Source organism: Giraffa tippelskirchi, chromosome 3, assembly GCF_054371585.1.
Source record: "Giraffa tippelskirchi isolate mGirTip1 chromosome 3, T2T-mGirTip1v1.2.pri, whole genome shotgun sequence".
Taxonomy (NCBI): Eukaryota; Metazoa; Chordata; class Mammalia; order Artiodactyla; family Giraffidae; genus Giraffa; species Giraffa tippelskirchi.
In genome coordinates, this window is record NC_137277.1 from 138,571,487 (window position 1) to 138,643,575 (window position 72,089).

General features: G+C 39.7%; 1 long non-coding RNA gene across 2 annotated transcripts; it reads left to right on the forward strand.

Annotated features, from left to right (window-relative positions):
* Positions 1 to 29,812: 29,812 nt before the first annotated feature.
* LOC145542481 (uncharacterized) lies at positions 29,813 to 56,323 on the forward strand. Of its 2 annotated transcripts, XR_014079887.1 has the most exons (6): positions 29,813 to 30,034; positions 33,823 to 34,052; positions 34,443 to 34,569; positions 49,150 to 49,234; positions 53,383 to 53,527; positions 56,212 to 56,323. It is a non-coding gene; the product is annotated as an uncharacterized LOC145542481 (long non-coding RNA). The 2 variants fall into 2 exon arrangements; XR_014079888.1 differs by lacking the exons at positions 34,443 to 34,569; positions 49,150 to 49,234; positions 53,383 to 53,527; positions 56,212 to 56,323 and adding an exon at positions 32,538 to 32,961 and having other exon boundaries at positions 29,858 to 32,063; positions 33,823 to 34,292.
* Positions 56,324 to 72,089: the final 15,766 nt, after the last annotated feature.

The following is a 72,089-nucleotide window of genomic DNA, read 5'->3' on the forward strand; positions in this document are numbered from 1 at the left end:
ATATACAGTATGGAACATTTGCTATTTATACCTGCACAGACCTCCGGACACAAACAAAGTCAAAAAAATTTTGAATATAGACACAAAGCTGATATACAATACTGCAGTGTTTGTCTGCCACAATTCCTGCAGTTATGTTTAAACATTTTTATTGAATGAGCTCAAAGTCCTCCACAGATATTATCGTTAGAATTCTCATTAGATTTTCTTTAAACAGGTAGAAATCAGAAGGGATTATATTGCCTCTTTCTTGAAGAATAGTCTTTTAAGTGGAGGCAGCAAGGCCTTACCCCTGGATTCATTCCTCTTGACACACTGATGGCTTGCCTTAGGTCAAGGTCACACATTAAGGTACCAGAGTGCCAAGAAAAGAATGCTAGTGTAACGATCCACCCATGAGATCTGGCTGACTTCCATGTGTATAAAGTCATCCCTAAGACACTGCAGAGTGGTATGTTGGCTAAAGCTCTGTCTACAAAACTCACTAAGTTTTCTATTAAGACATTTCTGGAAGATAAATCAAAACGTACAAGTAATATATGAATATGCTAGTCACAGAGTTATGACCCCACAGGCTGCATCCTTCCTTGTCACCATAATAGAAGACTAGGTTGGCCAGTACACCATCATGAATTTGCTCCCTGTCCCAACCTGCCATTCAGTTTTTAACCCCAGACCCTAGCCTCGTTCTTGGGGTTTCTAACACCAAATAGTTAGCCTGCTGCTGCCCTTCTCCTGAAATTAAAATAAAAAGTCAGTAAATTTGCACATTGATAGTCCCCTTTAATCCCACAAAGCAGTGGGGTTTGGAAATAGTCATGCTAGTCAGTGACTTATCTGAGAAGCAGGATTGCCCACCTACCCTAATACCACTATGGGAAGGTAAAGATACCTCTAAGGTCTTCAGCCAGGGGTTTCTCCATATTTCTCAAGGTCACAGGTACCTGAAGAAGGGCCCTTTTCTCTTCTGAGTCACCTGACTGGCATGTCTTCCATTTCATATTTTTACCAGTGTTTTAGTGCCTTGAAGCTGTCTTCCTCTTCTCCCTGCCTGCTGTTTTCCTACAGATTTCCTAGAAATACCGTGTCTTCCTTGATCCTTCTTCCCTCTCTGCTGTAGACTTCTGAATGTGTTCCCTCATCTTACAATCCCATTATCCTTGGACTTAGCCTTTCTTTGGACTACCAATGTTTGCCCAGAATGGATTTGCTTTTCTCCTATTAGGACTTACTCTCTGAAAGCTAACCTTCTCCATAGATATCATGGCCACCATTCCCATTTCCCTCAAGTTCCTGTTCCTTTGTTACCAATCACCTCTTTCTCCTGATTTACTTCCTCTTTTGCCTTGCTCCCCAAATGCCCTACAGCAAATGCCATAAATGGGGATTCTACTCCCTGCTGGTGGCCAGAATTGACATTGCCTTCTTTTTTATCTATTTACTTTTTAGTTAATTTTCTGCTGTGCAGCAAATTGATTTAGCCATACATATATATACATTCTTTCTTATATTCTTTTCCATTGTGGTTCATCACGGGACACCAAATAGAGTTCCCTGTGCTATACTGTAGGATATTATTGCCTCTCCATTCCATACATAATCGTTTGCATCTGCTAACTGTAAACTCCCACTTCATCCCTTCCCTATCCCTCTTCCACTTGGAAACCACAAGTCTGTTCTCCAGGTCTGTGTGTTTCTGTTTGGTACATAGGTTCATTTGTGTCATATTTTAGATTTCACATATAAGTGATGTTGTTGTTCAGTCGCTGTCACATCCAACTCTTTGTGACCCCAAGAACCACAGCATGCCAGACTTCCCTGTCCTTCACTATCTCCCTAGTTTTCTCAAATTCACGTCCACTAAGTTGGTGATGCTATCTAACCATCTGATCCTCTGCCACCCTCTTCTCCTTTTGCCTTCAATCTTTCCCAGCATCAGGGTCTTTTCCAATGAGTGGGCTCTTTGTATTAGGTGGCCAAAGTATTGGAGTTTCAGCTTCAGCAGCAGTCCTTCCAATGCATATTCAGGGTTGATTTCCTTTCAGATTGACTGATTTGATCTTCTTGCAGTCCCAGGGACTCTCAAGAGTCTTCTCCAACACCACAATTCGAAAGCATCAATTTTTCAACACTCAGCCTTCTTTATGGTCCAACTCTCACATCCATACATGACTACTGGAAAAAACCATAGCTTTGACTATACAGATCTTTCTTGGCAAAGTGATGTCTTTGCTTTTCAATTTGCTGTCTAGATTTGTCATAGCTTTCCTTCCAAGGAGCAAGCATCATTTAATTTCATGGCTTCAGTCACCATCCACAGTGACTTTGCAGCCCAGGAAAATAAAATCTGCCACTGCTTCAACTTTTTCCCTTTCTACTTGCCATGAAGTGATGGGACCAGATGCCCATCTTTCTTAGTTTTTTGAATGCTGAGTTTTAAGCCAGCTTTTTCACTTTCCTCTTTCACCCTCATCAAGAGGCTCTTTAGTTCCTATTCACTTTCTGTCATTAGAGTGTCATCAGCATATCTAAAGTTATTGGTATTTCTCCCAGTAATCTTGCTTCCAGCTGGTGATTCATCCAGCCCAGAATTTCACATGATGTATTCTGCATATAAGTTAAATCAGTAGGGTGACAATATACAGCCTTGTCGTACTCCTTTCTCAATTTTGAATCAGTCAGTTGTGGTGGTTAAGTGCTAATATATATTTAAACACAGACCCGGAAATCTCTCCAAGAACTTACCTAGGACCTACCTTCCTCACTGGCAGTTTCCAAATAGGGAGAGTCTAAAGGATGATGTGAGGCCAGGCTGGGGAGAGGATGCTTAAAGAAAAATCAGAGCCAGATTAAGAGGGAAGACTCAAAATGGACAAGAAAACGCAGGCGAGACTGTCAATCTATATAGACTAAAAAGACAGAGAATGCAGAAGGGGTGGTACCCAGCACAGTGCTTGGCACTTAGGGACATTTCATTAAGGACCATGGAAGAAAGGAAGGGAATACAGGGTTTCCTAATACAAGCTTCCTGAGTTGCTGGAAGAGGTAGCAGGAATAGAGTAAGGTATTGTGACTAAAAGAAAAATGGGCCAAATCCAGAATCCTAACAGAAAAGGATATTAGTACTGCAACTCAACTGCCTGGATTTGGGATTCTTTGTCTCCTCTGAACTCAGATATTTCCTACTAGAGAATTGTTTCTTTACTGGGGAAAAATTTTGTAAAACATATATCTGGTAAAGGACTTTTACACAGGATATACAAAGAACATTTACAGCTTAATAAGGCAAACAGGCAAATTTAAAAATGGAAAAAGAAATGGGCAGATTTCATACCAAAAACATATTCAAATAGAAAATAAGAACAACTAAAAAATGCTCAACATCTAAAAAAAATAGTCATTAGAGAAATTAATGCAATTAAAACCAGAAGATACCATTTACATATGCATCAGAATGCCCAAGTTAAAAAGACAAATAACATCTCAGGTGTTGGGTGTATGGATGTTCCTTGTGCAATTCTTTCAAGTTTTTTTTTATATGTCTGACTATTTTTCATAATAAGAGCTGAGAAAAAATGCTTCTTTAGATATCTTATCTCTTGCCTTGTCATGGCCTCTAAAAGCTCTTTCTCTATGCGTGTCTTATCTGCTTGGATTTCTGACCTCCTGCCCACTCTGAACATGACTGTGGCCTGTCTTGGATCTGACATTCACCTGATCCTCTTGATTAGATGGCTTTCTTGATTTGATGAGTCACACCTGCACTAGCTAAGGCTTCTTAATGCACAAGGTCTCTGCATAGGCAGGGCAAACTGAAGGCATTAGGTAAGTTCTGTATTTAAGTATCTTCACATAATTTCTCCCTCAGACCCTGTCTAACACATACACATACTTCTGTTACAGATTGAATTGTGTCTCCCCCCAAATTCATGTACTATAGTCTAAACGTTCAGTACCTGTGGCATTATTTGGAGATAGGGGTTTACAGAAATAATCATGCTTAAGGGAGGCCCTAATTCAATATGATTGGTGTCCTTACAACGATTTGAAATTTGGACACAGGGATACACACAGAGGGAAGACAATATAAAGGGACATAGGGAGACAATAGATATCTATAAGCCAAGGAACACTTGAAGCTATCTAAAGATGGAAGAGAGGCTGGGAACCGATGCTTTCCTAGCACCTTTAAGGATGTATGGTCCTTGATTTTGGATTCTGGCCTTGAGATCTATGAGACAAATTTGTTATTCTAAGACATCTGGTTTGTAGACATTTTGTATGGCAGTCCTAGAAAACTAATACAACCTGTAGGCTCTCTTCCCTTTTTCCTAGTCACCAAGGGCCCTTGTATAGTGCCTCACCTAGAAACTTGCAGTCATGGGCAGTGTCTCAAGCACCTACCCAACAAAACTCTGATTTCCAAAGTGCCTGCACCTCAGTGAGTTAGCAGGAAGAACTAAGATCTGATCAGCTTAAGTCAAGCCAAAGAGTGCTGACTGACGCCATCATGATGTGTCATAAGGGGGTTGGCCCAGATGCTTATTAATTCACAGGAATGTGTCTTTAAGGATGTAATTTCAGGCAGTATAGGGGAAGGAGGGCAAGGAAAATAGTATTATCTGGAGGAAATATCTTATTGTTTCTCAAATCACAGCAATTGAAGGGCCATTCATTTTACCTGAAACATCCATGCTGGCAAACAAACTACTTCTCTTTCAGAAAAAGGTGCAAATCAATGTACAGGTCAACAGACAAATGTCTGATTCCCTCCATGGTAGACCTCAGTGTGTAAAGGTGAGTAACCTTTGTGGTAAACCATCCAAAAAATTCATATTGTCATTAGTCTACCTCTGACCTTGTTTGCTTCCGTGCTAACATTAGAAATGCTGAGACCAGAATGGCATGTGTAAAGATGCTTTTCTGGTTCTATTTACCAAGGGAGGGGTTAAGTCAAAGGACTGATCTTGTTCAGCTTGCAGAGAGCTGAAAAATATCTGCACAGAGGGCTGGGGACACATTTGTCACTCTGGCCAAGGGAAAGCATTTCATAGAAATAAGCAACAACAGTAAATTTATATATGTTATATAGATATTATACCATGACTGCTATATATATGTGTGTGTATATATGTGTGTGTATAAATGTGTGCGGGGGTGTATATACATATATCAGTGACTGATTTCTATAGTTGAAAAAATCATTAGTGAGAACTGACATCCAATTTCCGAGAAAGTACTCACCATTTGCAATAAAAATTTTTGAAAATCAATGTTCCTCGTTGAAGAGGAAAGATGAGTTTTGAGTACATCTCAGTCCTTTCAATGAAGAGTGATTGCACTTTTGGCTGTAGGAGTGAAGAATAAGAGGCAACTCTTGTTCTTCTGGATGGCCATACTGAATTCAGATATTGGATTTTATGGCTTCCCAGGACAAATCTGTAGACACAACATGTTATAGTCTTCTAAGAAGAGCAGAGATAGAGATATTTTGAGAAACCATTGCTATATTTACTTGATAATCTAAATATACTTCTGTTTCAATCATTCAAACACTTCATCATTTGAACATTGTTTAACAATTTGATGTTTTCAGATAATACCTTTGTCATTTCAACAATCTTATAGTTTAATTTAACATCTATGTACATTTGACACTCTGCCCTTTGTTGAGAATGTTGTCAGTTCACAAGGGAAAGGTGATTGCTGATCACTTGCATTCTTTTGGCATTCATCAGATGTGGCCATATTTCATCCTAAATGAAGTACAAAGCTTGAGAGCTTGAAGGAGCAGAGTGGTCCATCGAGTCAGTTGGCTCCTGTGTTCTCCTTTCCTAGAGATCAGACTGACTAGCTGCTTCCTTCTTTCCATCCTTCCTTTCTCATTTTAGTCTGTGCCTGGCATAGGGATCCACGGTCATGTAACAGACAAAGTCCCTGCTTTATAATCACTTATTGCTAGAGCTTCCAATACATTCTGAGGATTCAGTTAAAAGAGTTCAATCTTTCTCCCCAGTCCCATGTGTCTAGATCCTAGCCTGCCTTCACTGTCCTCCTAAATGAAACTGTCAGCCAGAAGCTTCCCTTTACCACTCGAGTCCTCTTCCTCTGAATGACCTGAGTCACTAGTTACATTATTCGCATACCATCAGCTACTCTGTGTCTTGTTTTACAGTTTTTAACCTCATCTCCCATAAAAGACAGCGATGGGGGACAAGATTCATCCTCATAATACCTACCATAATGCTTTTTGCATAGTAGTTGCTTTAAATACACCTACTAAATGGTTGCATACATCCAAAAGCTAAATACAGAAAAAAAGGTAAGAAAGTGAAGTCGCTCAATCATGTCCAATTCTTTGTGACCCCATGGACTGTAGCCCACAAGGCTCCTCCATCCATGGAATTTTCAAGGCAAGAGTATGGAGTAGATTGCCATTTCCTTCTCCAGGGCATCTTCCTGACCCAGGGATCAAACCCGAGTCTCCTGCATTGTAAGCAGACGCTTTACCATCTGAAGCACCAGGGAAGCACAACGCAAATACAGAAAAGCAACATGTAATTTTTTCTGATAGACTACATCTTTAGTCCAAAAACTTGCTCATTCCTAAGAGTCCTTGAATGAAAAGCACCAGGTGAGAAAGATCTCTTACAATGGATGTGTAGTGATTTCAACGTCAACAAATTTCTAGCACTTTGAATTCACTTTCTGGAATTAGGTCAATCAGGTCTGAATCTCTGAGCCCCTGAACAGGGAAGGAAGGGTATATAATTAAAACTGGGAGTGTTCAGGTTAGTGTTAAATGCATTCTGCTAAAAATCCATATTTACTAAGGGTTGTTTCTTGAGACAAGATGAGAATAATGTTCAATTGGAAGTTCTGTAAAGGCACTCATTCCTAAAAAAATATGAGATATCTCTTCATTTCACAGAGAATAATGTTTCATTTAATGAATCAAACTTAGTATTATGCTTCACCAGCTGAACCTTAAGCCCCTTCCATTAAAGACAAATCTACATAATATTATCCTGCTGTGGTTAAAGATTTAGCTAATCCAGGAATGAGAAGCACATTGTATTCTGTTGCATAGTTAGCTCCGGTGAATAAGGCTGAAATTTAGTGTTTACGCTTCATGAACTCTGGTGCCTTGTTGCCTGGATTCACATCCTGCTCTCTGGTCTCCTCCTTTTGTAGTCTTTGTAATCTAGTTAGCCTCTCTGTCTCAATTTCCTCATGTTTAAAATGGAGATAATAATTGCCAGTTGACCTGTGGTGAAGATTAAGTGAGTTTATGTAGCTAAAGCTCTTGGAACAATACCTGGAACACAGTAAATACTAGGTGAGTTGTTGTTAAGGGTATAAGGATAGACAGTAAGGACTTGAATCCCTTCTCTTCGAATCTAAAGAATGATTCAAATGAAAATGAATATCAGTTTAAGGTAAGTGGCTCCTTTTTTCCTGACACCTGAACAAGTTCAGTTCAGCTCAGTTCAGTCGCTCAGTTGTGTCCAACTATTTGCGACCCCATGGACCACAGCATGTCAGGCTTCCCTGTCCATCATCAACTCTCAGAGCTTGCTCAAACTCATGTCCATTGAATCAGTGATGATATCCAGCCATCTCATTCTCTGACGTCCCCTTCTCCTCCTGCCTTCAATCTTTCCCAGCATCAGAGTCTTTTCCAATGAGTCAGCTCTTTGCATCAGGTGGCCAAAGTACTGGAGCTTCACCTTCAGCATCAGTCCTTCCAGTGAATATTCAGGACTGATTTCCTTTAGGATTGACTTGGATCTCCTTGCAGTCCAAGGGACTCTCAAGAGTGTTCAACACCACAGTTTAAACGCATCAATTCTTTGGCACTCAGCTTCCTTTATGGTCCAACTCTCACATCCATACATGACATCTGAACAAAGCTACCACTAAAGCCTGAAAGCTATTTCAGCCAACGGAATAACCAGTATTTCTCCCTACTTCCTTCCTTCTGTACCATCTATGTTCAGCTATGTTCCACTCAGAGTCAAATTTCAGAGGGAGCCAAACACAGCATCACATAACTGACTATAATTTCATATAACATATTGCCTCCCTGATGTCCTGTGATTCCCATTCACAGGTGAAAAGTAAAATTGTAGCTATTTCTCAATCAGTAATACCCACATGGCCTAAGCGGAGTGAGCAGGATCTTTTAACCATGCACTCCATGTGTCGGCATATAAAGAAAAGCAAATTAATGGTGATATTAACTAACTTCAAAAAGATTAAATAAAAGAAAGAAGTTTAGTCCAAGAGTTGGAGATAGAGGTAACACATGGCAATAGTGGTGTCTCTCTTATCTCAGTAAGCACAGGAGATTTGAGGAGTGGGGCAACTAGTTTTCAGAGATTCCTGCCAGTGTTTCTGAATTGCTTGGCATGCATCTATAAAATGCCGATTCCTAAGGTTTACCCAAGCAAATGGGATTCTGGGGGTGGGACCTAGAATCTATGTTTCTAACATGTTCCCCCCAGGTGATTCTAAGGCCCCAAGCTCTTCTTCTGCCAGCTCATTTCTCAGAGTGATGTACGGGACACAAGATATTAGCTGCAGATATTTGGGATGAGAGGTGGTCCTAGAGATTATCTGGGGTGTTTCCCCTTCAAACACAGGACAAGGAGGTTCCTAGAAGGACTGGCCCAGGGTTGCTCAGTTATGTTAGCACTTCTGAGGTGTTCTAAGAGCTACGGAATTGCTCACCCACAAAATGTACTTAGACTGCAAAGTATTTGTTTTGCTAACACACACAGCATTTCTAAAAATATAAAGGCAAGACAATAATAACATTCTGTCTTAAAAGACTACCATTGCCACATATACATCTATACAATTCAGACCTCCTATAACTAGTATATCATGGGAGTTTTCCAATTAGCTTTCTTTTCTTTTTTAAAATTAACATTATTTTATTCTTTCTCTTGGTTGCTTACATTTCAGAAGGAGTTCAGGTGGGTAGTTTAGGATCAAGGCCTGCTTTTTAAAAAATGTCTTTATTCACACATCATAAAATTCATTCATTTAAAATGTACAATTCAATAGTTTTTAGTGTATCCACAAAGTTGTGCAAGAATCACTACACTCTAAGTTTACAATATTTTCATTGTCTCAAAAGGGAACTCTGTATCTATTGAGTCACAGCCCATTCTTTCCAACCTTTCCCACACCCTCAACCTTACCTACCATGCACTACTGTGTCCTAGGAAGGCACAAATCTACTTCTTGTTTCTATAGGTTTGCCTATTGGGGGCATGTTAAATAAACCAATGGAGAAGGAAATGGCAGCTCACTCCAGCATTCTTGCCTGGAGAATCCCATGGACAGAGGAGCCTGGCGGGCTAGAGTCCATGGAGTCACAAAGAGTCAGACATGAGTGAGCGACTAACACTACACTACACATATAAATAAAATCATACAATAAGTGGTCTTTTGTTACTGGCTTCTTTCATTGAGTGAAATGTTTTTAAGGATTATCCGTGTTGTAGCATGTATCAGTTCAGTTCAGTTCAGTCGCTCAGTCGTGTTCGACTCTTTGCGACCCCATGAATCACAGCACGCCAGGCCTCCCTGTCCATCACCAACTCTCGGAGTTTACCCAAACCCATGTCCATTGAGTCAGTGATGCCATCCAACCATCTCATCCTCTGTCATCCCCTTCTCCTCCTGCCCCCAATCCTTCCCAGCATTAGGGCCTTTTCTACTGAGTCAACACTTCGCATGAGGTGGCCAAAGTATTGGAGTTTCAGCTTCAACATCAGTCCTTCCAATGAACACCCAGGGCTGATCTCTTTTAGGATGGACTGGTTGGATCTCCTTGCAGTCCAAGGGACTCTCAAGAGTCTTCTCCAACACCACAGTTCAAAAGCATCAATTCTTCGGGGCTCAGCTTTCTTCATCATCCAACTCTCACATCCATACATGACCACTGGAAAAACTATAGCCTTGACTAGACGGACCTTTGTTGGCAAAGAAATGTCTCTACTTTTAAATAAGCTATCTAGGTTAGTCATAACCTTCCTTCCAAGGAGTAAGCGTCTTTTAATTTCATGGCTGCAATCACCACCTTCAGTGATTTTGGAGCCCCCAAAAATAAAGTCTGACACTGTTTCCACTGTTTCCCCATCTATTTCCCATGAAGTGATGGGACCAGATGCCATGATCTTAGTTTTCTGAATGTTGAGCTTTAAGCCAACTTTTTCACTCTCCTCTTTCACTTTCATCAAGAGGCTCTTTAGTTCTTCTTCACTTTCTGCCATAAGGGTGGTGTCATCTGCATATCTGAGGTTATTGATATTTCTCCCAGCAATCTTAATTCCAGCTTGTGCTTCTTCCAGCCCAGTGTTTCTCATGCTATACTCTGCATATAACTTAAATAAGCAGGGTGACAATATACAGCCTTGACATACTCCTTTTCCTATTTGGAACCAGTCTGTTGTTCCATGTCCAGTTCTAACTGTTGCTTCCTGACCTGCATACAGGTTTCTCAAGAGACAGATCAGATGGTCTGGTATTCCCATCTCTTTCAGAATTTTCCACAGTTTATTGTGATCCACACAGTCAATGGCTTTGGCATAGTCAATAAAGCAGAAATAGATGTTTTTCTGGAACTCTCTTGCTTTTTCGATAATCCATCGGATGTTGGCAATTTGATCTCTGGTTCCTCTGCCTTTTCTAAAACCAGCTTGAACATCTGGTAGTTCACGGTTCACGTATTGCTGAAGCCTGGCTTGGAGAATTTTGAGCATTACTTTACTAGCGTGTGAGATGAGTGCAATTGTGCGGTAGTTTGAGCATTCTTTGGCATTGCCTTTCTCTGGGATAGGAATGAAAACTGACCTTTTCCAGTCCTGTGGCCACTGCTGAGTTTTCCAGATTTGTTGGTGTATCGAGTGCAGCACTTTCATAGCATCATCTTTGAGGATTTGCAATAGCTCAACTGGAACTCCATCACCTGCACTCGCTTTGTTTGTAGTGATGCTTTCTAAGGCCCACTTGACTTCACATTCCAGGATGTCTGGCTCTAGGTGAGTGATCACACCATCATGATTACCTGGGTCATGAAGATCTTTTTTGTACAGTTCCCATACTTCATTTCTATTGCTGAATAATATTCCATTGTAGGGATATACCACCTTTTGTTTATTTGCCCAACATTTGATAAACATTTGGGTTATTTCCACCTTTGGGCTATTTCAAATAATGCTTCTATAAACATTCAAGTACAAGCATTTATTTAAATACCTGTTTTCAATTCTCTGGGCTATATAACTAAGTGTGTAATTGCCAAGTCATATGGCAACTGTATGTTTAACATATAGAGGAACTACCAATCTATTTTCTAAAGGATTGCACTTCACATTCCTATCAGCAACGTATGAGGGTTTCAATCTCTCTGCATTTTCACCAACAGCTATTATTGTCCATCTTCCTTATTATACCCATCTGTACTGCTTTGCTAGGGCTGCTATAACTAAGTGCCATAAACTGAGTGGTTTAAACAATAGGAATTTATTGTTTCACTGTTTTGGAAGTTAGAAGGCCAAGATCAAGGTGTGTGCAGGGCTATGTTCCCTTTCAAGACCCTAGGGTATTTCTTTTAGTTTCTGAAAATTCCTTGGCTTATGACAGTCTTCACATGGTGTTCTCCCTGTGTGCAGTCTGTGTCCAAACTTCCCCTTTTTGTAAGGAAATTAGCTATATTGGATTAGGGGGCCCACCTTATTCTAGCATGACCTTATCTTAGCTAATTACATCTACCATGACTATTTCCAAATACGGTCACATTCTGGAGTTAGGACTTTAACATATGAATTTGGGGAGATACAATTCAACCTATGACACCATACTAGTGTTTCTAAAAGGTATTTCATTGTGGTTTTGATTTATATTTCCTATGACTAATAATATTGAGCACTTTTTCATGTGCTTATTGAGCATTTGTATATCTTCACAGGAAAAATGTCTATTCAAGTCCTTTGTTCTTTTTTTAAATTATATTATTTGTCTTATTATTGAGTTTCAAGAACTTTTTATATATTCTGGATACAATATTTGTCAAGTATATGATTTGTAAATATATTCTCCCATTCTGTGGGCTATCTTTTCACTTAGTTGATAGTATCTTTTCATATACAAAGGATTTTAGTTTTGATGAGATACACCTTATCTATTTTATGTTTTGTTGCTTGTGCTTTTGGAGTAATATTTAAGAAATCACTGCCAAATTCAAAGTCACTAACGTTTACCCCTGTGTTTTTTCTAAGAGTTTTATAGTTTAGTACTTAATTTTAGTTTATTGGTCCATTTTGAGTTAATTTTTATATATAATTTGAGGTAGGAGTCCAACTTCTTTCTTTTATTTGTGGATATCCAATTGTCCCAATACCATTTGTTGAAATGATTATTCTTTCCATGTTGAATTGTCTTGACATGCTTGTCAAAAATAAAGTGACCATAATTAAAGATTTAATTTCTGGACTCTCACTTGTATTCCAATGATCTGTATTTCTAACTTAATGCCACACTGTCTTGATTACTGCAGCTTTGTATAATATCCTCTTAACTCTGTCCTTCCTTCTCAAAATTTCTTTGGTTATTCTGGGCCTCTTGAATTTCCATAAGAATTTTAAAGTCAAACCTGTCAATTTCTGCACAAAACCTAGCTGGAATTTTGATAGGGATTGCATTGAATCTGTAGATAGTTTGGAGAGTAGTGCAATTTTAATAATAATAAATTTTATAACCCATGAAAATGGGATGTGTATGTTTATTTAGATATTCTTTAATTTCTTTCAACAATGTTTTGTAGTTTTCAATGTACAAGCACTTAATTTTGTTAAATTTTTACCTATTTTATTGTTATGGATGTTGTTGTACATGGAATTGTTTTCTTAATTTCATTTCTGATTGTTTATTGCTATCATATAAAACACAATTGATTTTTTAATATTAATCTTGTGTCCTTCAACTCTACTAAACTTGTCTATTAAGTCTAGCATTTTTTTAGTGGATTCCTTGCCTGTAGTATAATTAGGGGGGAAAAAAAGGACTATATATAGTCCTTGCCCCTAGTTGCTGGTATAGAGCTCAAAAATGCTTGGAATTTCCTAAGTGATAGAGTTCTTTTGTTTTTTATAACCATAACTGAGTTTATCACAATAAGGTAACTCATGGCAGATCCTTGAATGGTTTCAAGGAAGGAGCTGGCCACACAATGATCAGAGGGCTAAAACTTTTCAGCCATACCTCCGAACCTCTGGGGAGGGGAGGGAGGCTAGAGATTGAGTTCAATCATGTGACCAATGATTTAATCAGCTATACCTACATAATGAGGCTTTGATAAAAACTCTTGAACAAGATTAGGAGAACTTTTGGATTCATAAACACATGATGTGCTGGGCATGGTGTGCTCCTGGGGAGAGCATGAAAGCTCTGCATCCCCACTTCCATACTTTGTCCTATGCATCTTTTCCATGTATCTGTTCCTGAGTTTATTTAAAACTTTATTTTAAAAAATATGATTGTAAGTATAGTGCTTTCTGAGTTATGTGAGTTGTTCGAGCAAATTACCAAATCTGAAGAGGGCCATGGTAGCCTCCACAATTTTAGACATCTGGGCAGAGGTATGAATAGCCAGGGGACCCCAGTTAAAGCTAGTATCTAAAGTGGGAGAAATCTTGTGGGAGTGAACTGTTAACTTCTGGGGTCTGGGTGGTTAGTGTCAGAACTGAATTTAATTGCTGGACACTCAGTTTATATAAGGAAATTGTTGGAAGAATATACCTATTAAGCTTGTTAATTCTAAGAGTCTCTTAATAGATTCCATAGGATTTTTTAAATCTAAAATCATGTGATATGCAAGTATAAATAGTTTTACTTCTTCTTTTCCAGTGTGGATGTCTTTCCTTTTTCTTGCCTAATTGCTTTGTCTAGAACCTCCAGTACAATGGTAAATACAAGTGGGAGGAGAAGACAACCTTGTCTTTTTCCTAAGTTTAGCATAGTTGTAGATGCCTTTTATTAGGTTGAGGAAGTTCCCTTCTAAGACAAGTTTATTGAATGTTTTATCATTAAAAGATGTTGATTTTGTCAAATGCTTTTTCAGCATGAGGTGACTGATTTTTGCCCTTTGCGCTATTGCTATTACATTATACTAACTAATATGCAAATGTTAAGCCAACCATTCCTGTAATAAATCTCACTTGGTCATGGAGTGAAATCCTTTTTGTAAATTTGCTGGCATTTTGTTGAGGATTTTTGTATTTATATTCATAAGGTATATTGATATGTAGCTTTCTTTTGTGAAACATCTTCATCTGGGTTTGGTATCAGGTTAATACTGGCCTCATAGAAGACAAGCTCCTTTGTCTTCTTCTTTTTGGAAGAGTCATGAGGCATTATCATTAATTTTTCTTTAAATGTTTGGGAGAGTTCACCAGAGAATCTATCTGGTTCTAGACTTTGTGAGAATTTTTTTGATAACTAATGCAATTTATTGTTATAGATCTATTCAGATCTTGACTTTTTATTTGAGTCAGTTTGAGTAATCTGTATCTTTCTAGGAAATTGCCCATTACATCTAAGTTATCTATTTTGTTGGCATACACTTCTTAATAGTTTTTATTTTCATTCTTCTCAAAGTATTTTCTAACCACTCTTTCTTCTTTGACCCACTGGTTATTTAGAATAGTATTGTTTACTTTCCACATATTTGTGAACTTTCCAAATTTCCTTCTTATTGATCTCTAATTTCATTCCATTTGGTTGGAGAGCATATTTTCTATGATTTCAATCCTTTGAAATTTAATGAGCCTTGTTTAATGACCTAGCATATAGTCTATCCTGAAAAATGTTCCATGTGCACTTGAGGAAAACAATATTCTGCTGTTGTTGGATGGATGTTCTATAGATTCATTCACATTCATATATGTATGCTTATATTTTATGTCAGATATGTTTAAACTTCATTTGCCTTTTTATTTTTATTTAGCTTTTTATTATCTATATTTTTCATGCCTTTCTGTTTCTTCATCCTTACTGTCTTCTTTTGTATAAGTGGATATTTTTACAATGTAATGTTTTAACTCCTTTAATGGATGTTCAAGCTAGTTTTAGAAAAGGCAGAGGAACCAGAGTGCAAATTGCCAACATCCACTGGATCATCGAAAAAGCACAAGAGTTCCAGAAAAACGTCTATTTCTGCTTTATTGACTATGCCAAAGCCTTTGACTGTGTGGATCACAATAAACTGTGGAAAATTCTGAAAGAGATGGGAATACCAGACCACCTGACCTGCCTCTTGAGAAATCTGTATGCAGCTCAGGAAGCAACAGTTAGAACTGGACATGGAACAACAGACTGGTTCCAAATAGGAAAAGGAGTGTATTAAGAGTGTATATTGTCACTGTGTTTATTTAACTTATATGCAGAGTACATCATGAGAAATACTGGGCTGGACGAAGCACAGCTGGAATTAAGATTGCCAGGAGAAATATCAATAACCTCAGATATGCAGATGACACCACCCTTATGGCAGAAAGTGAAGAAGAACTAAAGAGCCTCGGGATGAAAGTGAAAGAGGAGAGAGAAATAGTTGGCTTAAAGCTCAACATTCAGAAAACTAAGATCATGGCATCTGGTCCCACCACTTCATGGCAAATAGATAGGGAAAAAGTGGAAACAGTGAGAGATTTTATTTTGGGGGGCTCCTAAATCACTGCAGATGGTGATTGCAGCCATGAAATTAAAAAATGCTTGCTCCTTGGAAGAAAGTTATGACCAACCTAGACAGCATATTAAAAAGCAGAGATTACTTTGCCAACAAAGGTCCATCTAATCAAAGCTATGGTTTTTCCAGTAGTCATGTATGGATGTGAGAGTTGGACTATAAAGAAAGCTAAGTGCCAAAGAATTGATACTTTGAAACTGTGGTGTTGGAGAAGACTCTTGAGAGTCCCTTGGACTGCAAGGAGATCCATCCAGTCCATCCTAAAGGAAATCAGTCCTGAATATTCACTGGAAGGACTGATACTGAAGCTGAAACTCCAATACTTTGGCCACTCGATGCGAAGAACTGACTCCTTGGAAAGGACCCTGGTGCTGGGAAAGATTGATGGTGGGAGGAGAAGGGGCAACAGAGGATGAGATGGTTGGATGGCATCACCGACTCAATGGACATGAATTTGAGTAAGCTCCGTGAGTTGATGATGGACAGGGAGGCTTGATGTGCTGCAGTCCATGGGGTCACAAAGAGTTGGACATGACTGAGTGACTGATCTGAACTGAACTGAACTTGCTCTGGAAGTCTCACTCCCTAATTTTGCTTTTAAACTTTTATAACCTCCATTAGCAGTTTCTCATATACCCCTCTGACAACATTAACTATAGATCATATAAAATAACATCATCAGGCAAAGAAAAACATACTTCACATTTGGGAAAGAGGGATGCTGTCTGAGGTCTGGAGTCAGTCATGTCTCCAGTGATGAATCAGGTACCATGAGGAAGAATCCAGCTGCAAATAAGTAAATAACTATCTGTCAAGTAAAGCAGGATATGCAGAGTACAGTGCAAAGCATCAAGAGGTAACCCAAGGTATGGTTCAGCATCAGAGTAGTCCCAAGAAGTACATGTGTGGATCTAAGAATAAGTAATTTGTAAAAGTCTAGAAAGGAAAACACTATTATGTAGCAGCAGTACCCATGGGAACAAGGAGGCAAAATTCCACTTAAAAAAAAAAGTGTAAGGTAAGGCACTCTGTGCTGGGATAAAGGCAGAAGCCCAGTTTTTGGAAGTTAAGAACCAGCAAAGTTAGCATGCTCTGAATTAGAAGTCATTACAGTTCTCCCATCTAAGCTTATATTACTCCTAAAGTCATGCTAGGGGCTGAGTCCCTGGCTGCACATTAAAATCATCTGGGGAGCTTTTAAAAGATCCCAATCGCAATGCAATTGCTTCAGAACCTCTAGAGTAGGGCTCAGGAATGAGTAGTTTTTAGAGTCCTCCATGTGACTCCAACTCACAGCCAACTTAAGAACCACTATGATATGTGGGTAGGGAGAGGGCTCAGCTACAAAGGAAGGTTACAGAAGCAGGAAAACAGAAAGATTGTATGTAGCTTCTTTCTTTTTGAAAATCTTGCCAAAGGATTCTCCTCCAAAATTCTAGTCTTAGATTAATAAATTTCTGTACATGTGTGCCAATCTTTTAAATTGATTATGCTACTTATTACTTACACTGCATACTCCTTATCTTGAATGTTTTTCCATTAATAAATAAGCTGTAATATCTAACACTGTATTTTCATTTTGAATAAATGCGTCTTTAGTAAGTACACATTTTACTGGCATATCTATTATATAAATATCCAGCGGGTATCCCAGCGGAAATTCAGGCATGCCTTTTAAATTAGTGAGGACAGTTGTGAGAAAAGTCTGTTCAGTAGGAGTAAGAGTTTCATGGAGAAAGTCTAACCTCAAGGAAATTATGGGGGAAAATTTAGATATTAAATATTTACATATATATGTTATTATTTGATATATAAATATCTCTTAAAAATGAACTAAAAATGAAGACCGCAATGTAAATTCCAGATTACACAAACAGGCAAATTACAGAATAATTAACAATATGGAATGTTCATTAAAACTTTAAAAATTTTCAGATTAAAACAAGAAGGCACAATAATTTGTTTAAGTCTCTCAGACTGACTGGCAAAGATGAAAAAGATTGGTAATATGGATATTATCTAGTGAAAATGAGAGAAAATAGCTAGCTTATTTACAGCTGACAGAAGTTCACAGACCTTTCAACCTCTCCTCCAACTGGTACAAAATCTGTACAGATCATTCTCTCCTGTATCCATCAAAACTGTTCACTTACAATAGCACTGCTTATAGTCAGGCAACTACAAACAACATGGAAGTCCATTAAAAGGGATCTGGCTAAATAAGTTATAGTACATTCAACAATAGAATCCTACATGACCACATAAAAAATAATAAGCAGGGGCTTCCCTGGTGTCTCAGTGGTAAAGAATCTGCCTGCCAGTGCAGGTGCACAAGTTTGATCCCTGATTTGGGAAGATCTCACATGATGTGGAGCAACTAAGCCCATGAGCCACAACTACTGAGCCTGTGCTCTAGAGCCTGGGAGCTGCAACTGCTGAAACCCACACACACTAGAGCATACGCTCTGCAACAAGAGAAGCCTCTGCGTTAAGAAGCCTGTGCACTGTAACTATAGAATAGCCCCCACTTGCTGCAACTAGAGAAAGCCTGTGTGCAACAACAAAGACCAAGAAGAGCCAAAAATAAAATAAATTCTTTTTTTAAAACATGTGTACAGTTTAGTGGGTTTTAATGTATTCACAGTGTTGCGCAACCATCACCACTAATTACAGAATACTTCCACCATCCCCCAAACAAACCACATCTCTCTCAGTATCTTCCTAATCCTTTGGTAAAACTAATCTAACTTCTCTTTCTATTAATTTGCTTGTTCTGGACATTTCACATAAATGGAATTATATAATATGAGGTCTTTCTTGTTTTCTGTATCTGTTTTCTTTCACATAGCCTAATGTATTCAAGGTTCATTTTTGTTGTGACATGTGTCAGTAAATTGCTTCCCAGGTGGCTCAGTGTTAAAAAACCTGCCTGCAGGAAACACAAGAGACTCGGGTTCAATCCCTAGGTCAGAAAGATCCCCTGTAGGAAGAAATAGCAACCCACTCCAGTATTCTTGCCTGAAAATGCCATGAACCGAGCAGCCTGGTGGACTACAGTCTATAGGGTCACAAAGAGTTGGACACAACAGCGACTAAGCAAGCACAATAAGTACATTACTACTTTTTATGGTTGAGTAATATTCCATGGTACCAAACTGTGCTCATCCATTCTTCAGCTGACGGACATTTGAGTTACTTTCTGGCTATTATGAATAAGGCTGATATGACAATTCCTATACATATTTTTATGTGAACATGGATTTTCAAGTCTTTTGGTTATATACCTAGGAATGGAATTGCTGCATCATATGGTAGCTCTATCATTAATTTTTGAGGAACTGCCAAAAAGTTTTCCACAGTAGCTGCACTATTTTACATTCCCCTCCACAATATATGGCTTCTCCGGTGGCTTAATGGTAAAGAAACTGCCAGCAATGCAGAAGATGTGGCAGGAGCTGCTGGTTCGACCCTGGGTCAGGAAGATCCCACAGAGAAGGAAATGGCAACCCACTCCAGTATTCTTTCCTGGGAAATCCCATGGACAGGGGAGTCTGGTGGGCTATAGTTCACGGGGTTGCAAAAGAGCTGGACAGGACTGAGTGACTAAATAACAACAACAGCAATGTACAGGGTTCCAATTTCTCTACATTATCACCAACACCTATTTTCCATTTTTATAAAAACCATATTCACCCTAGGGGGTGTGAAGTGAAAGTGAAGACGCTCAGTCAAGTCCAACTCTTTGCGACCCCACGGACTGTAGCCTACTATGCTCCTCCATCCATGGGATTTCCCAGGCAAGAGTACTGGAGTGGGTTGCCATTTCCTTCTACAGAGGATATTCCTGACCCAGGGATCGAACCCGGGTCTCCCGCATTGTAGGCAGTGGCTTTACTGTCTGAGCCACCAGGGAAGATGTGAAGGTGTGAAGTACCTCACTGTGATTTTGATTTGCATTTTCCTAATAACTAATGATGTTGAGTACATTTTCAGGTGTTTATTGGCCATTTGTGTATCTTCTTTAGAGAAATGTCTATTAGAATCCTTTGCTCATTTTAAAATCAGGTTGTTTCTTTATATGTTCTGGATACCATACCCTTATCAGATACATGATTTGCAAAATTTTCCCTCACTCCGTAGGTTATGTTTTTACTTTTTTGATAATGATTTTTAATACAAAAAGATTTTATTCTGATGATTTTTTTTTCTTTTTTGCTTGAGCTTCTTGTGCTTTTGCTGCAATAGTTAAGAAACCATTGCCTAATCTAACATCACAAAGATTTACATCTCTGATTCATTCTAAAAGTTTTATAGTTTTAAGTGCTTATATTTAGGTCTTTGGTCCACTTTGAGTTAATTTTTGTATGTGGTATGAGGAAAGGGATCCAAACTCATTCTTTCACATGTGGATATCTGGTTGTCTCCACAACATTTGTTGGACTTCACGTATTCCAATTAGATATTTTTGCCTAGATTACATCATAGATGATGTTAGGTACTCCATATTAAATCCCATCAGAAGATAATTTCTGGGTGAACTGTTATTAGAGAGGTGAAACTTAACTATTCATTTTAGTGTGATAACTACCATATCCCTCCCTTGTATACTGACATTTTCCTCTGTGACTAGAAAATAATCTGTGTGGCATGATAGGAATGTCTAGTTATCCATCAACTATTCTCAAAATGGTTTTGGCAAATAGTTTTACTATTTGTCATCGTCATGTAGTCATCTGTTGCCTAGTCTATAAAATGAAGAGACTAGACAAGATCATCTTAACTTTCAGTTCTAACATTAATTTATTCTCTTAGTCTAATGTTGCCTTTATTTGAACCTAGCCATATCTTGTTTTCTCCTGCAGTAATAAAAGACTGTTGCTTCAAATGACTAAGGCAGTAGAAAGGGCATAACCCCTTGATGAATGATATTTTAAGTATGCATGCTATTATTTCTCCAACATTTGTTTCATCCTCTTATTTTTTTCACTGTGGCTGCTGAAGAGGCTGATATGCTAAGAGCTTCAGTCAGAAAGCTTCACGTTTTAAGATGATGGCACTAAATGTTTCTGACACCAAATGCAACCTCTGGAGAAATGTGAAAAGCTGCCTTTTATATATTTCAGCATTGTGACTAATAGAGATTTGTCAGAATTTTCCTGAATCCTTGGGAATGTTTTGAGGGAAGAAAACTAGACAAGACTAAAAAGAGACTAAATAGTTACTTATAAGAATATAGAGGACTCAGACTTAGAACTAAGAAAATAGCCCTATTCTTTGCTGAATAAAAAATTAAGACCAATGGGTAGAATTTAAGGGCAGCCAGATTTCAGGTCAATGCAAAGAAGCTCTCTCTAAAATCCAAGCTGTTCAGAATGGAGCAGACTGTTGCCTTGTGAGGCAGAGGGCATCCCCCCTTGCAAGGGTCCCAACAGAGGCTACTGGGCTAACATTTGGGAATTCTGTGGCTTGAGACTCCTGTGCTGGGTCAGGAATGGAATAAATAAGACCTAAGATTCTTTCCACACTGAGAGACTTGGAAGTCATCTTCACCTTCTTCTGTATCATTAAACTCTACCTGTCATTCCATTTCCTCAACACCTCTCATACTCATCCATTGTTATTTTTAGTTCTACTGCCACTAGGGCTAAAATCTCCTAACAGCCCTCTACAAGAAGTTCACGTTCACAGCATACTTTACTAAAGTGATTGCTCCTGCTTCTCCCTTTGTTGTGAATTCTATCACTTTTCATCACACAGCTCAAACTCACCTCCTCAAGGAAGTCTTTTCTTGCTCAGCCTAACAGAGTCCTTCACTATTTCCACTGAATGAAACAATACTTTGTATACATATTTCCATCTTGCATTTATCATTCTATAGTGCAATTTTGCCTCAGCTCTTTGGAAAGAGAGGGAGACATAATCTTCCTATGAATGTGGGAGGGTGCACTGTCATGTCTTTTCTGGTTCTTGCTTCAGTTAGAAATCACAAAAGGATTGAACTTCATTTTGGCTACTGGTGCTTCAATGATGGCCATCAAAAGGAAGAGCTAAATCAAATTGTTAATAACTGACAAGGGCTTTTTTTTTTTTAAGTGTGTCACTCTTTCCATCTATGCATTCTGCTAGAGCATTTCAGTGGCTTAATCAAAAGTTGGAATGAATATTAAACAAAGGAAACCATTTGCAAAGCTATCCCATATTTTGGGTTAAGGAGACTGAGCTCCTTAAGAAACAGTTTAGCATTTCATATCTCATTAAACAGAACACACAGTACTTTAGATTTTTTTCTTTCACACTAATGATTTTGATAGCAGCTGTTGTTAATTGGGGAGGACTATATTTGTCAAAGCAGCTAATCATCTTATATTTTTTAAAAAACAGAATGTAACAGGAATTTGGAAATCTGCCCAGTATGCTTTTTGAGAAATGGATGGCGATGGTTGACAATTTTTTTTATTGTGCCTCTTCCTGAAACTTGGAGAAGGCGATGGCACCCCACTCCAGTACTCGTGCCTGGAAAATCCCATGGATGGAGGAGCCTGGTAGGCTACAGTCCATGGGGTCCCAAAGACTCGGACCCGGCTGAGCGACTTCACTTTCACTTTTCAGTTTTGTACATTGGAGAAGGAAATGGCAACCCACTCCACTATTCTTGCCTGGAGAATCCCAGGGACGGGGGAGCCTGGTGGGCTGCCATCTATGGGGTTGCACAGAGTCGGATACGACTGAAGCGACTTAGCAGCAGCAGCAGCTTCCTGAAACTCCTTCACAGGGGCATACTCTGCCCATTTGCAGGGTAAATCTAAAGAGAGATAGTTGTCTAATACTACAATGACACAGAATGTACTCTCCCATAAGGCAGCCATAAATTATTACTAGCTGCTCTTATGAACCTGCTCTTCAAGAATGTAATACTGGTTGCTTTTAAGGGAGCCTGGAAATTCTTTCCTCTGTATTAAGAGCAAAAGAAAAAAAAATAATTAAAAAAAAAGGAAGCAAACAAGAAGAGAGGCAAGGGAAGAAAAATGAGGGAAGGAATATTTCAGCTTCCTACCATTAAGCAGTTCTGTATCTTTGAGATGTCAACATTTTGAAAGGAAAGCTTCTTGGAATATTTATTTTTTCCCCAGGATTTAGCCAAGGGCTTTTATTGGCAGTACTTGCTCACTATTTTCCCCCATATATTTAAAAAATAATTATTTACATATTTCCACACTTTATTTTACCCCTCTGGGTGGCTCTGTATTGGGACATCTAGAATAACTATTTTAGCATTTGTTCTTCTCTCCATGAAGGCAATCTCCAATTCTCTTTTTGCCTTTGACTATATTCTTTTGAGGGCCCCTGATGGTTCAGACGTTAAACACCTGAGTTCAATCCCTGGGTCAGGAAGATCCCCTAGAGAAGGGAATGGCTACCCACTCCAGTATTCTTGCCTGGAAAACTCCAGGCAAGACAAAGGAGCCTGGTGGGCTTCAGTCCATGGGATCGTAAAGAGTCGGACATGACTGAGCAACTAACATACACACACATACATATTCTTTTGACAATAAAAAAACAGACCCAATAATGAACTTTGATGAGAATGAGCCTCAGAAATAGCTTAGGATTCAGGTGTCAGCATACTATGGCCCACAAAGCAAATCTAGCCTCCTGCTTGTTTTTAAAATAGTTTTATTGGAATACATCCATGCCCACTCATTACATATTGTCTATGGCTTCTTCTTTGCTATAATGATGAAGTTTACAAAGATTGTATGACCCTAAAATTTTTACTATCTGGTTCTTCACACACACAAAAAAATTTTTTGTTTACTCCTAAGCCTTAGGTCATTGCTATCAAGAGTGTGGTTTACAGACTATGATTGGTCTATGTACTTTTTGTTACCAATTTGCCGTAATATGAGGAGCCTGTATGAACTATAAATAGAAACCAACTATGTCATAGGCACACTATTGAATTAAGCTGATGTTCTTTTTGCATCAAGACTTTCTTGATGAAGGGAGCAGTGTATAGATAAACATTCTGAGCAAGCTCTTTATTTCTCTGTGGATCAGCATTTTTAGTGACTCTCACTTAAGCGACAATAAAAAATCAACCAACTTTGAGGAGAGGGCATGTGTGCATGCTAAGTCGCTTCAGTAATGTCCGACTCTTTGTGACCCTATGGACTGTAGCCCATCAGGCTCCTCTGTCCATGGGGATTCTCCAGGCAAGAATACTGGAGTGGGTTGCCATGCCCTCTTTCACGGGATCTTCTTGACCCAGAGATTGAAGCTGTGTCTCCTGTGGCTCCTGCATTGCTTTACCATTGAGCCTTGAGGAGAGTGTTTACTATAAAATATTTCTAAGCTGTGTGACTCATAGAGATATGTAAAGCTATCAGTTAGCTTTTTCTATTTGAAAAACTTCCTCAAGGACATCCCTTGGAATATCCCCCAAGGACATCACCTCAGGGGTTAAGAGTCCACCAGCCAATGCAGGGGACATGGGTTTGAGTTCTGGTCCAGGAAGATCCCATGTGCTGTGGAGCAACTAAACATGTGCGCCACAACTTCTGAGCCTGTACTCTAGAGTCCGCAAGTCGCAACTCCTGAGCCCATACTCCAAAACTACTGAAGCCCATGTGCTCTAGATCCTGTGCTCCACAACAAGAGAAGCCATCACAATAAGAAGCCCACACACACTAGCGAGTAGCATTCACTGGCCCCAACTAGAGAAAGCCCACGTGCAGCAAGAAAAACTCAGCATAGCCAAAAATAAATAAATAAAATTAAAAACAAAAACTCCCCAAAAATGTTGTCACTTAAAACAGATTGCAATTTGGCAATGTGGACAGAGCTTGACTTGAGGGTCACAGCCTTGACCAGGTTCAGCCAATTTTTCAGTTGGGCTTGCTCATGTGTCTATGGTCATTGTCAGGTCACCTAGGACTGGTTGGTCTAAGACGGTTCAACTAGAATAGTCTTTTGCTCCACATGGTCTCTTAGGATGATCAGGCTATCGCAGACAGAGTCTCAAGAGCAGGAAAGAGGAAGCTGAGGTTTCTCAAGGCCTAGGTTCAGAACTCACAAAATATCACTTCCATTACATTGTTGGCCAGTTACAAGAGCTGCCCACCTCATCTTAAGGATGGGGAAATAGATTCTACCTATTGATGTAGGAGCTGCAAAGTATTGTTGCTCACTGTATTTCCCACATATTTGCTCCTCTGTAGTCCACTCTTCTTTTCCAAACTTTGGTCAAATCTCACTATTTTAGTGACTATTATAATGTTGTTCAGTTGGCCTGATCCAGTTTAGAGTTGTATGTGATCTTCATGAAAGATTCTTACATCCAAAACCAGACATCTGAATTATAACAAGAGCAACGAAAACAGGCCTGAGGTTTAGGGTCCATGCCCCTGTGCTGCAGAATTTTAGGCTCTAGAGCGTATGAGATTCTAACATTATAAGCTTCATATGAAACATTTTTGTACGTGAATCACCTTTAGCAGATTGTCAGAGCTGATTGATTTCTACAGCCCCAGTTTAGTCCCTTACATTTTACATGCTACATGGTGGAAGTACCAAACTTGAATGATGTGAACAGAAAATGCTAAATAGTAACATACCTTAGGTAATCTGTGAGTTTCCCACTGCTATCACTGGGGTAATATACTTTGTAAAGCAATTGTGATTGTGTTTGGTGCATTTGTTTCTATGATAATACATGTATAGCTATATCAGTATTTTCACAAATATCTGAGAGGAAGGAAAGAATGAATGAGGATTGGACACTACATAACTTAGCATTTCCTACTGTCTCCATCTTGGGAATCTCAAAGTAGATGCATTTCTTCAGGGAAATTAGTTACATAGACTGTTTCTAGGGGATGTATTCTACCCCATATTTCTCTTAAGATTATCTGAAATGTTGGCTACAATAGGAAGACAACTAATAGAAATATCAAGTAACACATAAGAGCTATATTGCTAGGCTGAGTCACTTCAGTTGTGTCTGACTCTTTGCAATCCCATGGACTATAGCCTTCCAGGCTCCTCTGTCCAAGGGACTCTTCAGGCAAGTATACTGGAGTGAGTTGCTGGGCCCTCCTCCAAGGGATCTTCTCAACTCAGTTATCAAACCTGCATCTCTTATGTCTCCTGCATTGGCAGGCAGGTTCTTTACCACTAGCATTACCTGGGAAGCCCTGAATAACACATATCAGTTATTAATTAAAATATGTGCAGATACAATTAGACACAGAACTCTGAAGTGCCCTGAATTCACTATGCTCTACTCTATGATCTGACCTCTAACCTTCCTTAGAGCTCTCACACAAATACCATCTTTAGTGTTCCCTGAAGCCCTCAGGGGTACTGAAGCCCTGAAGCCCATAGGAACACAGAAGTCCCAATGCTTTCCAACCTAGAAGTCACTCTTCTTTTAGGATATCAACAGTAGTTCAAGCCTCTAATCCTGCTTGACTGCAAGAAGTCCAATTTTTACCAGCTTCTGCTTCCCAAATATCTCTAAAAATTCCCAGGAAGGGCTTTCTCATTCCAAAAATCCACCATGACTTGGCACCCCAGCCCATCAACTGATTCTGGCCTGCTCCTCTATTCCTCTGCAGGTCAAGGTTCATTACTGTCAGCCACTGAAACTTCCTCTTGTACAACTTTACCACCATGGAGACCCCAATCCTTTCATTCAAAACCACACAGTGGTATCTAAGACCAGGATGTAATCCTTAACAAAACCTGCATAGGGGCTTAGAGAGTAATAGAGAGGAACTTCCCTAATAGTTTAAAACCTTATGTCAGTTGTAGTAGTTCTCGGTATCTACAAGCCAAGGACCTTCCATAGGAGTTTCCTATTGGACATCTCTCACTTTGGCTTCTGGCCTGCCCACATAGTACATGGCTCACTTATTCCCACACTGAGAGTTTTCTTGAGGACTCTGATCTCTCCCAGATCTGAGGCTCTCATGCCCAAAGTCAAGAGATAAAAAACTCTTTCTTCTTGTCCTATTTCCTACTCCAAGACTTCCTTCTCCAGTAAGAGGCTATCCAAGAGAAAAGACCTAAGCTTCAGAGGTCCCACTGAAAAAAAGTTTGTTTTTTTACTGATGTATCCCAAGTTACTGACACAGTACCTTGACATAATAGACCTTCAATAATATTGGATAATTGAATTAAATGGCTTGTTTTTCTAAAAAAAATTAGTCAAGATTCAGTAGTGGGTACATTTCCAAAGGTTCATATAGTCAAAGCTATGGTTTTTCCAATAGTCATGTATGGACATGCTATTTGGATCATAAAGAAGGCTGAGTGCCAAAGAATTGATACTTCTGAACTGTGGTACTGGAGAAGACTCTTGAGAGTCCCTTGGATAGCAAGGAGATCAAACCAGTCAGTCCTAAAGGAAATTGACCTTGAATATTCATTGGAAGGACTGATGTTGAAGAGAATGAGATGGTGGATGGCATCATCGACTTAATGGACATAAGTCTGAGCAGACTCCGGAGATAGTGAAGGAAAGGGAAGCCTGGCATGCTGCAGTCCATGGGGTCACAAAGAGTTGGATACAACTGAGCAACTGAACAACAACAACCAGAGTTTAGTTATTTCAGAACAACCCTAGTCTAATATGTGAATTTTCAAGGCCAGTTCACTCCTCTTTAGGGTCTCTTCTTTAGCAGAAGGTAAATGTGTATCTCCAAATCCTTTCTGCCAAAGTTGCTCTCCACTCCTAACTACCTTTTAAAGGGAAGTTTTCCCTCTTCATGGACATCAAAGTTTCCAGAAATACTTCAGAGCTCAATTTCAGCAGAGCACCCACTTACTGGAATACATTGCTCACTCACTGGAGAAGGCAATGACACCCCACTCCAGTACTCTTGCCTGGAAAATCCCATGGACGGAGGAGCCTAGTAGGCTGCAGTCTATGGGGTCGCTAGGGGTCGGACACGACTGAGCGGCTTCACTTTCACTTTTCACTTTCATGCATTGGAGAAGGAAATGGCAGCCCACTCCAGTATTCTTGCCTGGAGAATCCCAGGGACGGGGGAGCCCGGTGGGCTGCCGTCTATGGGGTCGCACAGAGTCGGACACGACTGAAGCGACTTAGCAGCAGCAGCAGCAGCAGCTCACTCACTGTTCAGATTCTAGACCATAAACCAAACCCTGTTGATAGGTCGACAGTCTCCTCTAATCTGAATCAATAGAGCAGCTCTCTGCTTCCACCTTCTTTCCTGTTGGGGACTGGTACAAATATCTGTATTTGTTACTTTCTGGGTATCCCTATATGTGGTGAACATTTGCTGATTTACCAGCTTTTAATCAATAGTTTCATATTAGTTAACTTCTGACAGATCAACTGCAGAAGAGGAGAACATAATTTGTTTTACTAGAGATCATCATATTTTATTATTCTCCATCCATTATCTCTTATCTTTTTCCTGTGTAGAGAATGATCATTCTTCCCCACTGTTCTCCAAATGTTCTGCTTTGAGGTGGCCATGAAAATGTGTCTTCCAGATCCTGACTGTGGGCACCCTCATTAACATGCTCTGAAATCCATCATTGCATGTGAGCCATGTTCTTTGCTTTCTGTGGCCCATAATGTAATGTAATATAATGTGCTTAGATGCTCCGTTGTGTCTAACTCTGAGACCCATGGACTGTAGCCCACCAGGTTCCTCTGTCCATGGGATTCTCCCAGCAAGAATACTGGAGTAGGTGGCCATTTCCTCCTCCAGGTGATATTCCCAACCTAGGGATCAAACCTCTGTCTCTCACGTCTCCTGCGCTGGCAGGAGAATTCTTCACCGCTAGCACGATGTGGGAAGGCCTTTCTATGGGTTGGATTGCTCACTCAGTTGCTTCAGTCATGTCCAGCTCTTTGTGATTCCATGGACTGTAGCCCACCAGGCTTCTCTGTCGATGGGATTCCCTAGGCAAGAATACTGGAGTGAGTTTCCATTTCCTTCTCCAAGGGATCTTCCTGACCCAGGGATCAAACCCACATCTCCTATACCTCCACATTGCAGGCACATTCTTTATCACTGAGTAATCTTCCAGTTAATGACAGAGCAAGGTGGGGAAACTAAGGCAGGCCTGTTCCGAAGAAGCACAGGATTCTTCCAATGGCCAACTTTGATTTTGGATTTCCCAATGACTTTAACAAACTTTCTTAGAACTAAAATGAAGTCTAAGATGCTTTCTCCAACTTTCCTTTTTTTTTTCTCTTATTGACCCACAGTCAGACCTGTGTTGAAATCTAATGACTTTCCTCATCTTCATTCCCTACCCCTTCCCTGTTTTATTTTTCCCTCACAAGCATTGCTTCTAATAAATCTCTTGCTATTCTAATCTCATCTTGGAATCTGACTCTTGGATAACCCAGATTAACACAAGAGGTACTGAGAATGGATTGAGAAAGCAGATGAGGAAATGGGAGTCTGGGACTAGTTTATTAGTCTCTTGGGGAATGAAGGGGATATCACCCTCTTCAGCAGGTTCCCGCCACAAGGTAATAGTGGCTCAAGATTTCTAAAGACTTCATTCTTGGTGAGCTGGGAGATTATCCTGGTGAAGAGGAATTCTTTGGCAAGTACAATGGTGCAGACATGTGAAATTTATTTCAGCAGGAAGTGGGAAGGAAGGAAAATGCCTACAAATAACCAAACATTTTTAGAACTATTGACACAGAGACATAGTTGACACTGATAACCAGATATCCAAAGTATTATCATGGCTCCCTGCTAGTGTGGGGTTTTAGGAGCCAGGTAATAAATAAGTACACTAAGGTTTGGCTCATAGTTGGCTCACTGGATCCAGGGACCCACCTACTCGTCATTTAGCCAGTTCCTGAACAAGGCTATGGTTTTTCCAGCAGTCATGTATGGATGTGAGAGTTGGACTATAAAGAAAGCTGAGTGCTTTTTTTCAGCTTTGTCTCAGGGTTATGTTAGTACTCTTACCGTCTGTCATAATTTTGCTTGAAAAGATCTGAATCACCTTCATGTCCCACAGAACATCACATTCATTCATTACATCAGTGACATCACAATGATTGGACAAGAGAAGAAGAGGTGACTAGTACATTGAAGGCCTTGGTAAGACGTGCTCCACAGGGTGAAAGATAAACCATCTGAAGACTCAGGACCTGCCACTTCAGTGAAATTGTTAGGGGTCCAGTGGTCAGGGACATGCTGGGAAATTCTTTTCAAAGCAAAAGACAGATTGCTGAATCTGGCATACTCTACCACAAAGAGGAAAGCACAATACCTGGTAGGCCTGTTTATGTTCTGTAGGCAACACATTAACCACCCAGGGACCTGGTGACCTGGTGATATGAAAAGTTATCAGCTTTAAGTGGATCCCAGAGAAGAAAAGAGCTCTGATTCAAGTCTAGGCTGTGATGCAAGTGGCTCTGCTGCTTAAGCCATATGATCTGGCAAAACCCACAATGCTGGAGGTCACAGTGGTGAGAAAATATGCAGGATGGTGTTTATGACAGACCTCTATGGGAGTTTCACAATGTGGGACCCTGAGATTAGAACAAGGACATGATTTTGTAGCCCAGATTTTTTTGTATCCATCACAGTTGTACCATACCCCTACCTCAGCTCCTAGCATTATGAAAGTCTATTCGATGAACTGAAAGTGAAGGAAAAAGCTGAGCTTGGTTAAAACTGGCTTGATACATGAGAGTAAGCCAGAAACAGACTGCATTTCAGTCATATTGGGGGTGGCCCTGAAAGACAATAGAAAGGGAAAATCTTTTCAGTGGGCACGCTGTGGGCAGTATCAGGTCAGTTCAGTCACTCAGTCTTGTCCAACTCTTTGTGATCCCATGCACAGCAGCACACCAGGCTTCCCTCTCCATCACCAACTCCTGGAGCTTACTCAAACTTATGTCCATCAAGTCGGTGATGCCATTCAACCATCTCATCCTCTGTCATCCCCTTCTCCTCCTGCCTTCAGTCTTTCCCAGCGTCAGGGTCTTTTCCAAGGAGTCAGTTCTTCACATCAGGTGGCCAAAATATTGGAGCTTCAGCTTCAGCATCAGTCCTTCTGTGAATATTCAGGACTGATTTCATTTAGGATTGACTGGTTGGGTCTCCTTGCAGTCCAAGGGACTCTCAAGAGTCTTCTCCAACACCACAGCTCAAAAGCATCAATTCTTTAACGCTCAGCTTTTTCTTTATAGTCCAACTCTCACATCCATACATGACTATAGGAAAAACCAAAGATTTGACTAAATGGACCTGTGTTGGCAAAATAATGTCTCTGCTTTTTAATATGCTGTATAGGTTGTTCATAACTTTTCTTCCAAGGAACAAGCATCTTTTAACTTCATCTGCAGTGATTTTTGAGCCAAAAAAATAAAGTCTATCACTGTTTCCATTGTTTCCCCATCTATTTGTCATGAAGTGATGGGACCAGATGCCATGATCTTAGTTTTCTGAATGTTGAGCTTTAAGCCAACTTTTTTCACTCTCCTCTTTCACTTTCATCAAGAGGCTCTTTAGTTCTTCTTCACTTTCTGCCATAAGGGCAGTGTCATCTGCATATCTGAGGTTGTTGATATTTCTCCCAGCGATCTTGATTCCAGCTTGTGCTTCATCCAGCCTGGCATTTCGCATGATGTACTCTGCATATAAGTTAAATAAGCAGGGTGACAATACACAGCCTTGACATACTCCTTTCCCTATTTGGGACCAATCTGTTGTTCCATGTACAGTTCTAACTGTTTTCTTGACCTGCATACAGGTTTCTCAGGAGGCAGGTCAGGTGGTCTGGTATTTCCATCTCTTTCAGAATTTTCCAGTTTGTTGTGATCCACACAGTCGAAGGCTTTGGCATAATCAATAAAGCAGAAGTTGATGTTTTTCTGGAACTCTCGTGCTTTTTCAATGACCCAACGGATGTTGGCAATTTGATCTCTGGTCCCTCTGCTTTTTCTAAAACCAGCTTGAACATCTGGAAGTTCATGCTTCATGTACTGTTGAAGCCTGGCTTAGAGAATTTTGAACATTACTTTGCTATCATGTGAGATGACTGCAATTGTGTGGTAGTTTGAACATTTTTTGGCATTGCCTTTGTTTGGGATTGGAATGAAAACTGACCTTTTCCAGTCCTGTGGCCACTGCTGAGTTTTCCAGATTTGCTGGCATATTGAGTGCAGCACTTTCACAGCATCATCTTTCAGGATATGAAACAGCTCAGCTGGAATTCTATCACCTCCACTAGCTTTGTTTGTAGCAATGCTTCCTAAGGCCCACTTCTCTTCGCATTCCAGGATGTCTGGCTCTAGGTAAGTGATCACACCATCATGGTTATCTGTGTCATGAACATCTTTTTTGTATAGTTCTTCTGTGTATTCTTGCCACCTCTTCTTAACATCTTCTGCTTCTGTTAGGTCCATACCATTTCTGTCCTTTATTGTGCCCATCTTTGCAAGAAATGTTCCCTTGGTATTTTCTTGAAAAGATCTCTAGTCTTTCCCATTCTATTATTTTCCTCTATTTCTTTGCATTGATCACTGAGGAAGGCTTTCTTACCTCTCCTTGCTATTCTTTGGAACTCTGCATTCAAATGGGTATATCTTTCCTTTTCTCCTTTGCCTTTAGCTTCTCTTTTTTTCTCAGCTATTTGTAAGGCCTCCTCAGACAACCATTTTGCCTTGTTGTATTTCTTTTTCTTGGGGATGGTCTTGATCACTGCCTCTTGTACAATGTCAGGAACCTTTTAGAACTAACACCCTAAAAAGATGTCCTTTTCATTATAGGAGACTGGAATGCAAAGGTAGGAAGTCAAGAGATACCTGGGATAACAGGCAAATTTGGCCTTGGAGTACAAATCAAAGCAGGTCAAAGGTAACAGGGTTTTGCCAGAACGCACTGGTCATAGCAAACACCCTCTTCCAACAACACAAGAGAAGACTCTACACACGGACATCACCAGATGGTCAACACCAAAATCAGATTTATTATATTCTTTGCAGCCAAAGATGGAGAAGCTTTATACAGTCAGCAAAAACAAGACTGGGAGCTGACTGTGGCTCAGATCATGAACTCCTTATTGCCAAATTCAGACTTCAGTTGAATAAAGTAGGGAAAACCACTAGACCATTCAGGTATGACCTAAATCAAATCCCTTACGATTATACAGTGGAAGTGGGCAGTATACCTGGCATCTACTTTATGTCAAAGGTGAGAATATGTACAAGTTACTGAGTAATAGCCAATGGCCTGGCCATCTGATCAGAGATCTGGAAAGAAAAGCATTGGAAGATTAGAGATAAGGGGATATGGGCTAGAGGTAAGGTGAGCAAACATGTGGGAGGGGACATGAAGTGTATTGTACATTAACATTAACCAAAAAGCATCTATTAATATCATGAAGAAATACTTAACTACTAAGTAGACAAAAAAAACTAGCTAATTAAATGACCAGTCAGACTTTGTCACTGGTCACCCCACAATTGTCACAAGAGGTACATAAATGAAGTAGCCATGTGGCAGACATGGAGGTTCTACATTGGCCCAACAGCATGGCCTACCACATTTGGAGGCTGATTTAGTAACTGCTATCTGTGAATGTCCAGCCTATTAGCAACAGAAACCAATGCTGAGCCATCAGTAGGGTACTATTTGTTTCTCAAGGAAACCAGCTGGCCACTAGTGTGTGTGTGAAAGTCGTGCAGTCATGTCTGACTCTTTGTGACCCCATGGACTATACAGTCTATGGAATTCTCCAGGCCAGAATACTGAAGTGGATAGCCTTTCCCTTCTCCAGGGGATCTTCACAACCCAGGAATCGAACCCAGGTCTCCCGCATTGCAGGCGGATTCTTTACTAGCTGAGCCACAAGGGAAGCCCTGTTAACTATGCTGGGGCTTTGGCTCAAGCACAAGGGACTAGATACCAATGTAAGTTAGGGTCTACCTTTCCTGCTCACAGCACCTCAGTTGGCTCTACTATCTGGAGGAGTGAGAACCTTTCCAAGATCTGCTGCAGTAAAAGAGCCTGTAGTTCATCTCACTAACCTTCCTCTTCTTTGTTTCCTCTTAGGAATATAGGTCTATGATAACCATTAAGTTACTGCTCCCTGAACTTATGTGGAAAATTGGATCTGTTTGGTGGATGAAGTGGATAGTAAAAGCCATGAAAATTTGACTTTCAGACATCTCACCTTGGGAAGCAGAATTGACTGACAGCCATAGCTGCTGTGCTCTGAATATCACTGCATTTGCTTGAGTCCACACTTCTCACAGGCTGCTCCTAGGCAATGATTGAGTGAAGTAGGTCATTCCCAGAAGGGCACAGGACTCCCCATAAAGTGACTTTGGCTAAGAACTCCTGACAGCTTCACATAACTTTCTTAGAACTGCACTGCAGTTAAAGATGCTCTACCTCATTCCTTTCCATCTCTTTCTCGTTTATCTAGAGGCAGACCTGCATCATAGTCTGATGTTTCTCTTGGCCACTCCCATCTCACTGTTCCCCTTTACAGGATTTTAAATAAAAATTTTCATACAGTCTCTTCTTGTCAGCTTCCCAAGAGACCTGAATTAACATACCTTCTGTAATCCTCTGAAACACTGTAACTGTAACAACATACACATACTCTCAACTGGACCAGAAGTTCAGATATCAGTAACTCTTTTCCATTCCACCTCTCTCCTCCACAGGTCCTTAGCACAAAAAAAAAAAAAAAAAAAAATGGACTCACCTTTAAAAAACAAGTTAATAAAAGTTTACAAGTTAATGAAAGTAAGGATGATGAGCAGAGCTGTCAGAGTAACCCAAGATGTAGAGGTAAGGACTTTACATTAAGGGATCAGCCTAAAGTTCTCTTTACTTTTATACTTTTAGCCTGTTTTCTCCTTGCCTTCTATGAAGTATCTGTTACACCTTTTGTGAGATGGGATAAGATCAGAAGTGAGCTCTTAGAAAAGTGCCCAACACTATGACTCCCCTACTGGATGTCACAAGCTATCAGACAAATTTTAAATGATTCAACAGCCTGGTAGAAAAAGGAAAATTCCAGTTGTTCCATACAGAGAAATTCACTTCAAGTAAAAAAAATAATACAGTACATGAGCATCATTTATGATAAAAAAAAATGGACCTTTGAAAGAATTCTAAAGCACAAGAAAAATTAAACCAAGGATATAAGGATCAGGTTCTTCAGAGATTAAAAAAAAAAAAACCTAAATGATCAACTGACAATATAGAAGAGACTATTATAGGAGGAAAGCAACTTTCAAAAAGTGGAACATATGCCTTCACAAAATATCACAGGTGTTACATGTATCAGCTAAAATCTGGACATCAAAAGAGAACTTAAGAAAAACTCAAGTGTCTTGAGGGACTAAAATACCAATACTAGGAAACTCTTTAAATTCCTAAATGACAGAGTCTAGTTAGAATATAACGAATACATATTTAACTAATGTCTTACTTTAGGAGGCATCAGAGGATTTCCCAGTCCAAATTTTCTTCTGAACAACCAAATTAGAGTGATTAGATCAAATTGTGATAATGCTTACTTACATCTTGTACAACTAATTGGCCAACTATTTATAAGATGACTCCTTAAAAGCATATCTTCCCAACATTTCACCACTCTTACTAAGACTCTTACAAAAGGCTGTGGTTAGTCCTTATGGTACCTTTGTAAGAATCAGAAGAAGGCATCCCCTCAGGAATTTCAGCTTCTACTCTACCCGGTAAAGAGCACAACCTTAATCCACACATTCACCCATTCAGTGGATGAAATTACCACCAAATTTTGTCAAAGAAAATTAAGATTAAGAGTCATGAACTCCTTTATCTTCCATCTTCTCCACCTCAGATTTCACTGTCTTTGTACATTCCCTGTATCTAGAAGACATGCTCTTTCAAGACTTGCTCCAGCCTCCTGGGCACTTCCTCCTCTCCCCTTAAAGGACCCAATTATACCCATTTACATGCTCACACCATTACTCCTGTGCTTTCTGCAGCTTGTTTCCCTCAGCTGTCATGTAGTTTCAAGTCTCTTGACTTAAGAAAAAAAAAACAAAAAACACTAAACGTTTTCTTCACTCTGTCCTCCAATGCCAAACTTTTGGAAAAAGCACTATACACGCATCTTTACCCTTACTTCTTCACCCCTCATTTGTCCCTCAGCCTTCTCACTGTTGTATCTCATCTTAACCACTCTGTTCAAAAAAGGTCAGTCCTGACTACCTAAGTCATGATAGTTTATGTTTTTATCCTTCTTGATGTCTCTGCATCATTTGACTCTATTGACTTTCTTTAAAATTTTCTGCCACTGGCTTCTCAGAGAACTCTACCTCTCTGACTTCTCTTTCTAAGCTTATTATTGTCTTTTATTGATTTTTAAAAGGCAAGAACAGCACATTCTCATCCTTATCTAAGCTTTAATGATGTCATTTACTACTGAGTGTAAGGTCATTGAAAACTTGCACAAATTTCACAGATTGATAGAAAATATATTTTATTTCATTAAGGAGAAATCATTCTAAATAATGTGTTATACTCCTTTGAAAGCAAAATCAAATATCTTAAAATGAGACCACAACAATAAATGTTTAGTAGACTATGATACTGTACTAAAAATACTTTAAAAAAATCATCATGGAAAATATTTCATGGGTAAAGAACTGCTCTAAAAGGACTAAACAAAGGATAAGGATAAATGGGAACTTGCATGTATAATTAATACATTGAACAAGCACCAACTTGTGGAATGTACTAAGTAAAACAATTTAATCTTTTCTCTTCAATCACCCACTTAACATTTATTAAGTGGGTCTGGTCCTTCCCTTGCTTCTCGTTAAAACTTAGCTTTTCTTCTTGTTCTCACATAAAAAGTTCACTGTGATGGCTCACTTTAAGATTCATTCTTGACTTGAGATTTAGAGGGAGGTAAGGTGGTGCTAGTGGTAAAGAATCAGACTGCCAGTGCAGGAGGCACAAGAGACACAGGTTTGATCCCTAGGTTGGAAAAATCCCCTATAGAAGGAAATGGCAATCTGCTCCAGTATCTTGCCTGGAAAATTCCATGGACAGAGGAGCCTGGCAGGCTACAGTCCATGGGGCCACAGAGAATCGGATGTAACTGAGAAACTAACAACAGCACACAATATTTCACAACTCTTTCTCAAATAAATTACTTCAACAAATGCCCAGCAAAACCACCATTTTATGTATGTTCTTGACATACAAGAGTGTTGTAAACCTAAAATTCACAAATTAACAATTCCCTTAGGTACCTGATACCTTACAATCTCAGTTGAAACTTCCAGTTTAACATTCCATTTCACCTGGATGAAGAGATTTAAGCAGGAGGGTACACCAGGGATTGGCTCTGACACATTCTTATGAAAACAACTTGGTAAAGGATTCAGAGGTGAGCATATATGTGAAATCTCCAAAGTGGCATATGACGTGAAATTTTCAATTAGTAAAATGCCAAGTCAAGAGGATAAACTGTAGAAGGATGTAGGCTGGGTGAGTGGGTAGAGAAGTGGCAGATGAATGGTCAAGGATAAGATAGAAGATGCTTTTAGGACAAAAATCCAACCATCATTGTCAGAGTACTGGTCTTTAGGGTATCAGCTATGACCCTGTGGAAGAATGGGCTTCAGAAAGGTACAAATCTACATGTGAAATACAGTTCCTCTTTATAGTTCTTATGTTATCAGAGTCTTTTGCATGTTTGAACTAAAGTTCTTTAACTTCATTAAAATCATTCTTCTTTTCAGTGAAGGACAAGGTGTTTGAATTTCAAAACCAAATTTCAGACTTCAGGATTTTACCTTCAGTCAATATGTCCATATATATTTGTAATTGAGATAGGGTCTTAAAACCTAAATTTATGATTCTTCACATAGAACCACTTAAAAGGTCTTTATTATAAAAACACTAATAAATTTTCCTTTTTGTTTTTATAAAAATATACATACCTCTTTCTCCATGCATTTTCTCCCTACGGTGCATGTGTGCATTGGTAACACAAATACGTAATTACTTGAGGTATATAAAAGTCTTCTGGAGAGTCTCATGATCTTTTCCTCCTCAATGAGAAAGTGAGGCATTGGATAGCTGGTACAACACCCACTAATAAAAATAAATGCCCTTCAGACAGGAATTAGATAAGCAGCTTGTTCCTGCAAAAGTTGAACTGCAGCCAGTCTTATACAAACTCATTTCATAAATATTTCTCACTGGAAAAAAAAAGAGAAGATGGATAGACTCAAAAATTTCCAGGAAGGTGCCAAGGATTCTGCTCAGGATTATCTCAGGGTGAAGCTTCCATCTGTTCCAACAACTGAACTTGCTCTGCTTTGTTTCATATTTTTTGTATCAGGACTTTGAAGTTTCTGCATGAGATGAAGTATTTTTCTCATTTCCCCCTTTTATTAAAACACCACATTTATTTTTTAAAAAATCCATTACTCTGCTCTATAGGTTACAGTATCATTTTAGGGTATAAAAAACATTTTGTGACCAAGAAATATTTCATTACATCTCTATGGCTATGTAAATATTTATGTAACTTTTAAAATGCTTTGACTGATTGGTTTTAGATTGTCTCAAATTCCATCTGCTTTCCTTGCCTCTCTGATAAACCTTCTTCAAACCTTGCATAACTTCCTATTTATTCCTGCTTCCTGGCCCATGAAGGTCACCTTCAGAATATTATCACCTTTATGTAATGAAGACATATTTGTTTTTAGCATGGTTCTATTTAATCACCTAAAATGATTTCAATGTGAAGCATTACTATAAACCAATGTGAGTAATTTTCAAAGTAAACAAAAACTGAAGAAAAGGAATGCCACAAATCTTCGCATGGGAACAAGCACATAATTTCTTTTCTGCTGAATCCTTCAAATATATAAGTACTGTACTTTTTTTTTTTCAAATTATTATTATTTTTTTTCAAATTATTCACACTGTTTATACTCTCACTTTGTATTTGGTATTAATATGCTGTACTGTTTTCTGTTTGGAGTACGACACCTTCTTATTTTAATATTCATATTACTAGCTCTCAAAACAGAAGTGGGTAGATTTTAGTTTTTAGCAGTTTTTGTTTTTCTTCAATACATTCTCATATTTAAATATGAAAGACAAGAAAAGTGAAGGTCTATAAGTTTTTCTTTAATAGAGGAATTTTTTACATTATATTAAAAAAAAAAAAAAGGAAAAAAATCTCCTGGGCCTAGTAATTCATGGCTTTATTCATTTGGAATCTTAGGGACTTTTCTGGTGCTCCAGTCTCCCAGTTTAAGAATAAAAAGGTAAGCAAAGTACATATGAAGGCACTCTTAACTTCCCTGTGAAAGGTGGTATTTTACAACAATTCTTTTCTGATGGGCTCCTGTAATTTTCCATCACAAATTAGTATTCAAGGTCCTTTCAAGCTGACACATCTTTCATATGCTCTAACTACATGGTTGACCTTGAGATGGGAGTGGAAATCAGCCCAAATCACAATTTCTGCTCTAAACATTTTTATATGGGAACATCAGGTTAAAAGAAATCAACCTTAAAGGTAAAAATGAGGAAGTCCCAGAGGAGCCGCACCCAGTCTGGGCAGAAAGTGGGCATAGAAGATAGGCCAGTCTTAACCTGCCTGCCTTGCTGACCAAGGGTATGGCAGCAGGTTGGGCTCACTGCACTCATATATAAGAAAACCACCACCTCCCCCTGAAAAAAGTGTTGAGGACAATGAGTTTTTATAGCTCTGTGAGGCAGATGGTATTATTATTCCTTTATTTTACAGATGAGAAAACTGTATTTCAGGTCATTTTTAGCACCAGTTGGGGAATTGGCTAACTGCCTGAGTGAGTCATGGTCCAGATGCTCAACCTTGCAGCTACAAGGAACCAAGACAATTACCCCATGTTTCTGACTCTCCCTGCTTTAGCTATGCCCAACATATACCCTGAATATGTGATAATGTAGGCTTAGAAATTACTCTATATTGTACCAATTATCATACAAATATTTTTGTTAATAAACGCTTATTTTCAGTATTTGAATCACCAACTATTTCAGTGCTAATTTTCACTTTGGCCATTTGTGCCAATGTAAGGAAGCACTGGCATGGATATTGGAAGCATGCAATTCACCCACCCAGCAGGACCATGTTCCTCACACAAGCAAGCCAAACACTGAAATTTGCAGTCACATTATCCTTTAAAATTAAAAACTAGAATTGAAGAAAACTACCACCAGGGGGCAATACATATCTTACCACATGGTAACACTTAGCAAATTAGTTGCCAGCAGCCATATTTTGTTTGGTTCAAGTGGTTCACTGGCTTGTTTAAATTTAAATTTCATCTGTTTAAGTAAAACTTAAATTTCACTTGTTTTAATTTATTTTAAATTTAAGTCAACATTTAAAGATAAGGAGTGTTCACATAAAACTTATGGATTTTCAGTTTTTCTGGAAAAATCAGAATATCTAGCAATTACTGGCTCTGTGTTTTGTCAAGATAAGAATTGGCTATAGCTGACGCCAGCCACCCCACTGGATAGCCAGACTGTCTCCAGCACTCCAACATTCATATAATATACGTACATGTGCTTACACTCAGCCTGCTTCAGCTTACCTGCCTGGCCTCTGTAGCATTTTAGTGTATGAACTTATCCAAATAATCAGACTAAGGCAGGAAGTATGGTTACAAGACAGATTATATGCATTAACACTTTTAGCGTTCTATGAATAAAAATTTTAACTTCTCTTGCTAAAAACAACATTGTGCCACCAAAGAATACAATAATTAAACATTAATATAGAGATCAACATATTTTTAAATGACCAAATTTTAGGTATAATTTTATATGTTTTTCACAATATTAAGTACTTTAAGCATTTCACAATGCTTAAGTACTTTATATTACCTTATTCTAACACTACTCTTATCCTCTCACTAAAACAGAAATTTGGACATTCATTCTAAATCCACATCCTGAAGGAATCAAGGCCCTCCTAGAGAGGCTATATCTTTGGATACTTCAAACTAATTTGGCATCTGCTCATTCTCTGAGTTTCAAGTAAATACAAGCATTATACAGTTGCTATGAGGAACTTACTTAGATGCAGTTTCCTAACTTCTTCCCTATCTCATTCTCTCTCTAGCAAGTGGAAAAAAAGGAGGAGATAAGAAAGATAGCACCCTCCTCCTTTTGCCTTCTCCTCACTCTTCTGTGAGCTCACTCACAATCCAAACAGGCAGAGAGAGCTAGTAATGGTTTCTAAGGTCAGTGATACAATGAAGATATTTCTTTATGTGCTCACTCTTCAGAATCAAACTTTCTGATTTCATAGTGAAGTTACTGTTGCTCTATAGAGGTAGTTTGGGTGGCAGACGGAGCTCTAGCTTTGAGTGAAAAACACTTGGTTTGAATTATCACTCTATCGTTCACTGAGTATTCATTTCTATTTACTTGTACCCTTAATTTTCTTGACTATAAGATGGTGATAACACTGAAAATGAAAGTGAAGTTTGTTCAGTCATGTCCTACTCTTTGCAATCCCATGGACTATACAGTCCACGGAATTCTCCAGGCCAGAATACTGGAGTGAGCAGCCTTTCCCTTCCCCAGGGGATCTTCCCAATCCAGGGATTGAACCCAGGCCTGTTGCATTGAAGGCAGATTCTTTACCAGCTGAGCCACAAGGGGAGCCCAAGAATACTGGAATGGTTAGCTAATCCCTTCTCCAGTGGATCTTCCCAACCCAGGAATCGAAGAAGGGTCTCCTGCTTTGCAGGTGGATTCTTTACCAACTGAGCTATCAGGGAAGTCCCAGTGATAACACTATTTGCCCTTAATACTTACCTCACATTATTATAAAGAATCAAAATAATACATATGATAAGAACAAAGTATAGGACACTATACCAGATATTACAGTTTGGAAAATGCTTTGGAGACAAACTGACCAAAGATGGCTATTTTTCCGATCCTGAGGATCTAATATTTAGGATGCAGATGAACAAGATCTTCATAGTGAAAGAGACTTTTAGCCAATAGTTAATCAGTCCATGGGGAAGATGGCAGAGTAGGAAGCACCAGGAATATCTCTTCATCTAGACAACAATTGTACTCACAGAATCTGATGTAACAATTTTGAAACTCTAGAGTCTTTTGAAGACTTGCAACTTCCAGGGAAAGGCTTAGATGGTAAATTTTGGTTAATTTTGAACAATTTCAGCTCTTAGTACAGTAGCAGCTATCATTCCCCACTTCCCAGATCCCAAACTGCCAAGTCAATCTTGACAAAATGAACAAAACTAGAGGTATTATGCTCCCTGACTTCAGACTATACTACAAAGCTGCAGACATCAGAAACAGTATGGTACTGGCACAAAACAGACACATAGGTCAATAGAACAGAAAAGACAGCCAGAAATAAATCCATGTTCTTATGGTCAATTAATCTACAACAAAGGAGCCAAGAATATACAATGAGGAAAAGATAGTCTCTTCAATGAGTGGTACTGGGAAAACGGGAGAGCTACATGTAAAAGAATAAAATTAATTACAGTATTTTTCACGGTATATACAAAAATAAAGTAAAAATGGATGAAGGATCTAAATGTAAGACCAAACGTCATAAAACTCCTAGAAGAAAACATAGGCAATACACTCTTTGACATAAATTATAGCAATTTTTTTTGGATCTATCTCCTTAGACAAACAAAAGCAAAAATTAAAAAGTGGGGTCTAACTTGAAAGCTTTTGCAAAGCAAAGGAAATAAAAGAATAATCTACTAAGTGGTAGAAAATATTTGCAAGTTAGATAACAGATAAAGGGTTAATATACAAAATATATAAATAGCTCATACAATTCAATACAAAAAAACCCCCAAACAATCCAATTAAAAAATGGGCATAAGACCTGAATAGATATTTTTCCAAAGAAGACACATGGCCAAAAGGCACATGAAAAGATGTTCAACATCACTAATCATCAAAGAAATGCAAATCAAGATAACAATAAGATATCACCTCACACATCAGAAAGGCTATCATTATAAAGATAACAAATAACAAATGTTGGCAAGGATATGGAGAAAGGGGAACCCTTGTACACCATTGATGGGAACGTAAATTGGTGTAGCCACTATGGAAAATGGTATGGAGGTTCTTCAGAAAACCAAAAATAGAACTATCATGTGCTGTGCTAAGTCACTTCAGTTGTGTCCAACTCTTTGCAACCCTATGGACTATAGCCCGCCAGGTGCTTCTGTCCATGGGATTCTCTAGGCAAGAATACTGGAATGGGTTGCCATGCCCCCCTCCAGGGGATCTTCCCGACTCAGGGATTGAGCCCTTGTTTCTTACATCTTCTGCACTGGTAGGCAGGTTCTTTACCACTAGCACCACCTGGGAAGCCTATCCAGTAATTAATTCCACTCTTGGGTACATATTCAAAGAAAACAAAAATACAAAATATATGGAATGTTACTCAGACATAAAAAAACAAAATAATGCCATTTGTAGTGACATGGATGGACCTAGAGATTGTTATACTGAGTGAAGTAAGTCAGAGAAAGACAAATATCACTTGATATTGTTTATATGTGGACTCTAAAAAATAAAGCTGTTGCTGCTGCTGAGTCGCTTCAGTCATGTCCGACTCTGTGCGACCCCATAGACGGCAGCCCACCAGGCTCCCCCATCCCTGGGATTCTCCTGGCAAGAACACTGAAGTGGGTTGCCATTTCCTTCTCCAGTGCGTGAAAGGGGAAAGTGAGAGTGAAGTCACTCAGTCGTGTGACTCTTAGCGACCCCATGGACTGCAGCCTACCAGGCTCCTCCGTCCATGGGATTTTCCAGGCAAGAGTACTGGAGTGGGGTGCCATTGCCTTCTCCGAAAAAATAAAGCAAGTGAATATAATAAAACAGAAACTCACTCATAGATATAGAGATTACCAGCAGGGAGAGGTCAGAGCAGAGGGTTAATATAAAATAAATAAGATACCAGGATATATTGTACAGGACAGGGAATATAGCCAATATTTTATAATAACTTTAAATAGAGTACAAACTATAAAAATAATCAATCACTATGCTGTACACATGTTCAGTTCAGTTCAGTCGCTCAGTCGTGTCTGATTCTTTGCAACTCCCTGGACTGCAGCACTCCAGGCTTCCCTGTCACCAACTCCCGGAGCTTGCTCAAACTCATGTCCATCGAGTTAGTGATGCCATCCAACCATCTTTTCCTCTGTTGTCCCCTTCTCCTCCTGCCTTTAACCTTTCCCAGATCAGGGTCTTTCCCAATAAGTCAGTCCTTCACATCAAGTGGTCAAAGTATTGGAGCTTCAGCTTCAGCATCAATCCTTCCAATGAATATTCAGGACTGATTTCCTTTAGGATTGACTGGTTTGATTTCCTTGTGGTCCAAGGGACTCTCAAGAGTCTTCTCCAACACCACAGTTCAAAAGCGTCAATTCTTCAGTGCTTAGCTCAGCTGTACACACGAAACTAATGTAATATTATAAATCAACTATATTTCAATAGGAAGAAAGAAGAAAAAGAAAGAAAAAACAACTCTCTTAAAGATGCTGATAGAACTAAAGACATGAAGGAATTCAAGGAAACACCACATGAAAAAATGGAAATATCAATAAAGAGATATAAAACCTAAAAAAGAAATCAAAAAGAAATTCTGGAGCTGAAAAGTATAATAACTGAAATGAGAGACTCACTATAGAGACTCAAAAGCAGATTTGAGCAGGTGGGAAAAAGAATCAGCAGACTCGAAATAGGACAATAGAAATAAGGCAATAAAAAAATTATCCTCATAAATTTTTCTTTATGAGGAACATAAAGAAAAGGACTGAAGAAAAGTGAACAGAGCATAAGGGACCTGTAGGACACCATCAAGCAGACCAGCATATCAACAGTGGGAGTCCCAGAAGGAGAAGAGACAGTGAAACAGGTAGAATATTTAAAGAAATAATGGACAAAACTTCCATATTTGATAAAAGTCTTGAATATAAATATCAAAGAAAACAAAACACTAATAGAGCTTCAGTTTCACAGATGCAAAGAGCTGTGGGTAGTGATGGATGCACAACAAGACCACCAAACACATCTTGTTACTTAATACCACTGAAGTGAAGTGCTAGTCACTCAGCCATGTCTGACTCTTTGTGACAGCATAGACTGTAGCCCACCAGGCTCCTCTGTCCACGGAATTCTCCAGGCAAGAATACTGGAGTGGGTTGCTAGTCCTTTCTCCAGGGGATCTTCCCAACCCAGGGATCGAACCCAGGTCTCCTGCATTGCAGGCAGCTTCTTTACTGTCTGAGCCACTACGGAGGCCCAGTACCACTGAATTATACACTTAAAAATAGTTAAGATGGCAAATTTTAAGTTATGTGTATTTTGCCTCAATAAATACTTGGAAAAAAATCCATAATGAGGGCCTAGTGAATGTTTGGAGTAATGGAGTTTCCTTTTGGGGTGTTAAAATATTCTAAAGTTGACTGGGGTGATGGTCGCACAGTTCTGTGAAATATACTAAAAATGATTGAATTACATACTTTAATAGGGTTGATCACATGGTATATAAATTATACCTCAAAAAAGCTATTATAAAATAATAATAATGATACCACTTTTAATGAAGAGTTAATGAGTCCTTAAAATTCTGCCAATTATGTGGTCTTAATTTTATAGCAGGACACAGGCTCTGAAACATACCAGACCATAGGATTCCTTTGTCATATGGAATCTTTCATTGATCAATAATTGAATAAACAAACTGAACCTTAAAATATGGATATCCAAATACAGTCTCTTTCAGCCCCACCATAACCAAACTCAAAACTTGAGTGCTACAAAGTAAGAGAGAATAGTTCAGGATTTTAAAAACAGGATAATCAATCCTCTATATTCAGAATGCTTCTTAGTTAAATTTTTGATCAAACAAATATTGCTCCTTTTGCATTATATTAATATATAATCAAGAATTTAGGGATTTCAAAATAAAGCCATAGCAAAACACATTTTGTGAGAGTTGCTCAGAATTACTAATTACCTGTTCCACTCTCTCTCCTTTTAAATGCATAAGGAAACTGAGGCATGCCATTTCATCATAGGGGAAAATATGATGATGTATCATAAACAAGTTCTGTGGACAAAGCTAGTATCCAAAAGTTACTGATGAGATACTTAAAAATTTTGACTTTTAGCATCCAGGAAGCCTGCCAGTTTCTGGGGAAATCTATACCTTTAAACTTGGAGACAATTAGGAAAATAATATAATTTTCTTTGGAAATTAAAAATATCAAACAGGTCTTCATGTCAGTGAGGTATCAGAATGAGACAAGTGGAGGATTTGGCCCTATCTCTCTGGGCCCTCCGTCGCTTTCTGAGCATCATCAAGCAATGGCAAATGCAGAAGGATCAGCATAGCTCACGGATTCCCGGCAGAATATCTACTGTAGTTCAGCCTTTTCTGCTCTGCTTGGACCTATCACCAAGTGGATCACTTCAGTAAAGATAATATATCAGCACTTCACATCCAGTTAATTTTTCCAGTAGAACTAAAATTATCATGACTGTACCTTTCATTTATTAAGTCTTGAAATTGGTTTGGATATTTCACTTATATTGTTTATCTTTATTCTTCTTTCCCTCTAATGTCCAATCCATACTGACTCACATTTCAAAATATTTCCAAGTCTGTCCCACTTTCTCCATTTCCACTCCTGGGACCTGAGTCCAATCCACTATCATCTCTCACCTGGGAACCTCAGCAACAGCTTTTTAACTAGTGTTCTTGATTCCACTTTTTGCCCTCTTCATCACATTTTTCACCTTGCAGGCCCATCAGATCATAATTTCCCCACCGAAAATCCTCCAGAGGCTTCCCGTTGCACAACTTGCTACCGGACCTCTTCTTCTCTCTTCCTTGCTCTGGTCACACTCATCTTATCGCACCTACTGTCTCTCATTTGCTATCCCTCCACCTTGAGAGCTCTTTGTGTGGCAAATCCTTTGTGTCATCCCAGGCTGCAGTTTAATGTTGCCAGCTCAAAGAAACCTATGGTCAGAAGTGACACTCCTTCACCCTGGTCACCCACTATCACACCATGTTTGATGTTCTCTGTGGTTCAGTTTAGTTCAATTCAGTTCAGTTGCTCAGTTGTGTCCGACTCTTTCCGATTCCATGGACTGCAGCACGCCAGGCCTCCCTATCCATCAAAAACTCCCAGAGCTTACTAAAACTCACGTCCGTTGAGTCAGTGATGCCATCCAACCATCTCATCCTCTGTCATCCCCTTCTCCTCCTGCCTTCAATCTTTCCCAGATCAGGGTCTTTTCCAGTGAGTCAGTTCTTCACATGAGGTGGCCAAAGTATTTGAGTTTCAACTTCAGCATCAGTCCTTCCAATGAATATTCAGGACTGATTTCCTTAAAGATGGACTGCTTGGATCTCCTTGCTATCCAAGAGACTCTCAAGAGTCTTCTCCAACACCACAGTTCAAAAGCATCAATTCTTCAGCACTCAGCTTTCTTTATAGTCCAGCTCTCACATCCATACATGACTACTGGAAAAACCAAAGCTTTGACTAGACAGACCTTTGTTGGCAAAGTAATGTCTATGCTTTTTAATATGCTGTCTAGCTTGGTCATAATTTTTCTTCCAAGAAGCAAGCGTCTTTTAATTTCATGGCTGCAGTCACCATTTGCAGTGATTTTGGAGCCAAAAAATAAAAAAATAAAAGTCTGTTACTGTTTCCATTGTTTCCCCATCTATTTGCCATGAAGTGATAGGACCAGATGCCATCCATGGTCTTAGTTTTCTGAATGTTGAGTTTTAAGCCAACTTTTTCACTCTCCTCTTTCACTTTCATCAAGAGGCTCTAGTTCTTCACTTTCTGCCATAAGGGTGGTGTCATCTGCATATCTGAGGCTATTGATATTTCTCCCAGAAATCTTGATTCCAGCTTGTCCTTCATCCAGCCCTGCATTTCACATGATGTACTCTGCCTATAAGTTAAATAAGCAGGGTGACAATATACAGCCTTGACATACTCCTTTGCCTATTTGGAACCAGTCTATTATTCCATCTCCAGTTCTGTTGCTTCTTGACCTGAATACAGATTTCTCAGGAGGCAGGTCAGGTGGTCTGGTACTCTCCATGGTTACCATTCTCTAAAATTACTTTGTTCATTTCTTTATGTGTTTTTTGATATTTCTAACTCCATACAGTGTGAGCTAAGAGTAGAACCTTTCTGTTTTGTTGACAGCTGTTCCTGCAGCACAAAGAATATATTGGCATAAGATAGGGATTCAAAAACCATTTGCTGAATGAATAAATGCAAACCGAATTTGATTCTTCTTTCAAGATGGAATGTCTCTCAATTTCATCCAAAACCTAGAGGCTCAGTGACTCAGTCTTGTCAGCTTATTATAGTATCCTTGGTTTAGTGGGGTTAAAAAAAGCATTTTAGAGACCAAATTTTGCATTTTGGGCCCTAGTTCACAGTCCTAGGCTCCATGTGAAATTTCTAATAAAATACTTTCTCTTTCAACTTATTGTTTTCAAACCTACAAAAGAGCTGAATAAAAAATACAGAGTACCCATGTACTCTTGACCTAAATTCAACGATTGTTAACATTTTGCCACATTTGCAATTTTTCTCCCTCCCTCTCTCCACACATACACACACACACACACACACATATACACACACACCTCTCTAAATAATTATAGTGATGACTGTCAAATGGTAATTTTCTATTATTCCTTCTATATTTATTAACTGACATTACTCACAACCAACGACTTCTTGACACTACAGCATATGGAGGCAGATTTGTATTAACAGTGAAGTCATGATGTACTTTTGAGTCAACCCTACAGTCCCTCAACAGAGACAATACATGGGGCTCAAAGCCCTGAATACTGGAATTTACCAGTCATAAAAATAAAATTCTGAAATTGTCATTTTTCTTCTATCAGTATAACAAGTGTAAAAGTGTATCTATATTATTCTGTGATTTTCATTTTTTCATCTAGTCTACAGACATTTTAAGTTATTTGGTTACTAACACTAAACTCAAAAGGAAAGAAATTGATATGTGTTTGAGACGTAAGACATGTCTGAAAATGAATGAAGGCTGACTTTAAATGTGTAAAACATTTTCAGTTGGCCCCAGAAAACTGAAGAGGAAACCTCACAGTCAACCTTTCATTGTTGCCACTAGTAGTGAGGCACTAATGCATTATTGCTATAATGCAGTCCATATATTCTCAACAAGCAGATAAGGCAAGCACAGTTTCTTAAGTTTAAAAAGTTGAATGTTTGTCACCAGCAGGTTTAATTAATAATATTTTCTTCACAGGTTAGTATTAGGACTAGTCAGATGGAGGAGGTTGTCTGGAAGAGGAGTCAAGGGGAGCCAATCTGGAATTTGAAATTCTCTACAGGTATAGAAATTAGTTCCTTTCAGGGTTTTAATATTGGATTTTCCACTAATCAAATGATTGGAACTTGGATTGCTTAACTAGTGAGAAAACCTCATATGTGTTCATTCATTCATCAAACATGAATGGAGTTCATCATGCTACCTACATGCCAAAATGCTGGAAACCCCCAGGTGAAATGCAATAGTTTTAACATCAAGGGTCATCACTGACAAGAAAATCATATAGAAAATAAATTTTAAAACAATTTATTTAAAAGTTAAATATATAAAATCTGTGGTAGCTTTGAGAGGATGCAAGGTAGAAACATGTAGACAATTAACAAGCATCACATAGACACTTGATGAAATAGCTAGGGAACTGAAATCCAAACGCAGTTCCACTTATCAAACTTCATTCCCTGAGGAGTGCGAGAGACTTCATCTGCCCCTAAGAACAGGCACTTTTATTTAATTTGCAGAAAGATTGCACAGGGTGTGTCCCTGGATCCATACATGCACCTTTAAAACTAAAAACATTAAGGAGAGTGACAGTTGGTAGTGCTAATACTCTGCAGTCAATCAAGGGCCTTCTTTACAATTTTCTCACATGTACAGAATTCAAAAGGATATTTTTCTAGATATCCAGGTAAATATTTTGGGTTTACAATAAGCTATAGCAATAGATTTTTTTTTAATATGGGGCTTAAGATCTACTTCAACAGTATAGTTGAAGAACATTTGAGATATAATATGTTAAATAAAACAAAATACTCATGTCTTACTTATATTTGTATTATGCTATAAAATTTTAAGAATATATTTTAAGAATTTTAAGAATAACATCTTGTTATTATTACTATTATTGTATTACTCAATAAAAACACCAACATCCAGCATAAACTGCAATCACATTTTTTTTGACAAGATTACTTCCCTTTACATTGTTTAAAATTTTTAAATTTGTGGCTCCACATAAAATTAGAGACTGTGGCCTAATCTTTTAAAACATAAAGTGCTGATGTGAAGTTTAAAGTCCACTTCAATTTTATCCAGTTTCAATTTGCTCTGGAACACATGGAAGCATTCCTCATGCTTAAAGAAAGCAGTTTGTATGCTCGTGCTCACAAAAAATCATACTGTGAACCTAAACACAAAACAAAACTTTGTGTGGGTGTATATTTTATTGAACCTAGAATCTGATAGTTCTCCAGTAAGCCAATCTAAGACATAATAATTTTTATTTCTTGAGTGTCAAATTTTATTAAGTGTTCATTGTAAAGCATTGCAAAATTAAGCAAAGAGAAGATATGGTTTCTGCCTTCAAAGGGATAAGGTTATTCTGGCATTGAAATATTTATTTCCAGAAAGCTCATAGCAGTACCACTACGGGTAGGATATGGGCAGAATTGTTTAGTTGTCTTCCTATGTTTTGCTCTCTCTTTGAGGTACTCAATAGCCTCCTCCTTATCTCTCAGAGGTCTCATGGCTCAGCTCTGGAAATTTTCCCTGTTACAATTCCTTCTTTTATTATGCTTGTATCAAAATCATTTGCTTGTAATCTATTTCCTTAGGGACTAGTTGCCAAAATGACAACTAGCTAATCTGGTAAATTAATCCATGCTAAAGCTTGTTCTAATTTTATCCTTTCAAGTAATATATTTACATTTTACTCGTTTTTTAGAGGCAATGCATAAATGCATATAAATGACTCTAACAGTGGGGATTTCAACATGCATAACTGATCTTCTAGTGTCCATCAGATAAATCTTTTGAGAGCCTGCCAATATTGTTTCCCTGTCCTAAGGGCTGGGAAAAAAGAAGTGGTTTAAGTCTTTGTATTGCTTAGAAGAGTTCCTAATAGCATGCTTACCAAAATTTGTGAGAGGCAGGTGGTTTCTTCCTCACCTTTGTAGGGTTCTCTGTTTCCATAAGCCCAGCTCAGTTTCCCACAGTTCCTATCTGAAGAAAACTTATTTCTCAAAAAAGAGATGCCAGTGGCATTTGGGGAAGGACAATTCTTTGTTTTATAGAATGGTATTATTCATGGCAGGATATTTTAGCATCCCTGGTCTCAACCTACTAAATTCCAATAGTATTTCCCCTGCCACTCTACCTGCCCCAGCACTGTGACAACCAACATGACTCTCATATATTTCCAAATGTGTGGAACAATGTTGGTGAGAACTTTTAGGCAACCCTTGTTAGAGGCAGAATCTTCCTTAATGGGAAGCACAACATGCCCCTCCAAGTGGTCGAGTTGCCTTGGACCTACAGTGACCATGTCTCTGTTCAGGAATACAGTGTGTGAATGGCAAAAGTTGACATAAACTTTTCCCTTTAATATACTCAAACTAATTCCAGTTGATTATCTTACCATGAGTCAGAAATATAGACTAAAATGTTGTGAAATTTTTTTGAAAATAAAGGTTTTCTTCAGATGGGGGCTTAGTGAAGACTCATAGGGTGCTTTGACATTGATCTTTCTAAAACTGTGACAGGTTTCCTAGAAGAAACTATTCCCTTGGGGATAACATAGCTTCAGAATTTCACCTAACTACAGTTGGAGACCTCTTTGGTCTCATTCAAAAGATCATTTTTAAAGAATCAGTACATAAGGAAAAATGAGAATGGAAGTATCATTGTCTCAAATGCCATGGTAATTCATTAAAAAATTGACTCTTTAAAAAAAATTCTCACTTGACACAATTTTAATGTAAATTTCTTAATAAAAATAATAAGTCAGTTTTATTAATTTTTCACAAACTTATGATTAAATGGTTTAAAGATATGGGTAAGGATAAGAACTATATAACATCATAACAAAATACATTTTCAGTTTATGGTGAGTAGATCAAAGTTTCAGGGACCATAAAGAGTTTCACTGAAGGAGTAAAGTCCTTCTGTTTTCCTTTAGATAAGATAAATGTGTAGAAGGCTCATGAATGGCATTAATGCTATTTTATTAAATAACTCTCAGAGAACATAAGTGACAAGTAAATCAATGGAAAGTAAATTTTGAAACAATTTGTTTAAAAGCAAAATATGTAATATCTGCAGTAGCTTTGAGAGGAGGCAAGGTAGGAACATGGCTTGTGAGAATATGGACATGTTCTCACAACATTAACGGTATTTGCAAAGTTAGGATCAAGGTGGCTCCATTTTAAATACTGGACATTTGGGACATAATGATGCTGATTTGGTGTGATATAGGTGGTGAGACTGTTGATTATGTGGATAAGAAAGCCAATTATATTTCTTCCCTAATTGTCCACATTTTGGTCAGATGCCAATTTAGGAAAATACAGTGACTCTGCTTCAAATTCAGGAGTGCATGGGCCATGCTGGTATTACTCTGTCTCCAGTGACTGGGCACATGCTGAGCACATAGAAGGCCCTCGAAGGAATGATGAGATGAAAAAAAATTCACTTCATTCTTCTAGTGTGATAGCCACAGCTCTTGGTGATTCTTCCCCTAAACCATATTCAATTCAATAAATTCTGATTGTTAATAACAAGGCATCATTATGCTTTTATTGTGTGCCAGGTACAAGATGACCATTATTTCATTTGATTATTAAATCAATCTCATGGCACCAGCATTATTACCAACATTTTCAAATAAAGCGGCTAGATTTTAGGTCAGTAATTTTCTCAGGATATCATGGCACTGAATTGCAAATCTAGGTCTCTAAGACCTGGGTCTACTTATTGAGTGCCTGGTAGGAGTGAGGCATAAAACCAGGAGATAGAGACTTCCATAAGACAAGCCTCTGCCCTCTAGTGGGGGAAAGGGCCACAAGCCATTTCATTCACTATTAAAGGGGCTGTAACAGAGGAAGTAGCAAGGCAGCAACTTAGCAGAATTTAAGGAGTTAAGCCTATGATGATAGGGGGATCACAGGATTTATATGTTGGTTCTCCAGATTCCCAGAGGCAAGCAAGTTATGTAGGATGAGCAAAACCACCGTATCTGGGTATCCAACAGTCCTGACCCCAGGCACTGGTTCTCTTCAGCCAGCTGCATACAGCAAGCCAGCCAATGTATATTAAACAGCACTGCTGAGCCTATACACAGCTTACCTCGAATGTCCCCAATACAACTCTTGTATGATGGCTGTACTTCACACCCTACTCCCACCAACTTGAAAATCTCCTCCCTGTTATTTTCAGAGAGTCACCGAAAGGAGTGCCTCTCACGGGAGAGACAAGTTAAGTCTTTCTTCTGCTGTTTGGTTCCCTCCTGCCGATGACCATGGCAACTGAAGCTTCCTTAAGAAACCTGCCACCACCAGCTCTGAAGACAGTCAAGCATCAGGCATGTCAGGGATGCCACTCTTAATCTTGCTTTTATCCCCTGCAGAGCCATGGGAAGGGGAGGAAGCCCCCTTCTACAGTAAACTGGTCTCCAAGACCCGCCACTGCTAGCACTCAGCATCCCTCAAAATAGAATTTCTTCTTCTCTTTATCACCTTCAAGCAAAAACTCGTTTCAACAGAGAGAAGAAGCAGCAATTTTCTGTGTGTTTCCTATTCTATTTATATGCTTCTAAGAAAAATGTTGAGACTGAGTCTCTGTTGGTCCATTGGCTAAGACTCTGCACACCCAATGCAGGGGGCTCAGGTTCAATCCCAGGTCAGGGAACTAGATCTCACATACTGCAACTAAGACCGAGCACAGCCAAATAAAAACAAATATTAAAAAAAAAAAAGTAAAATGTTTTCTTCCCCTACTGCTGAAATACAAGTAAACGTGTACACACACGCTCACATAGGTGACTTAGAAATCTAGCCCAGAGTGCTTAATGTCCTGTTCAGGCTAATGGCATTTGCTCTTTATTTGTGTAACTAAAAGAAACTATTCTGTTTTTTACCCCTAAAACAAAGAGACTGTTTACATTAAACATGAATGAATATTTACTCGTAAAAACCAAAAACACACACAAAAAAACCAGTTCACAAATTTTAAAGATCATTCTCAGCCAAGACACTCAATTACATTTAGGTGAAGAAATGAAGAATTGGGACTATTAAGTTTGGTGGTTAAAATCATAGGGTAGCAGAGCCATGGTTAGAATCTAGGTTTTCTGATGCCTAGTTCGATGCTCTTTCTTCAGGGAGGGAGGGGGAGGAGGTTAAGAGAGAGGTAGTGTGATACTTTTTCCTCTTTAGGAGAAAGAAGAATGGATTTCTCTGTTCTCTCATGGTTAGTTTTTGGTCAGTTTTTGGTCATCTGCTTGGTATGTGTCATTTCTGGCTCTTGCATTTTCAACACAGCCGACCCTTGTATCCTGAGTTAAGAGGCTCCGTGGTTTTCTGGAATGCTCAACAGGGGCCTCCTCGGGAGGGAGAGCTGCATAGCTCTCCTTGTTCTAAAGTTTAACCATTTGGTTGAAATGGTTAAACTCTTAAAGCTTGTTTTACTGTACCTTGAATTGTATCTAAATTACTTGCATTGTTTTCCTTTTCACTTCCTGTGTTCTGGTTTTTTGAACAAACTGACCATGAAATGCTCCACTTGGCCTGGACTCATTTACTTACACTCCCTTATAAATCACAGTTTCTCCAGATTGTCATTAATGTTCAAACCTTTTCCCTTACTATGGTTGCCTAGATATACTGCCAGAGGGCCTGGAACATTTCGCCAGTACTAAATGCACTGTTAGTATTCCGCTCAGTCTCCCTCTCCTAGGTACAGAGAATGGTTTCTTTACCTCACCTTCACTGGGAAATAGAAACCTATGCATCTGCCAGCTTCACAACACTCTTGGCCACTCTGAGTGTGATGTGGGGAAAAAAAATGTTGAGGGTAGGTTTGCAGCAGCTGTTTTACCACATTCTTGTGAAAATGCCTGCAGGCACGGACTGCTCCACTCAAGGCACAAAAAAGCTTTCTTCAGTCCTGGTAAATTTGCTTTGGGAGATCCCTGTTAGAATGCAGGGTCTCGGACTTTAGCATCCACAAGAAACACCTGGGGATGCAGACTCCAGCATTCCACGTACCACCCCCCCATCCCCCAGAGTCCATGATTCTCTCCAACTAGGGGAGAGCCCAAGAACCCTTCAAGAGCACCCAGGTGACTCTGATGCAGTCTGCACAGAGCATTCTTTGAGAAATACTGATTAGGGTTTTAGAATTAGGTTCATTATTATTTTAAAAATCTTTCATAAAACCGTGGCTAGATGGCCAATTCTGAAGAATGTTGGAGGCAATTAACAGATAGGGGAGTGGGCTATATTTCTCAAGTCTCTTCCTTCTCACCTCTATGATTCTACTATTCTGTACTTTTGGGGATTATATATACTACATCTGAATCCATGGTATTTAGCCACAGTATGGAGAGATTTCTTGGCATCTTTTTCTCCCTACTGAAGCTCCTGCAAGATGAAGGTTTGAGCTAAAGTATAAGAAATGTGTGAATAGAAGCATTGATACCTTACTGGAGTTATTCTTTGCTAACTAAATAAAACCACAGACTATGGTCTCTCGCCATTCTCATCTTCTGGGCAGTTTGCTTGGTTTTACAAGATTAGGACTGAAGTGGGTAGTTTCTGTAAATAGAAGCAGAAAAGGAATGTGCCCTGAGAAGTGAGGTGAGTGTTAGAATCCAAAGGGTAGTGTTTGGAACATCAAGACAGGGCAGGACTCACTCACTTATGGGTGGAACAGACAGATCTTCTGTGGTGTGATTTTTAGAGGAGACAAAGACACTTTGGTATGAAATTTCTTTATAGGGGTTTAAATGTCTGAATGCCAAAACCTCATACTCTGTAAAGATAAAACTTAAAGATATCTGCCTGAAAGATGATTTCTTAAATTCACACTATTATACACAAAAACTTTCCATGAAAGTTTCCAGAAAGCTATTTTTAATGTAGAGAGGGGAAAACTGCCATAGAAAGTTGGAGTGGACGGGGGAAAGAATACAAATGAAGTAGAGTATTAAAAAATAGATCACTGTTATACCATGACTGTTCTGATTCTGTTTATCTTATTCAATAGGAAAGACACAAAGCAGAACTCTGGAGACAAGGACTGGACAATGTGGACACCTCAACCAGTGGAAGGACAGAAATTCTGAGTAAACTTAAATTACAAAGGGCCCTAACAAAGCAGATGCCACTATGCTCTCATACTTCAGAGGAAGGGTCTCAGGTCCTCACTCAGAGGATCCTCAGACCTGCTGGTTAAATGCTAACATATATTTAAACACAAACATAGAAATCTCTCCAAGAACTTCCCTAGGACCTACTTTCCACATTGGAAGTTTTCAAACAGGGAGGGTCTAAAGGATGATGTGAGACCAGGCTGGGAAGAGTGAGCTTAAAAAAAAATCAAAGCCAGATAAGAACGAAGACTCAAAATGGACAAGAAAATGCAGGAGAGACTGTCAATCTAGATAGACTACCAAGACCAGAGAATGCAGAAGGGATGGTACCCAGCACAGTGCTTGGCACTTAAGGACATTTCATTAAGGATCATGGAAGGAAGGAAGGGAAGACAAGGTTTCCTATTACCAGCTTCCCGAGTTGTTGGAAGAGGTAGCAGGAATAAAGTGTGCTGTTGTGACTAAAAGGAAAATGGGGCCAAATCTAAAATCCAAACAGAATGGGATATTAGTACTTCCCTTCAGAGACTTGTGCAAAAGCACAACCTGGGAAACTAAAACAGGTAGCTTAGCTCATTGGTAAGTGATCCAAAGTACATGTGACACAGACTAGATGCTAGGTACAAAGATATACCTGGCAGGGTCTTCTCTGCTGAGGGCTTTGAAGAAGTAATGCTTGGAGGAAGTACTCGTGGCTTATCTCCTCACAGCTAGATACTCCTGCACTTTCTGTGACTTTCTAGAAACAGGAATTGACTTTGTAGAAACAAGAATTTGAATTTGAATTCTGTAGAAAGAGGAATTTGAGAAAGAGGAGGTGCAGGGGCCACCAACTACGAAGAGAAGAGATAAGCCACAAGTGCTTCCTCAAGGTATTATTTCTCCCAAGGTCTCAGCAGAGAAGAACCTGCCAGGTGTATCTTTGCACCTATCATCTAGTCTGTGTCACATGTACTTTGGATCACTTACCAATGAGCTAAGCCACCTGTTTTAGTTTCCCAGGTTGTGCTTTTGCATAGGTCTCTGAAGGGAAGTCGGAGAAGGCAATGGCACCCCACTCCAGTACTCTTGCCTGGAAAATCCCATGGACGGAGGAGCCTGGTAGGCTACAGTCCATGGGGTCGCTAAGAGTCGGACATGACTGAGCGACTTCACTTTCACTTTTCCCTTTCATGCACTGGAGAGGGAAATGGCAACCCACTCCAGTATTCTTGCCTGGAGAATCCCAGGGATGGCGGAGCCTGGTTGGCTGCCGTCTATGGGGTCGCACAGAGTCAGACACAACTGAAGCGACTTAGCAGGAGTAGCAGCTGAAGGGAAGTACTAATATCCCATTCTGCTTGGATTCTAGATTTGGCCCCTTTTTTCTTTTAGTCACAACAGCACACTTTATTCCTGCCACCTCTTCCAACAACTTAGGAAGCCAGTAATAGGAAACCCTGTCTTCCCTTCCTTCCTTCCACGGTCATTAATGCAATGTCCCTAAGTGCCAAGCACTGTGTTGGGTACCATCCCTTCTGCATTCTCTGGTCTTGGTAGTCTATCTAGATTGACAGTCTGTCTTGCATTTTCTTGTCCATTCTGAGTCTTCCCTCTTATCTGGCTTTGATTTTTTTCTTTGAGGGTCCTCTCCTCAGCCTGGTCACACATCGTCCCTTAGACTCTCACTGTTTGGAAGCTCCCAATGTGGAAGGTAGGTCATAGGGAAGTTCTTAGAGAGACTTCCATGTCTGAAGAGTGAGCTTAAAGAAAAATCAAAGCCAGATAAGAAGGAAGACTCAAAATGGACAAGAAAATGCAGGAGAGACTGTCAATCTAGATAGACTACCAAGACCAGAGAATGCAGAAGGGATGGTACCCAGCACAGTGTTTGGCACTTAAGGACATTTCACTAAGGATCATGGAAGTAAGGAAGGGAAGACAAGGTTTCCTATTACCGGCTTCCTGAGCTGTTGGAGAATTTTGGAGAATTTTGAGCATTACTTTACTAGCATGTGAGATGAGTCCAATTGTGCAGTAGTTTGAGCATTCCTTGGCATTGCCTTTCTTTGGGATTGGAACGAAAACTGACCTTTTCCAGTCCTGTGGCCACTGCTGAGTTTTCCAAATTTGCTGGCATATCGAGTGCAGCACTTTCACAGCATCACCTTTGAGGATTTGAAATAGCTCAACTAGAATTACATCACCTCCACTAGCTTTGTTCGTAATGATGCTTTCTAAGGCCCACTTGACTTCACATTCCAGGATGTCTGGCTCTAGGTGAGTGATCACACCATCGTGATTATCTGGGTCATGAAGATCTTTTTTGTACAGTTCTTTTGTATATTCTTGCCACCTCTTCTTAATATCTTCTGCTTCTGTTAGGTACATACCATTTCTGTCCTTTATAGAGCCCATCTTTGCATGAATTGTTCCCTTGGTATCTTAATTTTCTTGAAGAGATCTCTAGTCTTTCCCAATCTGTTGTTTTCCTCTATTTCTTTGCACTGATCACTGAGGAAGGCTTTCTTATCTCTCCTTGCGATACTTTGGAACTCTGCATTCAGATGGGAATATCTTTCCTTTTCTCCTTTGCTTTTCACTTCTCTTCTCTTCCCAGCTATCTGTAAGGCCTCCTCAGACAGCCATTTTGCTTTTTTGCATTTCTTTTCCATGGGGATTGTCTTGATCCCTGTCTCCTGTACAATGTCACGAACCTCTGTCCATAATTCATCAGGCAATCTGTCTATCAGGTCTAGTCCCTTAAATCTATTCGTCACTTCCACTGTATACTCATAAGGGATTTGATCTAGGTCATACCTGAATGGACTAGTGGTTTTCCCTACTTTCTTCAATTTAAGTCTGAATTTGGCAATACGCAGTTCACTATCTGAGCCACAGTCTGCTCCTGGTCTTGTTTTTGCTGACTGTATAGAGCTTCTCCATCTTTGGCTGCAAAGAATATAATCAATCTGATTTCGGTGTTGACCATCTGGTGATGTCCACGTGTAGAGTCTTCTCTTGTGTTGTTGGAAGAGGGTGTTTGCTATGACCAGTGCGTTCTCGTGGCAAAACTCTATTAGCCTTTGCCCTGCTTCATTCTGTACTCCAAGGCCAAACTTCCTGTTACGCCAGGTGTTTCTTGACTTCCTACTTTTGCATTCCAGTTCCCTATAATGAGAAGGACATCTTTTTTGGGTGTTAGTTCTAGAAGGTCTTGTAGGTCTTCATAGAACCATTCAACTTCAGCTTCTTCGGCGTTACTGGTCGGGGCATAGACTTGGATTACCGGGATATTGAATGGTTTGCCTTGGAAAAGAACAGAGATCATTCTATCGTTTTTGAGATTGCATCCAAGTACTGCATTTTGGACTCTTTTGTTGACCATGATGGCTACTCCATTTCTTCTAAGGGATTCTTGCTGACAGTAGTAGATATAATGGTCATCTGAGTTAAATTTACCCATTCCAGTCCATCTTAGTTCACTGATTCCTAGAATGTCGACGTTCACTCTTGCCATCTCCTGTTTGACCACTTCCAGTTTGCCTTGATTCATGGACCTAACATTCCAGGTTCCTATGCAATATTGCTCTTTACAGCATCGGATTTTGTGTCTATCACCAGTCACATCCACAGTTGGGTATCGTTTTTGCTTTGGCTCCATCCCATCATTCTTTCTGGAGTTATTTCTCCACTGATCTCCATTAGCATATTGGGCACCTACTGACCTGGGGAGTTCATTTTTCAGTGTCCTATATTTTTGCCTTTTCATACTGTTCATGGGGTTCTCAAGGCAAGAATACTGAAGTGGTTTGCCATGCCCTTCTCCAAGGGCATGGCAAAATTCTCCAAAATTCTCCTAGCCAGGCTTCAGCAATAGATGAACCGTGAACTTCCAGATGTTCAAGCTGGTTTTAGAAAAGGCAGAGGAACCAGAGATCAAATTGCCAATATCCGCTGGATCATCGAAAAAGCAAGAGAGTTCCAGAAAAACATCTATTTCTGCTTTATTGACTATGCCAAAGCCTTTGACTGTGTGGATCACAATAAACTGTGGAAAATTCTGAAAGAGATGGGAATACCAGACCATCTGACCTGTCTCTTGAGAAACCTGTATGCAGGTCAGGAAGCAACAGTTAGAACTGGACATGGAACAACAGACTGGTTCCAAATAGGAAAAGGAGTACGTCAAGGCTGTATATTGTCACCCTGCTTATTTAACTTATATGCAGAGTACATCATGAGAAATGCTGGGTTGGAAGAAACTCAAGCTGGAATCAAGATTGCCGGGAGAAATATCAATAACCTCAGATATGCGGATGACACCACCGTCATGGCAGAAAGTGAAGAAGAACTAAAGAGCCTCTTGATGAAGGTGAAAGAGGAGAGTGAAAAAGTTAGCTTAACGCTCAACGTTCAGAAAACTAAGATCATGGCATCTGGTCCCATCACTTCATGGGAAATTGATGGGGAAACAGTGGAAACAGTGTCAGACTTTATTTTTTGGGGCTCCAGAATCACTGCTGATGGTGACTGCAGCCATGAAATTAAAAGATGCTTACTCCTTGGAAGGAAGGTTATGGCCAACCTAGATAGCATATTTAAAAGCAGAGACATTACTTTGCCAACAAAAGTCCGTCTAGTCAAGGCTATGGTTTTTCCAGTGGTCATGTATGGATGTGAGAGTTGGACGGTGAAGAAAGCTGAGCACCGAAGAATTGATGATTTTGAACTGTGGTGTTGGAGAAGACTGTTGAGAGTCCCTTGGACTGCAAGGAGATCCAATCAATCCATCCTAAAAGAGATCAATCCTGGGTGCTCATTGGAAGGTCTGATGTTGAAGCTGAAACTCCAATACTTTGGCCACTCATGCAAAGGGTTGACTCATTGGAAAAGACCCTAATGCTGGGTAGGATTGGGGGCAGGAGGAGAAGGGGACGACAGAGGATGAGATGGTTGGATGGCATCACCGACTCGATGGACATTGGTTTGGGTAGACTCTGGAAGTTGGTGATGGACAGAGAGGCCTGGTGTGCTGCAATTCATGGGGTCGCAAAGAGTCGGACACGACTGAGCGACTGAACTGAACTGAGTTGTTGGAAGAAGTAGCAGGAATAAAGTGTGCTGTTGTGACTAAAAGGAAAATGGGGCCAAATCTAAAATCCAAACAGAATGGGATATTAGTACTTCCCTTCAGAGACCTGTGCAAAAGCACAACCTGGGAAACTAAAACAGGTAGCTTAGCTCATTGGTAAGTGATCCAAAGTACATGTGACACAGACTAGATGCTAGGTACAAAGATATACCTGGCAGGGTCTTCTCTGCTGAGGGCTTCAAAGAAGTAACGCTTTGAGGAAGTACTCGTGGCTTATCTCCTCACAGCTAGATACTCCTGCACTTTCTGTGACTTTCTAGAAACAGGAATTGACTTTGTAGAAACAAGAATTTGAATTTGAATTCTGTAGAAAGAGGAATTTGAGAAAGAGGAGGTGCAGGGGCCACCAACTATGAAGAGAAGAGATAAGCCACAAGTGCTTCCTCAAGGTATTATTTCTCCCAAGGTCTCAGCAGAGAAGAACCTGCCAGGTGTATCTTTGCACCTATCATCTAGTCTGTGTCACATGTACTTTGGATCACTTACCAATGAGCTAAGCCACCTGTTTTAGTTTCCCATGTTGTGCTTTTGCATAGGTCTCTGAAGGGAAGTACTAATATCCCATTCTGTTTGGATTCTAGATTTGGCCCCTTTTTTCTTTTAGTCACAACAGCACACTTTATTCCTGCCACCTCTTCCAACAACTTAGGAAGCCAGTAATAGGAAACCCTGTCTTCCCTTCCTTCCTTCCACGGTCGTTAATGCAATGTCCCTAAGTGCCAAGCACTGTGTTGGGTACCATCCCTTCTGCATTCTCTGGTCTTGGTAGTCTATCTAGATTGACAGTCTGTCTTGCATTTTCTTGTCCATTCTGAGTCTTCCCTCTTATCTGGCTTTGATTTTTTTCTTTGAGGGTCCTCTCCTCAGCCTGGTCACACATCGTCCCTTAGACTCTCACTGTTTGGAAGCTCCCAATGTGGAAGGTAGGTCATAGGGAAGTTCTTAGAGAGACTTCCATGTCTGAAGAGTGAGCTTAAAGAAAAATCAAAGCCAGATAAGAAGGAAGACTCAAAATGGACAAGAAAATGCAGGAGAGACTGTCAATCTAGATAGACTACCAAGACCAGAGAATGCAGAAGGGATGGTACCCAGCACAGTGTTTGGCACTTAAGGACATTTCACTAAGGATCATGGAAGTAAGGAAGGGAAGACAAGGTTTCCTATTACCGGCTTCCTGAGCTGTTGGAGAATTTTGGAGAATTTTGAGCATTACTTTACTAGCATGTGAGATGAGTCCAATTGTGCAGTAGTTTGAGCATTCCTTGGCATTGCCTTTCTTTGGGATTGGAACGAAAACTGACCTTTTCCAGTCCTGTGGCCACTGCTGAGTTTTCCAAATTTGCTGGCATATCGAGTGCAGCACTTTCACAGCATCACCTTTGAGGATTTGAAATAGCTCAACTAGAATTACATCACCTCCACTAGCTTTGTTCGTAATGATGCTTTCTAAGGCCCACTTGACTTCACATTCCAGGATGTCTGGCTCTAGGTGAGTGATCACACCATCGTGATTATCTGGGTCATGAAGATCTTTTTTGTACAGTTCTTTTGTATATTCTTGCCACCTCTTCTTAATATCTTCTGCTTCTGTTAGGTACATACCATTTCTGTCCTTTATAGAGCCCATCTTTGCATGAATTGTTCCCTTGGTATCTTAATTTTCTTGAAGAGATCTCTAGTCTTTCCCAATCTGTTGTTTTCCTCTATTTCTTTGCACTGATCACTGAGGAAGGCTTTCTTATCTCTCCTTGCGATACTTTGGAACTCTGCATTCAGATGGGAATATCTTTCCTTTTCTCCTTTGCTTTTCACTTCTCTTCTCTTCCCAGCTATCTGTAAGGCCTCCTCAGACAGCCATTTTGCTTTTTTGCATTTCTTTTCCATGGGGATTGTCTTGATCCCTGTCTCCTGTACAATGTCACGAACCTCTGTCCATAATTCATCAGGCAATCTGTCTATCAGGTCTAGTCCCTTAAATCTATTCGTCACTTCCACTGTATACTCATAAGGGATTTGATCTAGGTCATACCTGAATGGACTAGTGGTTTTCCCTACTTTCTTCAATTTAAGTCTGAATTTGGCAATACGCAGTTCACTATCTGAGCCACAGTCTGCTCCTGGTCTTGTTTTTGCTGACTGTATAGAGCTTCTCCATCTTTGGCTGCAAAGAATATAATCAATCTGATTTCGGTGTTGACCATCTGGTGATGTCCACGTGTAGAGTCTTCTCTTGTGTTGTTGGAAGAGGGTGTTTGCTATGACCAGTGCGTTCTCGTGGCAAAACTCTATTAGCCTTTGCCCTGCTTCATTCTGTACTCCAAGGCCAAACTTCCTGTTACGCCAGGTGTTTCTTGACTTCCTACTTTTGCATTCCAGTTCCCTATAATGAGAAGGACATCTTTTTTGGGTGTTAGTTCTAGAAGGTCTTGTAGGTCTTCATAGAACCATTCAACTTCAGCTTCTTCGGCGTTACTGGTCGGGGCATAGACTTGGATTACCGGGATATTGAATGGTTTGCCTTGGAAAAGAACAGAGATCATTCTATCGTTTTTGAGATTGCATCCAAGTACTGCATTTTGGACTCTTTTGTTGACCATGATGGCTACTCCATTTCTTCTAAGGGATTCTTGCTGACAGTAGTAGATATAATGGTCATCTGAGTTAAATTTACCCATTCCAGTCCATCTTAGTTCACTGATTCCTAGAATGTCGACGTTCACTCTTGCCATCTCCTGTTTGACCACTTCCAGTTTGCCTTGATTCATGGACCTAACATTCCAGGTTCCTATGCAATATTGCTCTTTACAGCATCGGATTTTGTGTCTATCACCAGTCACATCCACAGTTGGGTATCGTTTTTGCTTTGGCTCCATCCCATCATTCTTTCTGGAGTTATTTCTCCACTGATCTCCATTAGCATATTGGGCACCTACTGACCTGGGGAGTTCATTTTTCAGTGTCCTATATTTTTGCCTTTTCATACTGTTCATGGGGTTCTCAAGGCAAGAATACTGAAGTGGTTTGCCATGCCCTTCTCCAAGGGCATGGCAAAATTCTCCAAAATTCTCCTAGCCAGGCTTCAGCAATAGATGAACCGTGAACTTCCAGATGTTCAAGCTGGTTTTAGAAAAGGCAGAGGAACCAGAGATCAAATTGCCAATATCCGCTGGATCATCGAAAAAGCAAGAGAGTTCCAGAAAAACATCTATTTCTGCTTTATTGACTATGCCAAAGCCTTTGACTGTGTGGATCACAATAAACTGTGGAAAATTCTGAAAGAGATGGGAATACCAGACCATCTGACCTGTCTCTTGAGAAACCTGTATGCAGGTCAGGAAGCAACAGTTAGAACTGGACATGGAACAACAGACTGGTTCCAAATAGGAAAAGGAGTACGTCAAGGCTGTATATTGTCACCCTGCTTATTTAACTTATATGCAGAGTACATCATGAGAAATGCTGGGTTGGAAGAAACTCAAGCTGGAATCAAGATTGCCGGGAGAAATATCAATAACCTCAGATATGCGGATGACACCACCGTCATGGCAGAAAGTGAAGAAGAACTAAAGAGCCTCTTGATGAAGGTGAAAGAGGAGAGTGAAAAAGTTAGCTTAACGCTCAACGTTCAGAAAACTAAGATCATGGCATCTGGTCCCATCACTTCATGGGAAATTGATGGGGAAACAGTGGAAACAGTGTCAGACTTTATTTTTTGGGGCTCCAGAATCACTGCTGATGGTGACTGCAGCCATGAAATTAAAAGATGCTTACTCCTTGGAAGGAAGGTTATGGCCAACCTAGATAGCATATTTAAAAGCAGAGACATTACTTTGCCAACAAAAGTCCGTCTAGTCAAGGCTATGGTTTTTCCAGTGGTCATGTATGGATGTGAGAGTTGGACGGTGAAGAAAGCTGAGCACCGAAGAATTGATGATTTTGAACTGTGGTGTTGGAGAAGACTGTTGAGAGTCCCTTGGACTGCAAGGAGATCCAATCAATCCATCCTAAAAGAGATCAATCCTGGGTGCTCATTGGAAGGTCTGATGTTGAAGCTGAAACTCCAATACTTTGGCCACTCATGCAAAGGGTTGACTCATTGGAAAAGACCCTAATGCTGGGTAGGATTGGGGGCAGGAGGAGAAGGGGACGACAGAGGATGAGATGGTTGGATGGCATCACCGACTCGATGGACATTGGTTTGGGTAGACTCTGGAAGTTGGTGATGGACAGAGAGGCCTGGTGTGCTGCAATTCATGGGGTCGCAAAGAGTCGGACACGACTGAGCGACTGAACTGAACTGAGTTGTTGGAAGAAGTAGCAGGAATAAAGTGTGCTGTTGTGACTAAAAGGAAAATGGGGCCAAATCTAAAATCCAAACAGAATGGGATATTAGTACTTCCCTTCAGAGACCTGTGCAAAAGCACAACCTGGGAAACTAAAACAGGTAGCTTAGCTCATTGGTAAGTGATCCAAAGTACATGTGACACAGACTAGATGCTAGGTACAAAGATATACCTGGCAGGGTCTTCTCTGCTGAGGGCTTCAAAGAAGTAACGCTTTGAGGAAGTACTCGTGGCTTATCTCCTCACAGCTAGATACTCCTGCACTTTCTGTGACTTTCTAGAAACAGGAATTGACTTTGTAGAAACAAGAATTTGAATTTGAATTCTGTAGAAAGAGGAATTTGAGAAAGAGGAGGTGCAGGGGCCACCAACTATGAAGAGAAGAGATAAGCCACAAGTGCTTCCTCAAGGTATTATTTCTCCCAAGGTCTCAGCAGAGAAGAACCTGCCAGGTGTATCTTTGCACCTATCATCTAGTCTGTGTCACATGTACTTTGGATCACTTACCAATGAGCTAAGCCACCTGTTTTAGTTTCCCATGTTGTGCTTTTGCATAGGTCTCTGAAGGGAAGTACTAATATCCCATTCTGTTTGGATTCTAGATTTGGCCCCTTTTTTCTTTTAGTCACAACAGCACACTTTATTCCTGCCACCTCTTCCAACAACTTAGGAAGCCAGTAATAGGAAACCCTGTCTTCCCTTCCTTCCTTCCACGGTCGTTAATGCAATGTCCCTAAGTGCCAAGCACTGTGTTGGGTACCATCCCTTCTGCATTCTCTGGTCTTGGTAGTCTATCTAGATTGACAGTCTGTCTTGCATTTTCTTGTCCATTCTGAGTCTTCCCTCTTATCTGGCTTTGATTTTTTTCTTTGAGGGTCCTCTCCTCAGCCTGGTCACACATCGTCCCTTAGACTCTCACTGTTTGGAAGCTCCCAATGTGGAAGGTAGGTCATAGGGAAGTTCTTAGAGAGATTTCCATGTCTGTGTTTAAATATACATTAGCACTTAACCTCCACAACTGACTGGTCCCAAACTGGGAAAGGAGTATGACAAGGCTGTATATTGTCACCCTACTTATTTAACTTATATACAGAGTACATCATGTGAAATGCCTGGCTGGATGAAGCACAAGCTGGAATCAAGACTGCCAGGAGAAATATCAATACCCTCAGATATGCAGACGACACCACCCTTATGGCAGAAAGTGAAGAGGAACTAAAGAACCTCTTGGTGAGGATGAAAGAGGAAAAATGGCTTAAAATTAGCTTAAAAACTCAACTCAAAAAACTAAGATAATGGCATCTGGTTCCCATAAGTTCATGGCAAACAGATGGGGGAAAAGTGGAAGCAGTGACAGACTTTATTTTCTTGGGTGCCAAAATCATTGTGGATGATGACTACAATCATGGAATTAAGACACTTTCTCCCTGGAAGGGAAGCTATGACAAACATACACAGCATTATTAATAAGCAGAGACAGCACTTTGCCAACAGAAGTCTGTATAGTCAAAGCTACAGCTTTTCCAGTAGTCATGTACAATTTGACAACTGGACCATAAAGAAGGCTGAGTGCTGAAGAATTGATGCTTTTGAATTGTGGGGCTTGAGAAGACTCTTGAGAGTCCCTTGGACTGCTAGGAGATCAAACCAGTCAGTCCTAAAGGAAATAAACCCTGAATATTCACTAGAAGGACTGCTGCTGAAGCTGAAGCTCCAATACTTTGGCCACCTGATGCAAAGAGCTGATTTATTGGAAAAGACCCTGATGCTGGGAAAGACTGAAGGCAAAAGAAGGGAGTGGCAGAGGATGAGATGGTTAGATATCATCACCAACTAAGTGAACACAAATCTCCGGGAGATAGTGAAGGGCAGAGGAGCCTGGTGTGCTGCAGCCCATGGGATCACAAAGAGTCGGACACAACTTAATGACTAAATAACAACAACACATTAAGATTATTTTTTCTCTAGAACCATTTGTTGAAGTGCAGTGGGCAGGACAGAAGAAAGGAATTGAGTTAAAGAGTAAGTAGAAAGAGGACAAAAACAAAGGCACAGTTTTTGATGGAAGTATTTTCTTTCTCCTTTGCTCCTGTCTGTTGGCTCAAGAAGGACCCTTGAAATTTTACATCAGGCTGGCTAGAGCAATGTGCTTCAATTTTTCACATCAGGGACAGATCTTCTGCTGTATCTTTGGATGGACTTTATTAGTTAGTAAATCTTTAACTCCAGCAAAAAGCATTCCTTCTCTACGTCAGACTATGGCCCTGAGGGGAACAGTCATGCTATCCTGGCTCTTATGAACCTTAGAGTCCAGGAGGGGAGAAACAGTCACGTGAAAGTGGAAGTGTTATTCACTCAGTTGTGTCTGACTCTTCATGACCCAATGGACTGTAGCCCTTGAGGCTCCTCTGTTTAAGGGATTTTCCAGGCAAAAGTACTAGAGACGGTTGCTATTCTCTTTTCCAGGGATCTTCCTGACCCAAGAATTGAACCCAGGTCTCCTGCACTGGCAGGCAAATTCTTTACCATCTGAACCATGGAAGCCCTGAAACAGCTTGTAGCCCACCACTCAGAGTCAGATTGCTACCTCTAAGGCCCTCCAAAATTGTAGTTTGGAAATTGTCACTGCTTTTGCACACACTGTTCCCTTTGCCTGAAACCCTCACCTTTCCTTTTCATTGCTGATGAAATTTTACTCTTTAGATTTCAACTTAAATGTCACCTATTCAAATATGTTTGCTTGTTAAGAACTCTCACAGCACCTGTTTTTTTCTTTCAAGCAAATGGATAATCCTATGTGACTGTTTCACACATATTTGAGTATGTATGAAAGGCAGCAGTTTGACTCTTAGCATGTGCAAAAGCAGTGACAGTTTCCAAACTACAATTTAAGAGGGCCTCAGAGGCAGCAATTTGACTTTGAGTGGTGGGCTATAAGCTGTTTTTGTGTAGCATTTTACTTATTTATAAAATACCAATAGTGCATATAAAAAAAAAGATGGGCTTGATGCATATTAAAAGATAAAGCCCCCAACTCTCCCCTTGTGCTACTATCATGCAGGAACCATGAAACAGGTCTGGCCTATTTGAAGACCTAAAAGAAGGCAACTGTGGCCAGAGCATAAAACTCAGTGGGAGGTTAGCTGAAGATGTAGCTACAATTTAGGCAGAGTCAAAGGAGGCCTTGTAGGGAAGACTGCAGATTTTTTTTAAATTTTATCCTGAGTGTAATGGGAAGCCATTAAGGGTTTTAGCTGCAGAGTAACATGTTCTGATTTATAGCTTAAGGAGATCATATATAGATCATCAATAGAAATGAATTGCAAGGGACAAGGAGCTAACATCTGTTGAATTTCTGTATGGGCCTGTCCCTGAACAATACACGTGCGTTACTCACTTAATTCCCACAACAGCCCCACAAAGTAAATATTATTTTCTTCAAGTTACAAGTAAGGAAACTAAGGCCCTCTGAGGTTATATAAACTGTCTGGCATAGCACAGGGAGAAGCAAAGAGACAAGTGCAATTTGTTTTATTATTGTGCAGTTAATGCATGGGGCCTATTTTACAGCCGATAAAATCTGAATTATTGTTTTGCCATAAAATTCTGTGGCTAGTTGATAGTCATATCCAGAATGCAGTGATCATGGAAAAGTTAATATCAATACATGTTATTTTTTTCAGCAAGGGTATTTCTGACCCTGGCTATTCATCTGAGAGTGGATTGAAGCTATTATAGGATTTTGCTCTTAAAACCTCTCTTATCATTGGCAAATGTGCAAAAGACCTTTTTTCACTGTTTTGATCTTTTTTCCGGTTGTTTTCCAGGAAGTGGTTGCTAGGAGTGAAAAGTTTTATTATTTAGAGATAAGTGGAGCCTAGATATCCCAGCACCTTAAAAAATACAAAAAAAAAAAAAAAACCCTACAGTAATTGACTTGAAAAATATTTTTGTGACACCATTTGTACCAGTCCACCTGCTTTCTATTTACTTGTGGTTATCTCCTTTCGCTAATGATTCTCTGAAAGCACACACTAAGGTTTGCACCAAAATACTGTCCTGGAGGCTGTTGGAGGCATCTGTAGGGCTCTTCAGAGCCAACAGCTGTCTCTAATGACAATGAGCACGTGCATGCTGAGTGATTACAAGCCCCCTGAGTGTGAATGTCAGCCGCCTACACAGTACACAAATTGCCCTTGAATATAGTTGCCTTTACATTCTGATAATGTCTACCACTAGGGGAGAAACCATTGAGATTGAAGTTGTACCAACCACGTTACAAAGACACTGTTCCACATACTGGGACAATTTTCCACCCAGGCCTTGAGGTTCTTAGCTGTGTATTCCTTTTCCCCTTCCCACACAATTCCTTTAAAGATCTTTGATTATTAACCTAAATATGTATGAACCTTTTATTGCTCTTGCAAAACTGCACATGCTAGACTCCTTATATAACTTTCGTCTGGTCACTGGACTTTAAACATTCTTTAACCTTGTTCGATGCTTAATACTGTGTCACCTGAAATTCTCATAATATCTGTTGGCAAAAAAAAATAGATAAGGGATTTCATCAATAAGTGATCAATAATCTCCAGATAAAAGCCACAACTGCAAGTAACCAGTGCTTAGAATCACAGTTTGGATCCAGGCAGTACACTTGAGGTCACTTAGGCTAAGCTTCCAGGGCTTCCCAGTTGGCTTAGTGAGTAAAGAATCTGCCTGCAAGGCAGAAGATGCAGGAGATGCCTGTTCTATCCCTGGGCTGGGAAGATACCCTGGAGGAGGGCATGGCAACCCACTCCAGTACTCTTGCCTGAAGAATGGACAGAGGAAACTGGCAGGCTACAGTCCACGGGGGTCGCAAAAAGTTGGACACTGCAGAAGCAACTGAGCATCCACCACCCAGGCTAAGCTTCCACTTCATAGATGAGGGAACTGAGGCATTGACAGATCAAGGGACTTCCTAGGTCAGCCAGTGAAACAGGCAATGGCCAGGATGGAGCTAAATTCCAGTTGCCTCTTAGTTCAGAAAGCCTTTAGAGAACCATATACATTACTAAACTTTTTAATAAACAATCTGTGAAATGGAGTATTACCTGCTATATCAATGAACAAGAATGTCACAGCCATCAACTATTTCAACCTTCCAAACATTAATTTCTGAGCCTTGAGAACACCCAGGAAAAACAATGCCTGCTAATCAGCAGCCATCGAGCTCCTGGCACTCTCTGCTGTGAGCACTGAGGAGCTCAAGGGAATGTGGAAAGATGCAAGATAATGGCACCAGATAGCTGAAAGGGATATGGAAGGAATGATTTCAGTAAGCCCAGACTCTTGCATCTTCCCATACATAGAAAAGCACTAAATTGCTTAACTTGAGATATCTGGTTTTCCTTAATTAATAATAATTTTCTGATGTTCAGACTACCTGTCCCTTGTTGCAAACTTCTATATAACCTGACTTCTCCCCCCACCTCCTTGGAACAGTTCTCTCAGGGACACTTGAGATGCTGTCTCCTGGGCTTGAAGTCCTAAATATTCTCACCAAATAAAATATAACTCTCAACTTCTAGGTTGAGACTATTTTTTTAAGTCAACAAACCACAAATTTAGTCTTCAAAGTTGGAAAATTTATTTATTGAATTTTTTACTGTACAAGGACTTGATATTCCTTTCAATATTTGGGCAGATGCTAGCAGGTGAAAGCACTTGAGGAATTTCCTTTGGGCTATGTCACAAACTATTTGGGAAAAGCAATGATTATGAAGGAGACTAAGTTTATCTACAGAGTTGTCGTTTTTGCTCCCCATCCTCTTCCTTTGGTTTTCCTCTTTTTCTGTTGTCTTAAGATGTGTATCCCAACCTATTCACTGCCCCTCGGCCTTACATACTGACGATTTAGTATACCCCTTCACATCTAGACCTTTTCTGAACTCATTTTCTCCTCTGCCTACATAAACTTACCTATAAGGTATATACTATCCTCTTAGCTCCCTTCTTTCAGGTAGTATGTTACAAAGCTCAAGTGCAAATGAACACAAATGTCCTCCTGTTTTTGTCTATCAAGAGGTAACAAATTCTCACTATTTCAAGTACTCTCTTGGATTAAGACATTATTTCTAGAAACTCCTGCTAAAATAAAATCAGTTTTAGCTGGGAGGTAAAATCCATGCAGAGGAACCAGAGATCAAATTGCCAACATCCGCTGGATCATCGAAAAAGCAAGAGAGTTCCAGAAAAACATCTATTTCTGCTTTATTGACTATGCCAAAGCCTTTGACTGTGTGGATCACAA